At 45.0% G+C, this 72,089-nt stretch overlaps 2 long non-coding RNA genes across 2 annotated transcripts; one reads left to right on the top strand and one right to left on the bottom strand.

Moving 5' to 3' along the window:
- Nucleotides 1-48,309: 48,309 nt before the first annotated feature.
- LOC138672279 (uncharacterized) lies at nt 48,310-49,086 on the bottom strand. Its single transcript, XR_011319689.1, has 3 exons — nt 48,883-49,086; nt 48,534-48,644; nt 48,310-48,352 (listed from the first exon to the last, which is right to left on the bottom strand). It is a non-coding gene; the product is annotated as an uncharacterized lncRNA (long non-coding RNA).
- A 9,366-nt stretch (nt 49,087-58,452) lies between these two features.
- On the top strand, nt 58,453-61,581 carry LOC138672278 (uncharacterized). The gene is made up of 4 exons (XR_011319688.1): nt 58,453-58,620; nt 58,727-58,837; nt 61,071-61,247; nt 61,465-61,581. It is a non-coding gene; the product is annotated as an uncharacterized lncRNA (long non-coding RNA).
- The last annotated feature ends 10,508 nt before the right edge of the window (nt 61,582-72,089 follow it).

Here is a 72,089-nt window from a genome sequence, read left to right as displayed (position 1 = left end):
CAGCACGGAGATGCCGCAGCACCCGGCGACGCTAATGCAGCTGAAAGACAGAGTGTCGATAGAGAGTCCGGTAGCGCAGCGGTGCAAGGAGCGGCGCCCATCATGCCGGTGCTGATGCCATATACCCCGGGTGGCCCGTGGCTTCCAATGTATGAAGGTGAGCCTAATACCCTTGATGATTTCAGAGAAAAGATGCTGGCCCATTTTGACATGTTCCCCGTGGGTGAAGTTCAGCGTGTTAGTCTCCTGATGATGCAGTTAAGTGGCCATGCTAAGCGAGAAGTCACAGCATGGGCAGCTGATCTAAAAGGCACTGTTGAACGCATATTTGCTGGATTAAAAGCTACATTTGAAACCACGGCCAGCAGCAAAGCTAAAATACGATTCTTTAATTGCAAACAAAAAACTAATGAGGGCGTGAGAGACTTTGCCTTAAACCTGCAGGAAGCCCTTAAATCACTTACACTGGCTGAACCCATTTTTAACACCGGAGCGGATAAACTGCTAAGAGATCAATTTATTGAGGGACTCTACACCCCTTCTCACCGGGGGCATGTGAGCATGCTTGTTTTTAAGAACCCTGAATTGACATTTGCCCAATTAAAGGAGAGCGCTATACGTCTCCAGCTGGCAGAGGCACCTCGGGATCAGGATCCTGCGCAACCCATGGCAGAGGCACCTCAACAACAGGGAGTGCCAGTGACATCAGCTATGTCTGGGGCCATTGCTAAGCCCCTGGGGCCCAGTACTAATGAGGCTCTTCAACAAAAGCTTGACTCTTTAGCTGATGTTGTTGCTTCAATGGCTAAAACCATGCAGGAGATGAGAGGACACAAGATGGAGTTGGCAAACTGTAGAGAGGATGTTCCATGGATGAGACCCCGGAGATACCCGACATGGAGAGGACGACCCGGCGACCGCTACCAACCGGATGGACAGCCCATTTGCCGCCGTTGCCAGCAGCCAGGCCACTTTGCACGAGATTGTGATTTAAACGGGAATCCCCTGGGAATGCGGGCCGCTTCGCAGGAATGAACTTTCAAGGCCCAACACCCTGGCACGACAGGTACATCGGAGGACGACCCATTATCCCTATCGTGCTGGACGGAATTCCCCTCAACGCTTTGCTGGACACAGGTTCCCAGATTTCATCTATACCGTATATTCTTTATAAGAGGTACTGGGCTGATGCAGATATTGATAAAGGGCCCTCTGATGTTGAACTAGATATATGGGCCAGTAATGGTAAGTTGGTACCGAAACTAGGATTCAGGGAGATGACCATAAAGATTGGTAAAGTAGAATTGAAGAAACAGGGTATAATTGTTGTTGATATTGACCGGCGGAACTGTGAACCCACTGTATTGATAGGAATGAATGTGTTAGAGAACTGCTTTTCCGAAGTTATTTCTGTCTTACAGCAAATTGCTGAAACTGCCCAATCCTACCAGCAGAGAGTTCTCCGGAGGGAAATAAAAGTATTGATGTTAAGGCAACAGGTAGAAGTTGCAGGTGGAGAAATCGGCAGTGTGAGGGTAAGTGATCCAACGTCTATTGTAATCCCACCAAAAACAGAAATGCTGGTATGGTGTAGAGCAGCCATTGGTACTAAGGGACGAGATTATCAAGCCTTAATAGAACCAGTGTACACCGACAGCAGGCCCACTATACTCACAGCACGAGGGGTAGTCGAGGTACACCGGGGACGAGTGCCGGTACGACTTTTGAACTGTGGAGAGGAAGAGGTCACTTTGCCAAGGTATGCTACAGTGGCAAAGCTATTTACTGTTGACAACAATGCCATCACAACCATTGAGCCCTTAGAACCAACCTGTCAGGTGGAAGTCAACGGCTCAGATGGAGAATTGGAGGATTGGTGCCAACAGCTACACGTGGGCATAAATTCAACACCTACCCATCAAAAACAAGGGGTGTATAGGCTAGTGACGGAATATGAACAAGTCTTCAGTAAACACCCATTGGACTTCGGACGGATAGAAGGGGTAGAACACACAATCCCCACCGGTGACCATCCCCCAATAAAAGAAAGATATAGACCCATACCGCCCGCTCACTATCAATGTGCAAAAGATATGCTGAGGGAGATGAAACAGGCCGGGGTAATAAGAGACAGCTGTAGCCCCTGGGCGGCCCCTCTAGTGATTGTCAAAAAGAAGGACGGAACCATGAGAATGTGTGTAGACTACCGGCGGATTAATAACATCACCCATAAAGACGCCTACCCCTTGCCTAGGATAGAAGAGTCCTTGACTGCTTTGAAATCTGCTAATTATTTTTCCACCTTAGACTTAACAAGCGGGTATTGGCAAGTCCCTGTGGCTGAGAGAGATAAGGAAAAGACGGCATTCACCACACCTATGGGTCTATGTGAATTTAATCGCATGCCGTTCGGACTCTGCAACGCATCCGGTACCTTCCAGCGGCTGATGGAATGCTGCCTCGGACACAAGAACTTCGAGACCGTCCTCCTGTACCTAGATGATGTGATCGTCTACTCAAAGACTTACGAACAACACTTAATAGACCTGGCAGAAGTGTTCGAAGCCTTATCCAGGTATGGCATGAAAGTCAAGCCATCCAAATGTCACCTTCTCAAGCCAAAGGTACAGTACCTGGGACACATCGTGAGTTCGGATGGAGTAGCACCAGATCCCGAGAAAATAAGCGCCATAAGGGATTGGCCAAGACCTACCAGCGCAAAAGAAGTGAGACAATTCCTGGGATTGGTGGGTTACTATCGCAGATTTATAAAAGGATTTACCAAGTTGGCAGCACCCTTGCAAGACACCTTGGTAGGGCAGACGAAGAAACCTTCAAACCGAAACCCTCCTTTTCAGTGGAACGACGAAAGGGAAGACTCCTTTGAACAATTAAAGAAGGCACTAACCGGAGAAGAGGTTCTGGCATACCCAGATTACTATCAACCTTTCATTCTCTACACCGATGCCAGTAATGTGGGACTAGGAGCGGTGCTGTCACAAAAGCAAGAAGGTCGGGAGAAAGTAATCGCCTTTGCAAGTAGAAAGCTCCGGCCTACTGAAAGAAATTCAGAAAATTACAGCTGCTTCAAATTGGAACTACTGGCAGTAGTTTGGGCTGCGACTGAACGTTTCAAACACTATCTGGCCGCTGCAGAATTTATTGTCTATACTGACAACAATCCGTTGACCCACCTGGACACAGCCAAATTAGGTGCGTTAGAACAGCGATGGATAGCCCGGTTATCTAATTACAACTTCATAATCAAGTATCGAGCAGGTCGCAAGAATGGAAATGCCGATGCCCTATCCCGGATGCCACACTTGAGAGATGTAGAAGAGGAAACGGGGGAGCTTGAAGAAATTGAATTACCAGCCTTCTATCGTCCCAAGGCAAAACATCATCAGTCAAGTACCTATCAGAAACAACAAGAGGTGAATTTTAATCCGTTAGCACACCATAGATGGGCTGACACCCAAGACAGCAATCCGGCTGTGAAGTTGGTGAAGGAACTGCTGACTGAGCAAAGTGCATATCCCGATGGGGATGCCCCAGAAGAGACGCATCAACTCTGGAAAGAGAGAGGCAAAATGTTCCTGTATCAAGGGAAGCTCTGTAGAAGGTACACCAATCCGAAAACACATGAATTGGTTTGGCAAATTATCGTGCCTAAACAAGATGTCAAGATGGTCCTCGAAGCTTACCATAATGGTGCTGGTCACTTCGGTTGGAAAAAGTTAGAAGTACTTCTAAGAGAAAGATTTTATTGGGTCGGGATGAGAAAATCAATCGAACAGTGGTGCAGAAATTGTGGCCCGTGTAACCTCAGAAGAAACGATCAAAAGAACCAAAGAGCACCACTGCAGCCCATAATCACCAAACAACCACTTGAACTTGTAGCCATGGACCATGTGAAGTTGACACCAAGCCGGTCTGGCTATGTCTATGCCTTGACAATCGTGGACCATTATTCACGCTTCTTGGTAGTAGTACCCGTAAAAGATCTGACAGCAAAAACAGCAGCCAAAGCGTTCCAAACGTACTTTTGTAGACCCCATGGATATCCGGAACAGGTTCTCACCGACCAAGGTACAGCCTTTGAATCAGAGATCTTCAGAGAATTCTGTAATATGTATGGTTGCAAAAAGATCCGGACGACGGCCTATCATCCACAAACAAACGGCTTATGCGAGAAGATGAACCATATTGTAATAGACCTACTAAAGACTTTACCTGAGACAGAAAGGAATCAATGGCCAGAGAAATTGCCTGACTTGGTGGATCTGTATAATCATGTCCCGGTGAGTTCCACCAATTGCACCCCAGCTTACCTTATGCGTGCAAGACCCGGCCAATTACCAATCGATCTAGAAATGGGAATTCTGAAACCAGACGCAGAAGTCCAAGACTCCAATTGGGATATCATACGGCAAAAGCAGTATCGCCAAGTGCAAGAGAGTGTGGAAAGAAGCCTTCAGCAAACTAGAGAAAGACAAGAGCGAACTTTCAACCAGAATGCTCTAGCGACCCCATTAAGACCAGGTGACCAAGTGCTCAAGAGAAATCGTCGAACCAATAAACTGGACAATCAGTGGGAAGCCGTACCCTACACAGTTTTACCAACAAGAGTGGATAATCCTAAAATGTGTCTCATTAGCAAAAACGGAGGCTTAACATCTGTACTAGTGTCAAGAGACAATCTTAAATTATGTCCGGAAGCATTGAAAGAGCCAGACGTTGTCCAGCCAGAACCAGAAGTTATTCAACCCATACAGGTTCAACTAGTAAAGGAAAAAGAAGAGGAAGTGTATCACACCTGTATAGGAGACTTTCCCAAAACCCTACTAACATACCATGGTGCAGTAGTGGTTCCCATGGTGGCCTTTTACCCAACACCAAACCCAATACCAGAAGTCCCAAGACAGGAAGAGGCTGACCCCGTACTACAGGAGGTTCCAGGCCAGGAAGAACAGATTCCTGGTCAGAGTAATCCCATTCACGGTGGACTTGCCAACTCCATAGTCGTGGAATTATCTTTAGCAGAGCGGGCAGATACTACATCCGCAGTAGACAGTAGTACACCACATGAAGAGACACCGCTATTATGTAGATCACAGCGTAGTACCCAGGGTCAATTACCGGCCAGGTATGCAGATTACCAACTATAAAGCTCATAATGTGAATTGTATATATGTTATGCCGTATATAGTTAAACAGAAAATGTAGTATAGTCATTGTTATCAGTCTGCAACGTTTAAGCCCAGTGCCTACAGAGACTTGTCTGTATGAACTTCTTGCATATTCTTGAACTTTTTATCAGCCCGGAGGCACTAAATCAAAGCTCTGGAAAGACTGCTTTTTGAACTTTGCTCCTCGCTCTTTTTGAACTTTCTTTAGACTTTATATTGATAACTCCGTTGGAAAAATGGAACTAAATTCCTGGACACAAAGTGCAGTGCCTTTCCTAGTACCTTCAAGGATAGAACTGTATTAATGGACGCTATTTGAAGTGACTTTGTACAGAACTATATTTTTGTTTCCTCGAGTGGTTTTTGTAACTTTTCATTTTTAAGACTCTGTACATATTAATTGTTATTTCAAAATGTTATTGTCCCACAGTCCCGGAGTACTGTTCTTAACTAAGGGGGAATGTGGCACCCCTAGGGGTATTTGCCACAAAAATAGTTACTGACAGTAAATGCAAATACTAAAATAGCAAGACTGCACTACCACCTCCGGCCAGAAGGGGGAGCTCCAGAGACTCCCCTTGATCCATTCTGGTCTGAGAGAAGAACTGGCAGTTGGGCTAAGGAGCTGAAAGTGAGAGGTCATACAACTGAATTTCTAACAGTCCTATGACGGTTTCCAGGCCCAAATCACCGGCCTGAGGAGAAAAGGGACGGAGAAAAAGGACATTGTGAGAACCGGGTAGCATTAATCACTACCCAGAACAGGCGCAAAGACGGATACCGGATCCGTGGCTGTATTCATTATATATAATACAGCAACCGGAAAAACGTGAGGTGATATCAGCTTCACTAGGGCCGGACGCAGCAACAGACACAGAGTTCAGCGGTACTCCTGGAGGGGGTAAGCCGATAAAAGGACTCGGGTTGCCCGTCGAACCAGGACCCGGAGGGGACAGATTGGGCCAGCAGCCAGTTCACATACAGCAGCAGGGCCACACAGAAATTGCGTACAATAAGAGGCGAAGACCCCGGCAGGGTCAAAGTAACTCAGAGTTCCCATACAGACTCCGATGACAGGACTGGTTGTAAATCCTTTTATGTTAAAGTAAACTGGTTAAACGTTTCAGTGCCTCAGACTTTCATTTGGACAATAGCTATCTATCCAGGATCAGGATCATCACCGCTGGGAGAACCTGTTGCTGATCAAGTAAGTGCCTGTTCCCTCACGATACCCCTTACACTGTGCATTGCCTGAGGCCACAGCACCGGGTCAAGCCAACCGTGACATCTCCCTCAAGAGACAGACCCCATTGGTCCGGTGCTGGGTACCCCGGTCTCCTGGGCGTCACAGTAGGAATCTGGTGCAGTGTATCAGAAGAAGTTGTTCTCTTTTTTCTTTTGTGCTGGGACAAACTGGAAAGAAAACACAAGCAGAGAATGTAATCAATAGCTCAAGTGTCCAGAGGCATCAAATCCTTAAAATTACAGGAAAATTCCTTCAACCCAACATGAACGTGACCTGATAGATTTTGAATTATTCCAAGCAAAGAAAAGCATACAATCATTGAAAAGTATTTTCTGACTTTCTGCTCAAACTACATTGTGTTACAATTCTGTGCTGGATTAATAGATGTTCTAGATTATTAAATGCTGGATTAAAGGAATGGTACTTTATTTTCCGATTAACTGGGAAGTCTTTTTATTTAAAACATAATCTCACATGAGAAATGTCCAGGTCCGAAGACACATTCCTGGCGGAGGTATATGGCCTAAAGAAAACAGAATCCAATAAGTGTCCACTTGTCAATCATCAGGGATGGAGAATAGCACAAGGGGTCCGGGTATAATGAAGATACTGACCCCCAGAGATCTGCGTCTCGCTGCCATCCTGTATATATCCTCTTCTGTACAATCCATAAGGAAATCAGTGAATCCAAAAAAGATTTAGTCACAGATCTGATAAAGAAACAAACACCCCCTGTTATCGGACCCCCATTACACTCATACATGTAGGCAATATGACCACATGGAGCACAGCGTTTACTAGGTGTTTGTAGAGTCTCCTCATAGTAGAGGCACCAGTATAGGTAACTCCACATACAAAGCATATGGGGCACAAATGCCAGCCAAAGTGATTTATTAACAGTGCATAAAGCCTAACCCCATCATCAGTGTCAGAACACTAATCCCATAGAAAAAAGTTACAAAAAAGGTCCCTCAGCAGAATGTCGTGGGTAACCTAATGATGCAATTCTGCTTCCCTTTGTATCACACAACAGATGGTATATTCCTACAGTACATTTTTATTACACAGGACTCTTAGTGTCATTTCATAAATATCTTATTTTTCTCTGTCATTTAACCACTTGCCGATCGCCATTACGCCCTTTATCGCCAGTCATTAAGGGCCTTAATCTTCATTGCTGAGGATTAAGAGAATAGCGTCACCCGGCGTTGGCAATTCCTGCAGGTGTCAGCTGTACATGATAGTTGACACCCTGTGGTATTGGCCCCGACCGGTTTTGAAGCCGATTGGGGACAATTAACCCCTTAACCCCTTCATGACCTTGGGATTTTTCGTTTTTCCGTGTTCGTTTTTCACTCCCCTCCTTCCCAGAGCCATAACTTTTTTATTTTTCCGTGAATTTGGCCATGTGAGGGCTTATTTTTTGCGGGACGAGTTGTACTTTTGAACGACATCATTGGTTTTAGCATGTCGTGTACTAGAAAACGGGAAAAAAATTCCAAGTTTTTTTGTTTGGCTTTTTTGCTAGGTTCACTAAATGCTAAAACTAACCTGCCATTATGATTCTCCAGGTCAGTATGAGTTCATAGACACCTAACATGACTAGGCTATTTTTTATCTAAGTGGTGAAAAAAAATTCCAAACTTTGCTTAAAAAAAAAAAAAAATTGCGCCATTTTCCGATACTCGTAGCGTCTCCATTTTTTGTGATCTGGGGTCGGTTGAGGGCTTATTTTTTGCGTGCCGAGATGACGTTTTTAATGATAGCATTTTGGTGCAGATACGTTCTTTTGATCGCCCGTTATTGCATTTTAATGCAATGTCGCGGCGACCTAAAAAACGTAATTCTGGCATTTCGAATTTTTTTCTCGCTACGCGGTTTAGCGATCAGGTTAATGCTTTTTTTAATTGATAGATCGGGCGATTCTGAGCGCGGCGATACCAAATATGTGTAGATTTGATTTTTTTTTTATTGATTTATTTTGATTGGGGCGAAAGGGGGGTGATTTAAACTTTTATATTTTTTTTATTTTTTTCACATTTTTTTTAACTTTTTTTTTTTTACTTTTGCCATGCTTCAATAGCCTCCATAGGAGGCTAGAAGCAGGCACAACGCGATCGGCTCTGCTGCATAGCAGCGATCTGCTGATCGCTGCTTTGTAGCAGAAATGGAGGTGTGCTGTGAGCGCCGACCACAGGGTGGCGCTCACAGCCACTGGCGATCAGTAACCATAGAGGTCTCAAGGACCTCTATGGTTACAATGGAGACGCATCGCCGACCCCCGATCATGTGGCGGGGGTCGGCGATGACGTCATTTCCGGCTGCCCGGATACGGTAGTTAAATGCCGCTGTCTGCGTTTGACAGCGGCATTTAACTAGTTAATAGGTGCGGGCAGATCGCGATTCTGCCCGCGCCTATTACGGGCACATGTCAGCTGTTCAAAACAGCTGACATGTCCCGGCTTTGATGCGGGCTCACCGCGGAGCCCTGCATCAAAGCAGGGGATCTGACCTCGGACGTACTATCCCGTCTGAGGTCAGATAGGGGTTAAATACCGCTGCCAATTGCGATAGTGGTATTTAAGTTGTTGCAAGGTGTCACAAGACCTCCTTAATAACCATCGGAGCCCCTCAATGAGAATTGCTGGTCCTTATGGTTACCATGGTTCCCTGAGGTCATGTTCTGATCCCAGGGTACCTTGGCCTGTGAGATCCAGCTATAGGCCGGGGTCACATTTGCGAGTGCAATGTGAGAAACTCGCGCGAGTCTCTTACCTCAATACCTGGAACTGCCGCCAGCACTCGGGACCGGAGCATTCAGCTGCATAGAAATACAGGCAACCTACGCAGTGAATAGGTGATATCGTTCTTTCACCAGAGAACCCATTTAAATATAGAGCTAGTTGTTAGAAGCCTGGTTACGTTGGTGACACAAACAAAGGTTGCAGAAACCAGAGGACCACTGGCACAGAAGCAACTGGGAATATGAATGGTGAGTATATTGGGGGAAATGTAAGACTACTTTCACACTTCCGTTTTCTGGAGTCCGTCGTGGTGCAGTAAAATGACGTATCGACGGACGTCATGAAAATAGTTAAAAACGTGTGAGAGAGAGAGAGAGAGAGAGATGCGTCACTGACCGATTTTTCGACGTGCACAAAAAACGTTACAATGAATGTTTTCTCACAATCCGTCGCTAATACAAGTCTATGGGAAAATGCAAATTTCTTTGGCAGGATCCTGCATTCTCAAAAATCGACGGATTGTGATGGATCTGAAAAGACAGAAGTGTGAAAGTAGCCTTATATTAAAAATATTGCACCATATGCGAACTGCACCAGTCTGCTCTCCAGAACAGCAAGGGTTAGGCTACGTTCACATTAACATTTTGCGTGTTTGCGTCGGGCGACGCAGCGGCGACGCATGCGTCGTGCGCCCCTATATTTAACATGGGGGACGCATGGACATGCGTTGTGCTGCGCTGAGCGACGCATGCGGTTTTTTTGCCGCAAGCGTCGGGCGCAGAAAACGCAACAAGTTGCATTTTTCTTGCGTCGAAATTTCGGCAAAAAAGGACGCATGCGTCACAAAACGCGGCGTTTTTGCATGCGTTTTGGTGCGTTTTTATTTGCGTTGTGAACGTAGCCTAAGAGAGTCAACACTGAAACAGATGAAAATCATATCAGGTCCCACTCGTTTAACGATATTGCCCTAGTTAGAATATTTTTGGAATCTTCTGTAAACGGGTCACCCAATGTATCCTACATGTTCATATCTTAAAAAAGTGCTGAAGATATGTCATACACATTGTCTTCGGTCAATAATGTTTTTCTATGAGTCTTCCATAAAATGTGAATACATCCATTGAGAAATCTATCCCATTTATTTTCCTTAGGCCACATTCACACGTTCAGTAGTTGGTCAGTATTTTAACTCAGTATTTGTAAGCCAAAACCAGGAGTGGCTGATAAATGAAGAAGTGGTGACGTGTTTCTATTAGGCTATGTGCACACGTTGCGGATTTTGATGCGGATCCGTAGAGTTTTTGGATGCGTGGAATTGAATCAAATCTGCAGTGTAGAGCACTACCAATGTCATTCTATGCAAAATTAAGAATTGTTGTGCACATGCTGCGGAAAAATCCTCGCAGATTTGCAGCGTTTTATTTTCCGCAATATGTCAATTCTTTTTGTGGATCTGCAGTGTTTCTGCACCCATTGACTTCCATTGAGTCAGGCACAACTGCAGCAAAACTGCAGGTGTAAACAAAATTGCAGTTTTGCTGAAGATGTGCCTGCGAGAAAAGCTGCAGATCGGGAGGGGGAAGACTGTGTGTGCGGAAACTATGTGTGTAGGCAGAGACTGTGTGCGCAGAAGATATGCGCGGGTGTCTGTGGGGCTGTGTGTGTGTGTGTGAGGGTCTGTGTGTAGGCAGGCATCGTCCGATCGGACTACTAGTCCCATCCGGCTATACCTGTTACAGTGACAGCTGTTGTGAATTCGGCTTTTGGGCTCCCTCCGGTGGTTGTAGGTGATAATGCAGTTGTCTCAGGGATGCAGTCCTGGACAGGTGTGTTAGGGGTCGAGTTCCTGCCTCTGCACAGGGGGAATCTCGGGCCATCTCCGCTGCGGTCTCCCATTCTTGTCCTGCCGCAGTGGAGCTTGCTCAGCAGAGACATCGATCCCAGCGTCTCGCTCAGTCTGACTCTGTGCTTAGAGTTACTGCTGCGTTTCCTGCTTCTCCCATTGAAGTCAGTGCTGGGCAGCGGCGAGCGGACATTTCTGGGGCTAAGTCCTGCTTTTTACATTCTGAGCATGCCCAGAGTAAGATCTCTCAGTGGAGATCGAGGGTCACATGATCAGATACTGCAGCTAAGGTCCTTGTAGCTGCTAGGACTAAATCCTGCTTTGCACTCTGAGCATGCCCAGGGCGAGATCTCTCAGTGGAGATCCAGGGTCACATGCTCAGGTGCTGCAGCACTCCATTGGTCCTTCTTTGGAAGGTCCTAAACATGCTGCAGCTATTTAAGCCTCGCATGGCCGCACGGCCATGCGCTAGTATTGTCTTGTAAATATGTGTGTGTGTTGTGAGTGAAAGTCGCTCTTTAAATAACCCTCCCTATTGAATGTCTGTTCGCGGAAGGTGTATGTTTGCTATCTAGCGCCTGACTTATCCAACAGCACGAAACACACATTTCAGCTACCAGTTGCTGTGTCCGCCAGTACGGCGCCGTGCGCTTGCTCTGCGCTTTCCTGACCCAAGCCTGGGTGGTTAGTGGCATCCGTCAGTGCGGCACCGCACGCACTCTTGTGCCTTTATATTATTATTTATATTCCTCTGACACACCCAGTTGGGGTGTTGTGCCAGCAAGTGTCTAATCGGACTTCAATCCTGTGTAGGGGTTGAGTCCGCTGACTTCTTGCTCGCGCTTTATGTGCGGTACTGCGGTCCTGTGACGCAACAGGATCGCTTCCTTCACGCAGGGTGAAGTTAACCCATGTGTGTATACTTAGTACCGCCATATAGTCCGTCTTACTAGCAGCAGGGTCTTTCACCTGCACGGTGGACCTCGGACGGCGAACGCACCTAATACCATTACACCTTATACTTGGTGCGTTCCGCCAGTCCTAACAAGGTGTATCTGCTGATTGCAGTTCTGACTGGGGTATTTAGGTTTGCAGGACTCATTAGTCCTTGCCAGTTGTCAATGTTTCTTGGGAAGTGTTGGATCTCTGTCTGGCTTCTCCTGCTTTGCTGCCAATTCAGCAAAGATAAGTGTCTGTTTCTTTTTCTATGGCACACAAGCTGTGTGCTTGTTTTTTTATTGTATTCCTGCTCTGAGTTTAGTTGTCTCTGGAGTTGCAGATATACGTTCCACGTCTTTAGTTAGATGGAGGAATTTTTGTATAATCTGCTGTGGATATTTTTGGAAGGGTTTTAATACTGACCGCACAGAACTCTGTCCTATCCTTTCCTAATTTAGCTAGAGTGGCCTCTTGTGCTAAATCCTGTTCTCTGACTGTGTGTCTTTCCTCTCCTACTCACAGCCAATATTTGTGTGGGGGCTGCCTATCCTTTGGGGTTCTGCTCTGAGGCAAGGTAGAATTCCTATTTCCATCTTTAGGGGTATTTAGTCCTCCGGCTGTGACGAGGTGTCTAGGGCTTGTTAGGTACACCCCACGGCTACTTCTAGTTGCTGTGTTAAGATCAGGATTTGCGGTCAGTATAGTTACCACCTACTCCAGTGAAAGTTTTCATGCTGCTCCAAGGTCACCGGATCATAACAGACAGCTAGCCGATGATGGGACAGTAGTAGTCCCATCATCCGGCTAATGTGTAAAAAAAAAAAAACAACACATACACACATTTACAGTACATACATATAGACATACAGTACATAGAGTACATACAGCATACAGTACATACTCACCAATGACCTAGTCCCCGAAGCCCTTGATCACCTGTAAAAAAATAAAAAATGATAAACCAACATTATACTCCCTGATCCGATGTAATCCTTAATAACGAGTGTCCCACGATGATCTCCCGTGGAGAGCTGTCACATCTCTGTGAGTCAAGGGGGCCCGCTCTGTGCCAGTAGCAGCAGCAGCTGGAGGCAGGATCATGTCCCCGCTGCTAAAGCAAAATGAATATTCACGCTTGATGGGGGTGATGGGCAATGATGGAAGTGATAGGCAATGATGGTGGGGGAGGCGATGATGGAGGTGATAGGCAATGATGGTGGTGGGGGAGGCAATGATGAGGTTCTGGGCAATAATGGAGGCGATAGGTAATGGTGGGGAGGCAATGATGGTGGTGGGGGAGGCAAGGATGGAGGTGATAGACAATGGAGTTGATAGGCAATGATCGTGGGGAGGCAATGATGGAGGTGATGGGCAATGATGGTGGTGGGGGAGGCAATGATGGAGGTGATGGGCAATAATTGAGGTGATAGGCAATGATGGTGGGGAGGCAATGATGGTGGTGGGGGGAGGCAGTGATGCAGGTGGTGGAATGGGCAGTGATGGAGGTGGTGGGGGAGAATGATAGGGGTGGAGGGGGAGAAGGCAATGATGAAGGTGGTGATGAGGATAATGATGGGGGTGGAGAGTGGCTGCATTATACTTTATGAGGGGGCTACATTATATTCTGTGGGGGGACAGCATTATTCTCAAGGTACTATATTATGTTATGGGGGCTACATCATACTATATGAAGGGGCTACAGTATACTCTATGGGGGGCTGCATTATATTCTGTGGTGGGGCTGCATTCTCTCAGGGGACTACATTATATTCTGTGGTGGGCTGCATTATACTATATGAGGGGGGCTACATTATATTCTATGATGGGGACTGCGTTATACCTGAGGGGGTTGCATTATATTTTGTGGGGTGCTGCATTATATTCTATGAGAGGGAACTGCATTATATTTTATGAGGGGGCTACATTATATTCTGTGAGGGGGCAACTACCCTTGCTACATAATTAAGATGTGAACTACCTTATATTATACCCTGATATTAGCGCTTTTTACAGCACAATTGGTGGTCTTGTATCTATTTCTATGTAGCTACTGTACATAGTGGACCACAAGAATGATTTTCTCTGGTGGGCCTAAGGTGGTCCAGTCCGACGCTGGGTCTATATGATAGAAAATAACCAAGTGTGACACCATTCTAAAAACTGCACCCCGCAAGGTGCTCAAAACCACATTCAAGAAGTTTATTAACTATTCAGGTGTTTCACAGGAATTTTTGGAATGTTTAAAAAAAAATAACTATTAACTTTTTTCACATAAAATTTACTTCAGCTCCAATTTGTTTTATTTTACCAAGGGTAACAGGAGAAATTGGACTCCACAAGTTGTTGTACAATTTGTCCTGAGTACGCTGATACCCCATATGTGGGGGTAAACCACTGTTTGGGTGCATGGCAGAGCTCGGAAGGCAAGGAGCGCCATTTGACTTTTCAATGCAAAATTGACTGGAATTGATATGGGACGCCATGTTGCGTTTGGAGAGCTCCTGATGTGCCTAAACATTGAAACCCCCCTCAAGTCACAACATTTTAGAAAGTAGACCCCCTAAGGAACTTTATCTAGATGTGTGGTGAGCACTTTGACCAACCAAGTGCTTCACAGAAGTTTATAATGCAGAGCCGTAAAAATAAAAAATCATATTTTTTCACAAAAATGATCTTTTCACCCCCAATTTTTATTTTCCCAAGAGTGAGAGAAGAAATTGGACCCCAAAAGTTGTTGTGCAATTTTTTCCTGAGTACGCTGGTACCCTATATGTGGGGGTAAACCACTGTTTGGGAGCATGGCAGAGTTCGGAAGGGAAGGAGCGCCATTTGACTTTTCAATGCAAAATTGACTGGAATTGAGATGGGACTCCATGTTGCGTTTGGAGAGCCACTGATGTGCCTGTTGTGAATTCTGTGGCAGAGCTCCCTCTTGTGGTCACAAGTGGTACTTTGGCTGATTCTCTCTGTGAGCTTCCGTTGGTGGAGGAAAGTGGTACTGCGGCTTCTGAGTTTCCTTCCTCAGGTGATATGGTGAAGTCGTTAGGTGCTGCTCTATTTAACTCCACCTAGTGCTTTGATCCTGGCCTCCAGTCAATGTTCTAGTATTGGACCTGTCTCCTCCTGGATCGTTCCTGTGGCCTGCTGCTCTGCATAGCTAAGTTATTCTTTGCTATTTGTTTGCTGTTTTTTTCTGTCCAGCTTGTCTATTTGTGTTTTCCTGCTTGCTGGAAGCTCTGGGACGCAGAGGGTGTACCTCCGTGCCGTTAGTTCGGTACGGAGGGTCTTTTTGCCCCCTTTGCGTGGTTTTTGTAGGGTTTTGTGTTGACCGCAAAGTTACCTTTCCTATCCTCGCTCTGTTCAGAAAGTTGGGCCTCGCTTTGCTAAATCTATTTCATCTCTACGTTTGTCTTTTCATCTTAACTCACAGTCATTATATGTGGGGGCTGCCTTTTCCTTTGGGGACATTTCTCTGAGGCAAGGTAGGCTTATTTTCTATCTTCAGGCTAGCTAGTTTCTCAGGCCGTGCCGAGTTGCATAGGGAGCGTTAGGCACAATCCACGGCTGCCTTTAGTGTGGTTGGAGAGGATTAGGGATTGCGGTCAACAGAGTTCCCACGTCTCAGAGCTCGTTCTTGTTTTTTGGGTTATTGCCAGGTCACTGTATGTGCGCTGACCTCTATGTCCATTGTGGTACTGAATTACCTTTCATAACAGTACTGGAGGCCCAAAGTACTAATGATTCTCAATAGAGGGAAAAAAGAAGTTCTGAGACCATTTTTTTTTCTTTGCAGTGTGTTTTGCCTTTTTTTTCCCCTAGACATTTAGGTAGTTCAGGACACAGGTGTGGACATGGATATTCAGGGTCTGTGCTCTTCATTGGATAATCTCGTTATAAATGTACAAAAGATTCAAGATTTGGTGGTTCAGAAGCCTATGTTAGAACCAAGAATTCCTATTCCTGATTTGTTTTATGGTGATAGAGCCAAGTTTGTGAATTTCAAAAATAATTGCAAACTGTTTCTGGCCTTGAAACCTCGCTCTTCTGGTGATCCAGTTCAACAAGTGAGAATTGTTATTTCTTTTTTGCGTGGCGATCCTCAGGACTGGGCATTTTCCCTTGCGCCAGGGGATCCTGCATTAAGTAATATTGATGCGTTTTTCCTGGCGCTCGGATTGCTGTACGATGAGCCTAATTCAGTGGATCAGGCAGAGAAGAATTTCCTGGCTCTGTGTCAGGGTCAGGATGAGATAGAGGTATTTTGTCAGAAATTTAGAAAGTGGTCTGTACTCACTCAGTGGAATGAAGGTGCGCTCGCGGCTATTTTCAGAAGAGGTCTCTCTGAAGCCCTTAAGGATGTCATGGTGGGATTTCCTATGCCTGCTGGTCTGAATGAGTCTATGTCTTTGGCCATTCAGATCGGTCGACGCTTGCGCGAGCGTAAATCTGTGCACCATTTGGCAGTATTACCTGAGCTTAAACCTGAGCCTATGCAGTGCGATAGGACTTTGACCAGAGTTGAACGGCAAGAACACAGACGTCTGAATGGGCTGTGTTTCTACTGTGGTGATTCCACTCATGCTATCTCTGATTGTCCTAAGCGCACTAAGCGGTTCGCTAGGTCTGCCACCATTGGTACGGTACAGTCAAAATTTCTTCTGTCCGTTACCTTGATCTGCTCTTTGTCATCGTTTTCTGTCATGGCATTTGTGGACTCAGGCGCTGCTCTGAATTTGATGGACTTGGTGTATGCTAGGCGTTGTGGGTTTTTCTTGGAGCCCTTGCAGTGTCCTATTCCATTGAGAGGAATTGATGCTACGCCTTTGGCCAAGAATAAGCCTCAGTACTGGACCCAGCTGACCATGTGCATGGCTCCTGCACATCAGGAGGTTATTCGCTTTCTGGTGTTGCATAATCTGCATGATGTGATCGTGTTGGGGTTGCCATGGCTACAAATCCATAATCCAGTATTAGATTGGAAATCCATGTCTGTGTCCAGCTGGGGTTGTCAGGTGGTACATGGTGATGTCCCATTTCTGACTATTTCGTCATCCACCCCTTCTGAGGTTCCTGAGTTCTTGTCTGATTACCGGGATTTATTTGATGAGCCCAAGTCCGATACCCTACCTCCGCATAGGGATTGTGATTGTGCTATCGATTTGATTCCTGGTAGTAAATTCCCAAAAGGTCGACTGTTTAATTTATCTGTGCCTGAGCACACCGCTATGCGGAGTTATGTGAAGGAGTCTTTGAAGAAGGGGCATATTCGCCCGTCATCGTCGCCATTAGGAGCAGGGTTCTTCTTTGTAGCCAAGAAGGATGGTTCACTGAGACCTTGTATAGATTACCGCCTTCTAAATAAGATCACGGTTACATTTCAGTACCCTTTGCCATTATTATCTGATTTGTTTGCTCGCATTAAGGGGGCTAGTTGGTTCACCAAGATAGATCTTCGTGGTGCGTATAATCTTGTGCGTATTAAGCGAGGCGATGAGTGGAAAACTGCATTTAATACGCCCGAGGGCCATTTTGAGTATCTAGTAATGCCATTCGGACTTGCCAATGCTCCATCAGTGTTTCAGTCCTTTATGCATGACATCTTCCGAGAGTACCTGGATAAATTCCTGATTGTGTACTTAGATGACATTTTGATCTTCTCGGATGATTGGGAGTCTCATGTGAAGCAGGTCAGAACGGTGTTTCAGGTCCTGCGTGCTAATTCTTTGTTTGTGAAGGGATCAAAGTGTCTCTTTGGTGTCCAGAAGGTTTCATTTTTGGGGTTCATCTTTTCCCCTTCTACTATTGAGATGGACCCTGTTAAGGTCCAAGCCATCCATAATTGGACTCAGCCGACATCTCTGAAAAGTCTGCAAAAGTTCCTGGGCTTTGCTAATTTTTATCGTCGCTTCATCTGCAATTTTTCTAGTATTGCTAAGCCATTGACCGATTTGACCAAGAAAGGTGCTGATGTGGTCAATTGGTCTTCTGCTGCTGTGGAAGCTTTTCAAGAGTTGAAGCGTCGTTTTTCTTCTGCCCCTGTGTTGTGTCAACCAGATGTTTCGCTTCCGTTCCAGGTCGAGGTTGATGCTTCTGAGATTGGAGCAGGGGCTGTTTTGTCGCAGAGAAGTTCTGATTGCTCGGTGATGAAACCATGCGCCTTCTTTTCCAGGAAGTTTTCGCCTGCTGAGCGAAGTTATGATGTGGGCAATCGAGAGTTGCTGGCCATGAAGTGGGCATTCGAGGAGTGGCGTCATTGGCTTGAAGGAGCTAAGCATCGCGTGGTGGTCTTGATTGATCATAAGAACTTGACTTATCTCGAGTCCGCCAAGCGGTTGAATCCTAGACAAGCTCGTTGGTCGTTGTTTTTTGCCCGTTTTGACTTTGTGATTTCATATCTTCCGGGCTCTAAAAATGTGAAGGCGGATGCTCTGTCTAGGAGTTTTGTGCCCGACTCTCCGGGTGTATCTGAGCCGGCGGGTATCCTCAAAGAGGGAGTAATTGTGTCTGCCATCTCCCCTGATTTGCGGCCGGTGCTGCAAAAATTTCAGGCTGATAAACCTGATCGTTGCCCAGCGGAGAAACTGTTTGTCCCTGATAGGTGGACGAATAAAGTTATCTCTGAGGTTCATTGTTTGGTGTTGGCTGGTCATCCTGGAATCTTTGGTACCAGAGAGTTAGTGGCTAGATCCTTTTGATGGCCATCTCTGTCGCGGGATGTGCGTACTTTTGTGCAGTCCTGTGGGATTTGTGCTCGGGCTAAGCCCTGCTGTTCTCGTGCCAGTGGGTTGCTTTTGCCCTTGCCGGTCCCGAAGAGACCTTGGACACATATCTCTATGGATTTTATTTCAGATCTTCCCGTCTCTCAAAAGATGTCAGTCATTTGGGTGGTCTGTGATCGCTTCTCTAAGATGGTCCATTTGGTACCCTTGTCTAAATTGCCTTCCTCCTCTGATTTGGTGCCATTGTTTTTCCAGCATGTGGTTCGTTTACATGGCATTCCAGAGAATATCGTTTCTGACAGAGGTTCCCAGTTTGTTTCGAGGTTTTGGCGAGCCTTTTGTGGTAGGATGGGCATTGACTTGTCTTTTTCCTCGGCTTTCCATCCTCAGACTAATGGCCAGACCGAATGAACCAATCAGACCTTGGAAACATATCTGAGATGCTTTGTTTCTGCTGATCAGGATGACTGGGTGTCCTTTTTGCCTTTGGCTGAGTTCGCCCTTAATAATCGGGCCAGCTCGGCTACCTTGGTTTCACCGTTTTTCTGCAACTCTGGGTTCCATCATCGTTTCTCTTCAGGGCAGGTTGAGTCTTCGGACTGTCCTGGTGTGGATACTGTGGTGGACAGGTTGCAGCAGATTTGGACTCATGTAGTGGACAATTTGACCTTGTCCCAGGAGAAGGCTCAACATTTCGCTAATCGCAGACGCTGTGTGGGTCCCCGACTTCGGGTTGGGGACTTGGTTTGGTTATCTTCTCGTCATATTCCTATGAAGGTTTCCTCTCCTAAGTTTAAACCTCGTTTTATTGGTCCGTATCGGATTTCTGAGGTTCTTAATCCTGTGTCTTTTCGTCTGACCCTTCCAGCTTCTTTTTCCATACATAACGTATTCCATAGGTCATTGTTGCGGAGATACGTGGCACCCGTGGTTCCATCTGTTGATCCTCCTGCCCCTGTTTTGGTGGAGGGGAAGTTGGAGTATATTGTGGAGAAGATTTTGGATTCTCGTGTTTCTAGACGGAAACTCCAGTATCTGGTTAAGTGGAAGGGTTATGCTCAGGAAGATAATTCCTGGGTCTTTGCCTCTGATGTCCATGCTCCCGATCTTGTTCGTGCCTTTCATATGGCTCATCCTGGTCGTCCTGGGAGCTCTGGTGAGAGTTCGGTGACCCCTCCTCAAGGGGGGGGGTACTGTTGTGAATTCTGTGGCAGAGCTCCCTCTTGTGGTCACAAGTGGTACTTCGGCTGATTCTCTCTGTGAGCTTCCGTTGGTGGAGGAAAGTGGTACTGCGGCTTCTGAGTTTCCTTCCTCAGGTGATATGGTGAAGTCGTTAGGTGCTGCTCTATTTAACTCCACCTAGTGCTTTGATCCTGGCCTCCAGTCAATGTTCTAGTATTGGACCTGTCTCCTCCTGGATCGTTCCTGTGGCCTGCTGCTCTGCATAGCTAAGTTATTCTTTGCTATTTGTTTGCTGTTTTTTTCTGTCCAGCTTGTCTATTTGTTTTTTCCGTTAGTTCGGTACGGAGGGTCTTTTTGCCCCCTTTGCGTGGTTTTTGTAGGGTTTTGTGTTGACCGCAAAGTTACCTTTCCTATTCTCGCTCTGTTCAGAAAGTTGGGCCTCGCTTTGCTAAATCTATTTCATCTCTACGTTTGTCTTTTCATCTTAACTCACAGTCATTATATGTGGGGGCTGCCTTTTCCTTTGGGGACATTTCTCTGAGGCAAGGTAGGCTTATTTTCTATCTTCAGGCTAGCTAGTTTCTCAGGCCGTGCCGAGTTGCATAGGGAGCGTTAGGCGCAATCCACGGCTGCCTTTAGTGTGGTTGGAGAGGATTAGGGATTGCGGTCTCAGAGCTCGTTCTTGTTTTTTGGGTTATTGCCAGGTCACTGTATGTGCGCTGACCTCTATGTCCATTGTGGTACTGAATTACCTTTCATAACATGTGCCTAAACATTGAAACCCCCCACAAGTGACAACATTTTGGAAAGTAGACCTCCCCAAAGGAACTTATCTAGATGTGTTGTGAGAGCTTTCAACCCCAAAGTGTTTCACTACAGTTTATAATGCAGAGCCGTGAAAATAAAAAACTATTTTTTTCCACAAAAATTATTATTTAGCCCCTAGTTTTGTATTTTTCCAAGGGTAACGGGAAAAATTGGACCACAACAGTTGTTTTCCAATTTTTCCTGAGTACGCCGATATCCCATATGTGGGTGGGAACCACCGTTTGGGCGCATGGCAGAGCTCGAAAGGGAAGGAGCGCCATTTGGAATGCAGACTTAGATTGATTGGTCTGCAGGTGTCACGTTGCATTTGCAGAGCCCATGATGTACCTAAACAGTAAAAAACCCACAAAAGTGACCCCATATTGGAAACTAGACCCCTCAAGGAACTTATCTAGATGTGTTGTGAGAGCTTTGAAACCCCAAGTGCTTCACTACAGTTTATAACGCAGAACCGTGAAAATAAAAAATAATTTTTTTTCCCACAAAAATGTTTTTTTAGCCCCCAAATTTTTATTTTTCTAAGTGTAACAAGAGAAATTGGACCCCAAAAGTTGTTGTCCAATTTGTCCTGAGTACGCTGATACCCCATATTTGGGGGTAAACCCTTGTTTGGGCGCACGGAAGAGCTCGGAAGGGAAGGAGCACCATTTTACTTTTTCAACGTAGAATTGGTTGGAATTGAGATTGGACGCCATGTCGCGTTTGGAGAGCCCTGATGTGCCTAAACAGTGGAAACCCCCAATTGTAACTGAAACCATAACCTAAACACACCCCTAACCCTAATCCCAACCACACCCCTAACCCCAACCACACCCCTAACCCCAACACACCCCTAACCCTAATCCCAACCCTAACCACACCCCTAACTGTTGTGAATTCTGTGGTCGAGCTCCCTCCTGTGGTCACAAGTGGTACTTCGGCTGATTCTGTCTATGGGCTTTCATTGGTGGATGTGAGTGGTACTGCGGCTTCTGAGTTTCCTTCCTCAGGTGATGAGGTTAAGTCGTTAGGTGCTGCTCTATTTAACTCCACCTAGTGCTTTGATCCTGGCCTCCAGTCAATGTTCTAGTATTGGTCTTGCTTCCTCCTGGATCGTTCCTGTGGCCTGCCTGCCCAGCATAAGCTAAGTTCTGCTTGTGTTACTTTTGTTTGCTATATTTTCTGTCCAGCTTGCTATATTGGTTTTTCTTGCTTGCTGGAAGCTCTGAGACGCAGAGGGAGCACCTCCGTACCGTTAGTCGGTGTGGAGGGTCTTTTTGCCCCTCTGCGTGGTTGTTTGTAGGTTTTTGTGTTGACCGCAAAGCTATCTTTCCTATCCTCGGTCTATTCAGTAAGTCGGGCCTCACTTTGCTAAATCTATTTAATCTCTGTGTTTGTATTTTCATCTTAACTCACAGTCATTATATGTGGGGGGCTGCCTTTTCTTTTGGGGAATTTCTCTGAGGCAAGGTAGGCTTATCTTTCTATCTTCAGGGCTAGCTAGTTTCTCAGGCTGTGCCGAGTTGCATAGGGAGCGTTAGGCGCAATCCACGGCTACCTCTAGTGTTGTGTGATAGGATTAGGAATTGCAGTCAGCAGAGTTCCCACGTCTCAGAGCTCGTCCTATGTTTTTTGGTTATTGTCAGGTCACTTTGTGTGCTCTGAACTTCAAGGTCCATTGTGGTTCTGAATTACCTATTCATAACAGTACTGGAGGCCCAAAGTACTATGCTTCTTAATAGAGGGAAAAAAGAAGTTCTGAGACCATTTTTTTTTCTTTGCACTGTGTTTTGCCTTTTTTTTCCCCTAGACATTTGGGTGGTTCAGGACACAGGTGTAGTGATGGACATTAAAGGTCTGTCTTCATGTGTGGATCATCTCACTGCAAGAGTACAAAATATTCAAGACTTTGTGGCTCAGAATTCTTTGTTAGAACCAAGAATTCCTATTCCTGATTTGTTTTCTGGAGATAGAGCAGTAGTGTATAATCGGGTGGTTTCGTCAAACTCAATCTGACAGGTGCCCCGCTCCTATCAAAGTGTATCAAAATGTGTAACCCCTCCCCTCCTCCTGTCAGCCAGATGTCCCTGAGGCTGGCTGATTTCCCCTTTTGATATCGTTTGATATACTTTAATTTGTTGTAGTTTGATATTATTCACGTATTTGTTTTATATTTTTATACACGTAGTTCGAGTTTGATTCTGTAAGTTGTGTTTTATTCACTGATTTCCCCTTTTGATATAGTTTAATATAGTTTAATTTGTTGCAGTTTGATATTATTCCTCGTATTTTGTTTTTATATTTTTATACGTAGCTCGAGTTTGATTCTGTTAGCTGTGATTTATTCACAGTGTATTCAGATAGTGCAGAACTTATAACACACCAAGCTGTTTATTTGTGGCCCTACTGAACATTAACTAAATGTTTATTTTCACAAACAGAAGAGCCAGATTTTCTGTTTGTACTTGTATTGTACCTGTACGATTATGTAAGGGTTATCTGCGGGTCAGAGGTTTATAACACCTAGGTCAATTGTTGTTGTAATCGCTTTACCAATAAATGTTTATTTTCACAAACAGAAGAGCCAGCTTTTCTGTTTGTACATGTAGGGTTATCTGCGGATCATTTGCCCGGGCATTGTGTATTATTTATTGGCATCTGCGAAGTTATTTGTGTTTCTACTGAGCATCAACTATGGTTATGTAGTGTTATCTGTGGGTCATGGCAAGTGGTAATGCCAAATTCTGAAAATAGCCATTTTATATTGAATTACTAACATTTTTAACATTTTTCTATTTTAGCGCTGCCAAATCCACATATATTATTCCAGCTTTCTTTAATTCTGCATTATTTTATCACATGATGAAAATAGCCATTTTATATTGAATACTAACATTTTTAACATTTTTCTATTTTAGCGCTGCAACATCCACATATATTATTCCAGCTTTCTTTAATTCTGCATTATTTTATCATATGATGAAAATAGCCATTTTATATTGAATTACTGCAGATCGCTGAGCGTTACCACCGGCCTCGTTTCTCAATTAATTTCTCAGCTGACTGCGCTATCTATAATTATGCTTATACCTTAGGCGTGTATTTACATGGCACTGTAATTCGCACTTTTACAGACTATATGTGGATTACAGCCGGTATACAGTAACAGCCGGCATGACTGAGTGTAATATTGTTATAAAGGCACAGATGATTGGCCTCGGGGAGACCAAAACATCCAGCACCGCGGAGACACCATCACGTGTTTCTCAACGCAGTGATTCCAGAACACTGCCCCCATCCCTTATGGGAAATATGCAGATGCATGTAAAGAAGCTGCGGAGACACCATCACGTGTTTCTCGACGCAAGCAGTGAATAGCCAGGCCTTTCCCCGGGAAGGAACAACCACGGGAAGGGCAGCATCCTATGAAGGAAAGCCACCTATGCCAAGCATGGTATCCATCCACAGACAGCTGTTTCGGGGTTTTTGCCCCTCATCAGTGTGGAGTAGGAATCTGGCTATTAGGAGCAGTGCCTAGTAAAAAGGCTATAAAGGCACAGATGATTGGCCTCGGGGAGACCAAAACATCGAACACCGCGGAGACACCATCACGTGTTTCTCAACGCAGTGATTCCAGAACACTGCCCCCATCCCTTATGGGAAATATGCAGATGCATGTAAAGAAGCTGCGGAGACACCATCACGTGTTTCTCGACGCAAGCAGTGAATAGCCAGGCCTGAGTGTAATATTGTACTCAATACTGTGCAAAGGGTCTCAATACTTATGTCCGTGTGATATTTTAGTTTTTCTTTTTAATAAATTCGCAAAAAATCAACATTTTTGTGTATTGTTCAGGCATGATGGCGTGCAGGGTGTACATTAATATATATATATATCTCAGAATGCAGCTGAATAGTATTGCTAATTAGGCCATATAAATAGAAAATTATGTAGAAACCCAAAGTTTTGATAAGTGTATGAAAATACACCAATATTAACTATTTGTGCTATTTTAGGCGTAAATTTGGCCTATATGTATAGCAGACAGGAGTTGGGGCGATGAAATATGTGTTACAAGCGTAGTGAATTGCAGATATAGTCTACAGTGTATGGCATTTTGAGAAATGTGTGGCATAACCAATTACTTATCACGGCCACTAGATGGCATAATATCATATTAATTATACATTGGGGTATACTTTTGGAAACTTACAAATTCATTGGAAATTTTTAAACCATTATTGCTTAGGCAAATACAGAATATAAAAAGTAAAAACATTAAATAGTACAAAAATGTTTTATTGTCAGAACTAATTGGAAATAAAGAACACATTTTAAGCTAACCGCACTCACTTTACACAATCAGAAAAAAGGAAACACACTTTAAGTTAGCTAACAGCATGATGCCGACTAATGCATCTTTGCGGAATCTGAACACAACACATACAACACACACGACAAGCATACACACACACAACATACAGAGCACATACAACACATGCGACACACACAACAAACACACATAACATACAAAACACACACATCACATACAACACACACGACAGGCATACACTCACACAACATACAGAACACATACAACACATGCGACACACACACAACACACACAACAAATACACATGATTTTTGCACTTTATTAATATGCTGTCCACATATAGTATTTTTGATATCTCTTATTTCCCTGGTGTTACTTTTGTACATGTATTACTGTTTTTCTTGTTTTTGTGTAAAATCTCGGTCAGACAGGCACGAGCACACACACACACACACACACACACACAACACAGAACCCACACACAACAAACACACATAACATACAAAACACACACACACAACACATACAACACACACGCCAAGCATACACACACAACATACAGAACACATAGAACACATGCGACACACACAACACACACAACAAATACACATGATTTTTGCACTTTATTAATATGCTGTCCACATATAGTATTTTTGATATCTCAAAAGGGTGTGACACATTTCCATATATTATTCCAGTTTTCTTTAATTCTACATTATTTTAGCACATAATAATTTTACAGGTGCCTGTGTTGTCTATAATTTGACTCCTTTTTATTCAAAGACATCTAACATATACAGACTTTTAAAGCTTTTTTTACATTTCTATTGGCGTCAATGAACATACATCATTACACTTCTTACAAAATAATTAATATAGCGTTAATTTACATTTCTACTGGTGTTACATTTCTATTGGCGGTACTTTTGCACATGTATTACTGGCGTCTTTAAAAATATGAATATTATCTAGTTTACTTATGTTGCAGATTATGTTACAGTATTTTATTTCCCTGGTGTTACTTTTGTACATGTATTACTGTTTTTCTTGTTTTGTTTTTTTGTGTAAAATCTCGTTGATGGCTTACAAAGACATTTCAATACTATAAAAATTCTTACAGAATATAAAAATGGTTTACTGGCAGTACTATACTGCGACTGGCTTATTTTTGTACAAATTCAGGCTGTTTGCTGATCCCCTTTCTGTATTTGCAAACCGTGCAATATATCTTTATAGAAATAACACTTCTGCACCCACGGGCGCTTCTCAGCCAACCAGGCATCCGGTACTCATCAGGCACTGTGAAATAATGCAAAAATACATCTGTGTGCGGCTGGCTGCATCAACATTTTGCTATTATAAGTTTATGGTTTGTAAAGAACACGCATCACATACAGAACTCACACACACACACACACACACAACACACAACACGCACATATGAAAAATGACAATCATTGTATGTGATTTAAAAGACTTTAGTTAGATTTATCAGGTGTGATTTAGTTTGAAAGCCCGCAGTTCCGCGGTAATGTCAGGTGTTGGACATGCATTTAACAGTCTTTCATATGTATCGCAGAAAGATTTTAGTTCCATCTGTGCGAGTTTGCTTTGAGCGTACTGCGCAGACATGTCAGTAAACATTTTGACATGGGCAGCATCCCACGAAGGACGACCTGTGTAAGGTGTATGTACAGCAACTTTCTGCTTTCTACCTACACGGCGCCGGGATACGGCGCTTTTCTTTAGAGGTAATACAGGGGCAAAAACGCTAGAAGAGCGTGCAAGAGCAGTATCTGCAGATTGCACAGTCTGGCACACAGGTATATTCAGGGGCTGGCTGGCAAATCTTAGCCTGGGGGGCAAGCACAAGGAGTGGCCCATGAGTAGCGGCCCATCCTTAAAGGTGTTGTCGGATCTTAAGCTACATGTCTACAGTCGCTATATGTGAATCCTCATATCGTGTGCACTGTGCGCTATGTGGATTCTCTGGTGACGGCGCCGGGAGCAGGTGGTCTGGTGACCGCAAGCATGCGATAGATAGAGATATTATTTATATATATATATATATATATAATATATATATATTTTGACACACACAGTCTCACTGTATAATGACAGGCACAGCCCCACTGTATCATGACCACACACACACACACACACACACACTGTATAATTCATGACACACACAGCCCCACTGTATAGTGACACACACAGCCCCACTCTATAATGAGGAGTGGTACTGTGCAGTGTATAGATACAGAATAATTAGGCCACATTCACACGGTCAGTATTTGGTCAGTATTTGACCTCAGTATTTGTAAGCCAAAACCAGGAATGGGTGATAAATACATAAGTGTTTCTATTATACTTTTCCTCTGGATTGTTCCACTCCCGGTTTTGGCTTACAAATACTGATGAAAATACTGAACAAATACTGACCATGTGAACGTGGGCTTAATACAGGTGCTCATTAGGGTGGAATCACACTAGCATATGGCATCGGATGTGATATGCCAATGATACTCGGCTCTTGCTCTGCAGAGTGTCCGTGCTCCAATGCTCTCGTAGCACAGGTGTGGAGGAGACTGAGAAATTAATTTCTCCATCTCCTCAATGGTCTGACTCGCCGTGTATCAGACTGCAACATCTGCTGAGAAAAAAAAATCACGACTGCACACGGACAGCAAGTGAGAAGATGATTGTACCACTTTTGTGGAAGAAAATGGAACCAATTTTTTTTTATACTCTTTATTAGTCAATGTGGCAACATTTCACTTCCATATCAGAGAAATGTTCAGTTATGGATCCGAAATGTTGCCACATGGGCCAATAAAGAGTTCGCTACTTTTCTCACAATTAATCGGAGTGATAGATAGACAGATACACACATACATAAGAATAGATACTAAGAATTACACCATTTATGCAGGACATTAGAAGCATACACAGCTCCACAATATACCGTATATACTTGAGTATAAGTCGACCAAAGTATATGACAAGACACCTAATTTTGCCACAAAAAACTGTGAAAACGTATTGAGTCGAGTATAAGCCGGGTATGCATTGTCCCCACATCCCGTCCTTGTATGCATGGCTCCTTATCCCCATCCTTGTATGCATGGCTCCTTATCCCTGTTCATGTATGCATGGTTGCTAAAAAAAAACAAACAAAAAAACACATCCAACTTACCTTCCTTGCATGGCCTCGCAGCATCTCGTTCTGGTGCCAGCAGCTCCTGTGGCCGGGCGATCACATGTCACCCGCTCATTAAGGTAATGAATATTTACCCACACCTATGGGAGTGGAGAGGGGTGAATACTCATTACCTTAATGAGCGGAAGACACGTGATCGGTCGTCCTGAAGAGCTGCTAGCGCCGGAACGAGATGCAGCAAGGGTGCGCAGGGAAGGTAAGTAGGATGTGTGCTGGAAGCCGGCAGCTGTGGCTGTCAACGCTACAAGTAACATAGTAACATAGTTAGTAAGGCCGAAAAAAGACATTTGTCCATCCAGTTCAGCCTATATTCCATTATAATAAATACCCAGATCTACGTCCTTCTACAGAACCTAATAATTGTATGATACAATATTGTTCTGCTCCAGGAAGACATCCAGGCCTCTCTTGAACCCCTCAACTGAGTTCGCCATCACCACCTCCTCAGGCAAGCAATTCCAGATTCTCACTGCCCTAACAGTAAAGAATCCTCTTCTATGTTGGTGGAAAAACCTTCTCTCCTCCAGACGCAAAGAATGCCCTCTTGTGCCCGTCACCTTCCTTGGTATAAACAGATCCTCAGCGAGATATTTGTATTGTCCCCTTATATACTTATACATGGTTATTAGATCGCCCCTCAGTCGTCTTTTTTCTAGACTAAATAATCCTAATTTCGCTAATCTATCTGGGTATTGTAGTTCTCCCATCCCCTTTATTAATTTTGTTGCCCTCCTTTGTACTCTCTCTAGTTCCATTATATCCTTCCTGAGCACCGGTGCCCAAAACTGGACACAGTACTCCATGTGCGGTCTAACTAGGGATTTGTACAGAGGCAGTATAATGCTCTCATCATGTGTATCCAGACCTCTTTTAATGCACCCCATGATCCTGTTTGCCTTGGCAGCTGCTGCCTGGCACTGGCTGCTCCAGGTAAGTTTATCATTAACTAGGATCCCCAAGTCCTTCTCCCTGTCAGATTTACCCAGTGGTTTCCCGTTCAGTGTGTAATGGTGATATTGATTCCCTCTTCCCATGTGTATAACCTTACATTTATCATTGTTAAACCTCATCTGCCACCTTTCAGCCCAAGTTTCCAACTTATCCAGATCCATCTGTAGCAGAATACTATCTTCTCTTGTATTAACTGCTTTACATAGTTTTGTATCATCTGCAAATATCGATATTTTACTGTGTAAACCTTCTACCAGATCATTAATGAATATGTTGAAGAGAACAGGTCCCAATACTGACCCCTGCGGTACCCCACTGGTCACAGCGACCCAGTTAGAGACTATACCATTTATAACCACCCTCTGCTTTCTATCACTAAGCCAGTTACTAACCCATTTACACACATTTTCCCCCAGACCAAGCATTCTCATTTTGTGTACCAACCTCTTGTGCGGCACGGTATCAAACGCTTTGGAAAAATCGAGATATACCACGTCCAATGACTCACCGTGGTCCAGCCTATAGCTTACCTCTTCATAAAAACTGATTAGATTGGTTTGACAGGAGCGATTTCTCATAAACCCATGCTGATATGGAGTTAAACAGTTATTCTCATTGAGATAATCCAGAATAACATCCCTCAGAAACCCTTCAAATATTTTACCAACAATAGAGGTTAGACTTACTGGCCTATAATTTCCAGGTTCACTTTTAGAGCCCTTTTTGAATATTGGCACCACATTTGCTATGCGCCAGTCCTGCGGAACAGACCCTGACGCTATAGAGTCACTAAAAATAAGAAATAATGGTTTATCTATTACATTACTTAGTTCTCTTAGTACTCGTGGGTGTATGCCATCCGGACCCGGAGATTTATCTATTTTAATCTTATTTAGCCGGTTTCGCACCTCTTCTTGGGTTAGATTGGTGACCCTTAATATAGGGTTTTCATTGTTTCTTGGGATTTCACCTAGCATTTCATTTTCCACCGTGAATACCGTGGAGAAGAAGGTGTTTAATATGTTAGCTTTTTCCTCGTCATCTACAACCATTCTTTCCTCACTATTTTTTAAGGGGCCTACATTTTCAGTTTTTATTCTTTTACTATTGATATAGTTGAAGAACAGTTTGGGATTAGTTTTACTCTCCTTAGCAATGTGCTTCTCTGTTTCCTTTTTGGCAGCTTTAATTAGTTTTTTAGATAAAGTATTTTTCTCCCTATAGTTTTTTAGAGCTTCAATGGTGCCATCCTGCTTTAGTAGTGCAAATGCTTTCTTTTTACTGTTAATTGCCTGTCTTACTTCTTTGTTTAGCCACATTGGGTTTTTCCTATTTCTAGTCCTTTTATTCCCACAAGGTATAAACCGCTTACACTGCCTATTTAGGATGTTCTTAAACATTTCCCATTTATTATCTGTATTCTCATTTCTGAGGATATTGTCCCAGTCTACCAGATTAAGGGCATCTCTAAGCTGTTCAAACTTTGCCTTCCTAAAGTTCAATGTTTTTGTGACTCCCTGACAAGTCCCCCTAGTGAAAGACAGGTGAAACTGTACAATATTGTGGTCGCTATTTCCTAGATGCCCGACCACCTGCAGATTTGTTATTCTGTCAGGTCTATTAGATAGTATTAGGTCTAAAAGTGCTGCTCCTCTGGTTGGATTCTGCACCAATTGTGAAAGATAATTTTTCTTGGTTATTAGCAGAAATCTGTTGCCTTTATGGGTTTCACAGGTTTCTGTTTCCCAGTTAATATCCGGGTAGTTAAAGTCCCCCATAACCAGGACCTCATTATGGGTTGCAGCTTCATCTATCTGCTTTAGAAGTAGACTTTCCATGCTTTCTGTTATATTTGGGGGTTTGTAACAGACCCCAATGAGAATTTTGTTACCATTTTTCCCTCCATGAATTTCAACCCATATGGACTCGACATCCTCATTCCCTTCGCTAATATCCTCCCTTAAAGTGGACTTTAGACAAGACTTTACATAGAGACAAACCCCTCCTCCTCTCCGATTTTTACGATCCTTTCTAAACAGACTGTAACCCTGTAAGTTAACTGCCCAGTCATAGCTTTCATCTAACCATGTCTCGGTTATTCCCACTATGTCAAAGTTACCTGTAGATATTTCTGCTTCTAGTTCTTCCATCTTGTTTGTCAGGCTTCTGGCGTTTGCGAGCATGCAGTTCAGAGGATTTTGTTTTGTTCCAATCTCCTCGCTGTGGATTGTTTTAGAAATGTTCTTACCTCCCTTCTGAGTATGTTTTCCTGGGTCGTCTTTGTTCGAGTCTAATGTTTTTCTTCCCGTCCCCTCTTCTTCTAGTTTAACGCCCTCCTGATGAGTGTAGCGAGTCTTCTGGCGAATGTGTGTTTCCCAGGTTTGTTGAGGTGTAGTCCGTCTCTGGCGAGGAGTCCATCATACCAGTAATTCACACCGTGGTCCAGGAATCCAAATCCTTGTTGTCTGCACCATCGTCTTAGCCAGTTGTTTGCATCAAGGATCCTGTTCCATCTCCTGGTGCCATGCCCGTCTACTGGAAGGATAGAAGAAAAAACTACCTGTGCATCCAGTTCCTTTACTTTCTTCCCCAACTCTTCAAAGTCCTTGCAAATTGTCGGTAGGTCCTTCCTTGCCGTGTCATTGGTGCCAACATGTATCAGAAGAAATGGGTGGACGTCCTTGGAGCTGAAGAGCTTTGGTATCCTATCGGTCACATCCTTGATCATCGCACCTGGAGGGCAGCATACTTCTCTTGCAGTTATGTCCGGTCTGCAGATGGCTGCTTCTGTGCCTCTCAGTAGTGAGTCTCCCACCACCACCACTCTTCGTTGCTTCTTGGCTGTACTTTTTGCTGTCACTTGTTGCTGTGTGCCCTTTTCTTTTTTGCTTGCTGGTATTGCTTCATTCTTAGGTGTGCCATCTTCATCCTCTACAAAGATTTGATATCGGTTCTTCAGTTGTGTGGTTGGTGATTTCTCCATGGTCTTCTTGCTTCTTTTGGTCACATGCTTCCACTCATCTGCTTTTGGAGGTTCTCTGACACTTTTTGCACCTTCTGTGACCAGTAGAGATGCTTCTGTTCTTTCTAGAAAGTCTTCATTCTCTTTGATGAGTTTCAAAGTTGCTATTCTTTCTTCCAGACCCCGCACCTTTTCTTCTAAAAGGGCCACTAGTCTACACTTCTGACAGGTGAAATTGGATTCTTCTTCTGGTCGATCTGTGAACATGTAGCACATGCTGCAGCTCACCATGTAGGTTGTCACATCTGCCATGTTGCTCCTAGATCCTGCTGACTTGCTGTGTGTTTTCCTTCTTGTGTAATCTACTCAGCCAAGCTCTCTTGCAATAATGTCCTACAGGCAAAAATTCGGTTTGGTGATGCTTTCGAAGCAGCTGGTCCCGGCTGTACCCAACGATCTTCTAGCTTAGGGAGACTTCGCTTCTCCCAGAAGGCACCTGGAATATGCAAATTAGCCTCCTGAAGCTTGAATCCCTGGTTTGGTGATGCTTTCGAAGCAGCTGGTCCCGGCTGTACCCAACGATCTTCTAGCTTAGGGAGACTTCGCTTCTCCCAGAAGGCACCTGGAATATGCAAATTAGCCTCCTGAAGCTTGAATCCCTGGTTTGGTGATGCTTTCGAAGCAGCTGGTCCCGGCTGTACCCAACGATCTTCTAGCTTAGGGAGACTTCGCTTCTCCCAGAAGGCACCTGGAATATGCAAATTAGCCTCCTGAAGCTTGAATCCCTGGTTTGGTGATGCTTTCGAAGCAGCTGGTCCCGGCTGTACCCAACGATCTTCTAGCTTAGGGAGACTTCGCTTCTCCCAGAAGGCACCTGGAATATGCAAATTAGCCTCCTGAAGCTTGAATCCCTGGTTTGGTGATGCTTTCGAAGCAGCTGGTCCCGGCTGTACCCAACGATCTTCTAGCTTAGGGAGACTTCGCTTCTCCCAGAAGGCACCTGGAATATGCAAATTAGCCTCCTGAAGCTTGAATCCCTGGTTTGGTGATGCTTTCGAAGCAGCTGGTCCCGGCTGTACCCAACGATCTTCTAGCTTAGGGAGACTTCGCTTCTCCCAGAAGGCACCTGGAATATGCAAATTAGCCTCCTGAAGCTTGAATCCCTGGTTTGGTGATGCTTTCGAAGCAGCTGGTCCCGGCTGTACCCAACGATCTTCTAGCTTAGGGAGACTTCGCTTCTCCCAGAAGGCACCTGGAATATGCAAATTAGCCTCCTGAAGCTTGAATCCCTGGTTTGGTGATGCTTTCGAAGCAGCTGGTCCCGGCTGTACCCAACGATCTTCTAGCTTAGGGAGACTTCGCTTCTCCCAGAAGGCACCTGGAATATGCAAATTAGCCTCCTGAAGCTTGACTCCCTGGTTTGGTGATGCTTTCGAAGCAGCTGGTCCCGGCTGTACCCAACGATCTTCTAGCTTAGGGAGACTTCGCTTCTCCCAGAAGGCACCTGGAATATGCAAATTAGCCTCCTGAAGCTTGACTCCCTGGTTTGGTGATGCTTTCGAAGCAGCTGGTCCCGGCTGTACCCAACGATCTTCTAGCTTAGGGAGACTTCGCTTCTCCCAGAAGGCACCTGGCATATGCAAATTAGCCTCCTGAAGCTTGAATCCCTGGTTTGGTGATGCTTTCGAAGCAGCTGGTCCCGGCTGTACCCAACGATCTTCTAGCTTAGGGAGACTTCGCTTCTCCCAGAAGGCACCTGGAATATGCAAATTAGCCTCCTGAAGCTTGAATCCCTGGTTTGGTGATGCTTTCGAAGCAGCTGGTCCCGGCTGTACCCAACGATCTTCTAGCTTAGGGAGACTTCGCTTCTCCCAGAAGGCACCTGGAATATGCAAATTAGCCTCCTGAAGCTTGAATCCCTGGTTTGGTGATGCTTTCGAAGCAGCTGGTCCCGGCTGTACCCAACGATCTTCTAGCTTAGGGAGACTTCGCTTCTCCCAGAAGGCACCTGGAATATGCAAATTAGCCTCCTGAAGCTTGAATCCCTGGTTTGGTGATGCTTTCGAAGCAGCTGGTCCCGGCTGTACCCAACGATCTTCTAGCTTAGGGAGACTTCGCTTCTCCCAGAAGGCACCTGGAATATGCAAATTAGCCTCCTGAAGCTTGAATCCCTGGTTTGGTGATGCTTTCGAAGCAGCTGGTCCCGGCTGTACCCAACGATCTTCTAGCTTAGGGAGACTTCGCTTCTCCCAGAAGGCACCTGGAATATGCAAATTAGCCTCCTGAAGCTTGAATCCCTGGTTTGGTGATGCTTTCGAAGCAGCTGGTCCCGGCTGTACCCAACGATCTTCTAGCTTAGGGAGACTTCGCTTCTCCCAGAAGGCACCTGGAATATGCAAATTAGCCACCTGAAGCTTGAATCCCTGGTTTGGTGATGCTTTCGAAGCAGCTGGTCCCGGCTGTACCCAACGATCTTCTAGCTTAGGGAGACTTCGCTTCTCCCAGAAGGCACCTGGAATATGCAAATTAGCCTCCTGAAGCTTGAATCCCTGGTTTGGTGATGCTTTCGAAGCAGCTGGTCCCGGCTGTACCCAACGATCTTCTAGCTTAGGGAGACTTCGCTTCTCCCAGAAGGCACCTGGAATATGCAAATTAGCCTCCTGAAGCTTGAATCCCTGGTTTGGTGATGCTTTCGAAGCAGCTGGTCCCGGCTGTACCCAACGATCTTCTAGCTTAGGGAGACTTCGCTTCTCCCAGAAGGCACCTGGAATATGCAAATTAGCCTCCTGAAGCTTGAATCCCTGGTTTGGTGATGCTTTCGAAGCAGCTGGTCCCGGCTGTACCCAACGATCTTCTAGCTTAGGGAGACTTCGCTTCTCCCAGAAGGCACCTGGAATATGCAAATTAGCCTCCTGAAGCTTGAATCCCTGGTTTGGTGATGCTTTCGAAGCAGCTGGTCCCGGCTGTACCCAACGATCTTCTAGCTTAGGGAGACTTCGCTTCTCCCAGAAGGCACCTGGAATATGCAAATTAGCCTCCTGAAGCTTGAATCCCTGGTTTGGTGATGCTTTCGAAGCAGCTGGTCCCGGCTGTACCCAACAATCTTCTAGCTTAGGGAGACTTCGCTTCTCCCAGAAGGCACCTGGAATATGCAAATTAGCCTCCTGAAGCTTGAATCCCTGGTTTGGTGATGCTTTCGAAGCAGCTGGTCCCGGCTGTACCCAACAATCTTCTAGCTTAGGGAGACTTCGCTTCTCCCAGAAGGCACCTGGAATATGCAAATTAGCCTCCTGAAGCTTGAATCCCTGGTTTGGTGATGCTTTCGAAGCAGCTGGTCCCGGCTGTACCCAACGATCTTCTAGCTTAGGGAGACTTCGCTTCTCCCAGAAGGCACCTGGAATATGCAAATTAGCCTCCTGAAGCTTGAATCCCTGGTTTGGTGATGCTTTCGAAGCAGCTGGTCCCGGCTGTACCCAACGATCTTCTAGCTTAGGGAGACTTCGCTTCTCCCAGAAGGCACCTGGAATATGCAAATTAGCCTCCTGAAGCTTGAATCCCTGGTTTGGTGATGCTTTCGAAGCAGCTGGTCCCGGCTGTACCCAACGATCTTCTAGCTTAGGGAGACTTCGCTTCTCCCAGAAGGCACCTGGAATATGCAAATTAGCCTCCTGAAGCTTGAATCCCTGGTTTGGTGATGCTTTCGAAGCAGCTGGTCCCGGCTGTACCCAACGATCTTCTAGCTTAGGGAGACTTCGCTTCTCCCAGAAGGCACCTGGAATATGCAAATTAGCCTCCTGAAGCTTGAATCCCTGGTTTGGTGATGCTTTCGAAGCAGCTGGTCCCGGCTGTACCCAACGATCTTCTAGCTTAGGGAGACTTCGCTTCTCCCAGAAGGCACCTGGAATATGCAAATTAGCCTCCTGAAGCTTGAATCCCTGGTTTGGTGATGCTTTCGAAGCAGCTGGTCCCGGCTGTACCCAACGATCTTCTAGCTTAGGGAGACTTCGCTTCTCCCAGAAGGCACCTGGAATATGCAAATTAGCCTCCTGAAGCTTGAATCCCTGGTTTGGTGATGCTTTCGAAGCAGCTGGTCCCGGCTGTACCCAACGATCTTCTAGCTTAGGGAGACTTCGCTTCTCCCAGAAGGCACCTGGAATATGCAAATTAGCCTCCTGAAGCTTGAATCCCTGGTTTGGTGATGCTTTCGAAGCAGCTGGTCCCGGCTGTACCCAACGATCTTCTAGCTTAGGGAGACTTCGCTTCTCCCAGAAGGCACCTGGAATATGCAAATTAGCCTCCTGAAGCTTGAATCCCTGGTTTGGTGATGCTTTCGAAGCAGCTGGTCCCGGCTGTACCCAACGATCTTCTAGCTTAGGGAGACTTCGCTTCTCCCAGAAGGCACCTGGAATATGCAAATTAGCCTCCTGAAGCTTGAATCCCTGGTTTGGTGATGCTTTCGAAGCAGCTGGTCCCGGCTGTACCCAACGATCTTCTAGCTTAGGGAGACTTCGCTTCTCCCAGAAGGCACCTGGAATATGCAAATTAGCCTCCTGAAGCTTGAATCCCTGGTTTGGTGATGCTTTCGAAGCAGCTGGTCCCGGCTGTACCCAACGATCTTCTAGCTTAGGGAGACTTCGCTTCTCCCAGAAGGCACCTGGAATATGCAAATTAGCCTCCTGAAGCTTGAATCCCTGGTTTGGTGATGCTTTCGAAGCAGCTGGTCCCGGCTGTACCCAACGATCTTCTAGCTTAGGGAGACTTCGCTTCTCCCAGAAGGCACCTGGAATATGCAAATTAGCCTCCTGAAGCTTGAATCCCTGGTTTGGTGATGCTTTCGAAGCAGCTGGTCCCGGCTGTACCCAACGATCTTCTAGCTTAGGGAGACTTCGCTTCTCCCAGAAGGCACCTGGAATATGCAAATTAGCCTCCTGAAGCTTGAATCCCTGGTTTGGTGATGCTTTCGAAGCAGCTGGTCCCGGCTGTACCCAACGATCTTCTAGCTTAGGGAGACTTCGCTTCTCCCAGAAGGCACCTGGAATATGCAAATTAGCCTCCTGAAGCTTGAATCCCTGGTTTGGTGATGCTTTCGAAGCAGCTGGTCCCGGCTGTACCCAACGATCTTCTAGCTTAGGGAGACTTCGCTTCTCCCAGAAGGCACCTGGAATATGCAAATTAGCCTCCTGAAGCTTGAATCCCTGGTTTGGTGATGCTTTCGAAGCAGCTGGTCCCGGCTGTACCCAACGATCTTCTAGCTTAGGGAGACTTCGCTTCTCCCAGAAGGCACCTGGAATATGCAAATTAGCCTCCTGAAGCTTGAATCCCTGGTTTGGTGATGCTTTCGAAGCAGCTGGTCCCGGCTGTACCCAACGATCTTCTAGCTTAGGGAGACTTCGCTTCTCCCAGAAGGCACCTGGAATATGCAAATTAGCCTCCTGAAGCTTGAATCCCTGGTTTGGTGATGCTTTCGAAGCAGCTGGTCCCGGCTGTACCCAACGATCTTCTAGCTTAGGGAGACTTCGCTTCTCCCAGAAGGCACCTGGAATATGCAAATTAGCCTCCTGAAGCTTGAATCCCTGGTTTGGTGATGCTTTCGAAGCAGCTGGTCCCGGCTGTACCCAACGATCTTCTAGCTTAGGGAGACTTCGCTTCTCCCAGAAGGCACCTGGAATATGCAAATTAGCCTCCTGAAGCTTGAATCCCTGGTTTGGTGATGCTTTCGAAGCAGCTGGTCCCGGCTGTACCCAACGATCTTCTAGCTTAGGGAGACTTCGCTTCTCCCAGAAGGCACCTGGAATATGCAAATTAGCCTCCTGAAGCTTGAATCCCTGGTTTGGTGATGCTTTCGAAGCAGCTGGTCCCGGCTGTACCCAACGATCTTCTAGCTTAGGGAGACTTCGCTTCTCCCAGAAGGCACCTGGAATATGCAAATTAGCCTCCTGAAGCTTGAATCCCTGGTTTGGTGATGCTTTCGAAGCAGCTGGTCCCGGCTGTACCCAACGATCTTCTAGCTTAGGGAGACTTCGCTTCTCCCAGAAGGCACCTGGAATATGCAAATTAGCCTCCTGAAGCTTGAATCCCTGGTTTGGTGATGCTTTCGAAGCAGCTGGTCCCGGCTGTACCCAACGATCTTCTAGCTTAGGGAGACTTCGCTTCTCCCAGAAGGCACCTGGAATATGCAAATTAGCCTCCTGAAGCTTGAATCCCTGGTTTGGTGATGCTTTCGAAGCAGCTGGTCCCGGCTGTACCCAACGATCTTCTAGCTTAGGGAGACTTCGCTTCTCCCAGAAGGCACCTGGAATATGCAAATTAGCCTCCTGAAGCTTGAATCCCTGGTTTGGTGATGCTTTCGAAGCAGCTGGTCCCGGCTGTACCCAACGATCTTCTAGCTTAGGGAGACTTCGCTTCTCCCAGAAGGCACCTGGAATATGCAAATTAGCCTCCTGAAGCTTGAATCCCTGGTTTGGTGATGCTTTCGAAGCAGCTGGTCCCGGCTGTACCCAACGATCTTCTAGCTTAGGGAGACTTCGCTTCTCCCAGAAGGCACCTGGAATATGCAAATTAGCCTCCTGAAGCTTGAATCCCTGGTTTGGTGATGCTTTCGAAGCAGCTGGTCCCGGCTGTACCCAACGATCTTCTAGCTTAGGGAGACTTCGCTTCTCCCAGAAGGCACCTGGAATATGCAAATTAGCCTCCTGAAGCTTGAATCCCTGGTTTGGTGATGCTTTCGAAGCAGCTGGTCCCGGCTGTACCCAACGATCTTCTAGCTTAGGGAGACTTCGCTTCTCCCAGAAGGCACCTGGAATATGCAAATTAGCCTCCTGAAGCTTGAATCCCTGGTTTGGTGATGCTTTCGAAGCAGCTGGTCCCGGCTGTACCCAACGATCTTCTAGCTTAGGGAGACTTCGCTTCTCCCAGAAGGCACCTGGAATATGCAAATTAGCCTCCTGAAGCTTGAATCCCTGGTTTGGTGATGCTTTCGAAGCAGCTGGTCCCGGCTGTACCCAACGATCTTCTAGCTTAGGGAGACTTCGCTTCTCCCAGAAGGCACCTGGAATATGCAAATTAGCCTCCTGAAGCTTGAATCCCTGGTTTGGTGATGCTTTCGAAGCAGCTGGTCCCGGCTGTACCCAACGATCTTCTAGCTTAGGGAGACTTCGCTTCTCCCAGAAGGCACCTGGAATATGCAAATTAGCCTCCTGAAGCTTGAATCCCTGGTTTGGTGATGCTTTCGAAGCAGCTGGTCCCGGCTGTACCCAACGATCTTCTAGCTTAGGGAGACTTCGCTTCTCCCAGAAGGCACCTGGAATATGCAAATTAGCCTCCTGAAGCTTGAATCCCTGGTTTGGTGATGCTTTCGAAGCAGCTGGTCCCGGCTGTACCCAACGATCTTCTAGCTTAGGGAGACTTCGCTTCTCCCAGAAGGCACCTGGAATATGCAAATTAGCCTCCTGAAGCTTGAATCCCTGGTTTGGTGATGCTTTCGAAGCAGCTGGTCCCGGCTGTACCCAACGATCTTCTAGCTTAGGGAGACTTCGCTTCTCCCAGAAGGCACCTGGAATATGCAAATTAGCCTCCTGAAGCTTGAATCCCTGGTTTGGTGATGCTTTCGAAGCAGCTGGTCCCGGCTGTACCCAACGATCTTCTAGCTTAGGGAGACTTCGCTTCTCCCAGAAGGCACCTGGAATATGCAAATTAGCCTCCTGAAGCTTGAATCCCTGGTTTGGTGATGCTTTCGAAGCAGCTGGTCCCGGCTGTACCCAACGATCTTCTAGCTTAGGGAGACTTCGCTTCTCCCAGAAGGCACCTGGAATATGCAAATTAGCCTCCTGAAGCTTGAATCCCTGGTTTGGTGATGCTTTCGAAGCAGCTGGTCCCGGCTGTACCCAACGATCTTCTAGCTTAGGGAGACTTCGCTTCTCCCAGAAGGCACCTGGAATATGCAAATTAGCCTCCTGAAGCTTGAATCCCTGGTTTGGTGATGCTTTCGAAGCAGCTGGTCCCGGCTGTACCCAACGATCTTCTAGCTTAGGGAGACTTCGCTTCTCCCAGAAGGCACCTGGAATATGCAAATTAGCCTCCTGAAGCTTGAATCCCTGGTTTGGTGATGCTTTCGAAGCAGCTGGTCCCGGCTGTACCCAACGATCTTCTAGCTTAGGGAGACTTCGCTTCTCCCAGAAGGCACCTGGAATATGCAAATTAGCCTCCTGAAGCTTGAATCCCTGGTTTGGTGATGCTTTCGAAGCAGCTGGTCCCGGCTGTACCCAACGATCTTCTAGCTTAGGGAGACTTCGCTTCTCCCAGAAGGCACCTGGAATATGCAAATTAGCCTCCTGAAGCTTGAATCCCTGGTTTGGTGATGCTTTCGAAGCAGCTGGTCCCGGCTGTACCCAACGATCTTCTAGCTTAGGGAGACTTCGCTTCTCCCAGAAGGCACCTGGAATATGCAAATTAGCCTCCTGAAGCTTGAATCCCTGGTTTGGTGATGCTTTCGAAGCAGCTGGTCCCGGCTGTACCCAACGATCTTCTAGCTTAGGGAGACTTCGCTTCTCTCAGAAGGCACCTGGAATATGCAAATTAGCCTCCTGAAGCTTGAATCCCTGGTTTGGTGATGCTTTCGAAGCAGCTGGTCCCGGCTGTACCCAACGATCTTCTAGCTTAGGGAGACTTCGCTTCTCCCAGAAGGCACCTGGAATATGCAAATTAGCCTCCTGAAGCTTGAATCCCTGGTTTGGTGATGCTTTCGAAGCAGCTGGTCCCGGCTGTACCCAACGATCTTCTAGCTTAGGGAGACTTCGCTTCTCCCAGAAGGCACCTGGAATATGCAAATTAGCCTCCTGAAGCTTGAATCCCTGGTTTGGTGATGCTTTCGAAGCAGCTGGTCCCGGCTGTACCCAACGATCTTCTAGCTTAGGGAGACTTCGCTTCTCCCAGAAGGCACCTGGAATATGCAAATTAGCCTCCTGAAGCTTGAATCCCTGGTTTGGTGATGCTTTCGAAGCAGCTGGTCCCGGCTGTACCCAACGATCTTCTAGCTTAGGGAGACTTCGCTTCTCCCAGAAGGCACCTGGAATATGCAAATTAGCCTCCTGAAGCTTGAATCCCTGGTTTGGTGATGCTTTCGAAGCAGCTGGTCCCGGCTGTACCCAACGATCTTCTAGCTTAGGGAGACTTCGCTTCTCCCAGAAGGCACCTGGAATATGCAAATTAGCCTCCTGAAGCTTGAATCCCTGGTTTGGTGATGCTTTCGAAGCAGCTGGTCCCGGCTGTACCCAACGATCTTCTAGCTTAGGGAGACTTCGCTTCTCCCAGAAGGCACCTGGAATATGCAAATTAGCCTCCTGAAGCTTGAATCCCTGGTTTGGTGATGCTTTCGAAGCAGCTGGTCCCGGCTGTACCCAACGATCTTCTAGCTTAGGGAGACTTCGCTTCTCCCAGAAGGCACCTGGAATATGCAAATTAGCCTCCTGAAGCTTGAATCCCTGGTTTGGTGATGCTTTCGAAGCAGCTGGTCCCGGCTGTACCCAACGATCTTCTAGCTTAGGGAGACTTCGCTTCTCCCAGAAGGCACCTGGAATATGCAAATTAGCCTCCTGAAGCTTGAATCCCTGGTTTGGTGATGCTTTCGAAGCAGCTGGTCCCGGCTGTACCCAACGATCTTCTAGCTTAGGGAGACTTCGCTTCTCCCAGAAGGCACCTGGAATATGCAAATTAGCCTCCTGAAGCTTGAATCCCTGGTTTGGTGATGCTTTCGAAGCAGCTGGTCCCGGCTGTACCCAACGATCTTCTAGCTTAGGGAGACTTCGCTTCTCCCAGAAGGCACCTGGAATATGCAAATTAGCCTCCTGAAGCTTGAATCCCTGGTTTGGTGATGCTTTCGAAGCAGCTGGTCCCGGCTGTACCCAACGATCTTCTAGCTTAGGGAGACTTCGCTTCTCCCAGAAGGCACCTGGAATATGCAAATTAGCCTCCTGAAGCTTGAATCCCTGGTTTGGTGATGCTTTCGAAGCAGCTGGTCCCGGCTGTACCCAACGATCTTCTAGCTTAGGGAGACTTCGCTTCTCCCAGAAGGCACCTGGAATATGCAAATTAGCCTCCTGAAGCTTGAATCCCTGGTGCCAGTGCAGTGAATATTCATTTCTCTTTAGCAGCGGCACAGGCTTTAGCCACAGCCGCCGGCTCCTGCCTCTGTCACCTGCTGCTCCTTCTACGTCTTTCTGGGACAATGATTTGTATATAAGCTATAAGCCGAGGGGGGTGTTTTCAGCACAAAAAAAATATGCTGAAAAACTCGGCTTATACACAAGTATATATGGTATACTACAATATATCATATACACAGCGGCATATTATATACCGTGTTAAGGAATATAGAGCGGTGCATATATTATATAGTGTAGAGATGTGGCAGCAGTGTATATATAGTGTGAATTCCACACTATATGCATAGCGCCATACTATATAAACATCTCTACAATATATAAACATCTCTACAATATACGGTAATTAAGACAGAATTATACTATATTATGATGCATACATCACATAGGAGACACTGCGACTGCTGAACATATATCACATTGAAACTACTGTATATACAATACATAGTCGATACTGCGACTGATGTGTATAGTTGTAGTATCACCTATATAGTGTATGTGATACTGTGACTGCTGTACACACATTACGGTATATAGATGAAACTGACTGCTGTACACACATTATATAGATGAAACTGAGATATAGTAATATATTGCCCAGCGACGTAGTTTATTGCCCAGCGACGTAGAATATTGCCCAGTCACGTAGTATATTGCCCAGTCACGTAGTATATTGCCCAGTCACGTAGTATATTGCCCAGCAACGTAGTATATTGCCCAGCAACGTAGTATATTGCCCAGTCACGTAGTATATTGCCCAGTCACGTAGTATATTGCCCAGTCACGTAGTATATTGCTCAGCAACGTAGTATATTGCCCAGTCACGTAGTATATTGCCCAGTCACGTAGTATATTGCCAAGTCACGTAGTATATTGCCCAGTCACGTAGTATATTGCCCAGTCACGTAGTATATTGCCCAGTCACGTAGTATATTGCCCAGCAATGTAGTATATTGCCCAGTCACGTTGTATATTGCCCAGCCACGTAGTATATTGCCAGTCAGATAGTATATTGCCAAGTCACGTAGTATATTGCCCAGTCACGTAGTATATTGCCCAGTTACGTAGTATATTGCCCAGCCACATAGTATATTGCCCAGCCACGTAATATTCAGCACAGAGCCATGTAGTATATTGCCCAGTCACGTAGTATATTGCCCAGCCACGTAGTATATTGGCCAGTCACGTAGTATATTGGCCAGTCACGTAGTATATTGGCCAGTCACGTAGTATATTGCCCAGTTACGTAGTATATTGCCCAGCCACGTAGTATATTGCCCAGCCACGTAGTATATTGCCCAGCCACGTAGTATATTGCCCAGTCAGATAGTATATTGCCCAGTCACGTAGTATATTGCCCAGTCACGTAGTATATTGCCCAGTTACGTAGTATATTGCCCAGCCATGTAGTATATTGCCCAGCCACGTAATATTCAGCACAGAGCCACGTAGTATATTGCCCAGTCACGTAGTATATTGCCCAGCCACGTAGTACATTGCCCAGCCACGTAGTATATTGCCCAGTCAGATAGTATATTGCCCAGTCACGTAGTATATTGCCCAGTTACGTAGTATATTGCCCAGCCACGTAGTATATTGCCCAGCCACGTAATATTCAGCACAGAGCCACGTAGTATATTGCCCAGTCACGTAGTATATTGCCCAGCCTCGTAGTATATTGGCCAGTCACGTAGTATATTGCCCAGTCACGTAGTATATTGCCAAGTCACGTAGTATATTGCCCAGTCACGTAGTATATTGCCCAGTCACGTAGTATATTGCCCAGTCACGTAGTATATTGCCCAGCAATGTAGTATATTGCCCAGTCACGTTGTATATTGCCCAGCCACGTAGTATATTGCCAGTCAGATAGTATATTGCCAAGTCACGTAGTATATTGCCCAGTCACGTAGTATATTGCCCAGTTACGTAGTATATTGCCCAGCCACGTAGTATATTGCCCAGCCACGTAATATTCAGCACAGAGCCATGTAGTATATTGCCCAGTCACGTAGTATATTGCCCAGCCACGTAGTATATTGGCCAGTCACGTAGTATATTGGCCAGTCACGTAGTATATTGGCCAGTCACGTAGTATATTGCCCAGTCACGTAGTATATTGCCCAGTTACGTAGTATATTGCCCAGCCACGTAGTATATTGCCCAGCCACGTAGTATATTGCCCAGTCAGATAGTATATTGCCCAGTCACGTAGTATATTGCCCAGTCACGTAGTATATTGCCCAGTTACGTAGTATATTGCCCAGCCATGTAGTATATTGCCCAGCCACGTAATATTCAGCACAGAGCCACGTAGTATATTGCCCAGTCACGTAGTATATTGCCCAGCCACGTAGTACATTGCCCAGCCACGTAGTATATTGCCCAGTCAGATAGTATATTGCCCAGTCACGTAGTATATTGCCCAGTCACGTAGTATATTGCCCAGTTACGTAGTATATTGCCCAGCCACGTAGTATATTGCCCAGCCACGTAATATTCAGCACAGAGCCACGTAGTATATTGCCCAGTCACGTAGTATATTGCCCAGCCACGTAGTATATTGGCCAGTCACGTAGTATATTGGCCAGTCACGTAGTATATTGGCCAGTCACGTAGGTATATAACACTGCCCACGCAGTATTTAGCAGTGTGTGCACCATATCCCTGTTAAAAAAATAATTAAAATAAAAAATAGTTATATACTCACCCCTGGGATCCAGCGAAGTTGTGTGATGCGGCCGCCATCTTCCGTTCCCAGGATGCATTGTGAAATTACCCAGATGACTCGTGAGACCGCCAAATCTTCTGGGTAAGTTCGCAATGCATCTCTGGGAACGGAAGATGGCAGCCGGCTGGAGCGCATTGTCCAATGACGGAAGGTGAGTATAGCAGGGTTTTTTTAAATTATTTTTAACATTACATCTTTTTACTATTGATGCTGCATAGGCAGAATCAATAGTAAAAACTTGGTCACACAGGGTTAATAGCGGCGGTAACGGAGTGCGTTACCTGCGCCATAACGCGGTCCGTTACCGCTGGCATTAACCCTGTGTGAGCGGTGACTGGAGGGGATTATGGAGCAGGCACTGACTGTGGGGAGTATGGAGCGGGGAGTATGGAGCGGGCGCCGGGGACACTGACTGCGGGGAGTATGGAGCTGGCGCCAGGGACACTGACTGCAGGGAGTATGGAGCGGGCGCCAGGGACACTGACTGCAGGGAGTATAGAGCGGGCGCCGGGGACACTGACTGCGGGGAGTATAGAGCGGGCGCCAGGGACACTGACTGCAGGGAGTATGGAGCGGGCGCCGGGGACACTGACTGCGGGGAGTATAGAGTGGGCGCCAGGGACACTGACTGCAGGGAGTATGGAGCGGGCACCGGGGACACTGACTGCGGGGAGTATAGAGCGGGCGCCAGGGACACTGACTGCAGGGAGTATGGAGCGGGCGCCGGGTCTCTGACTGCGGGAAGTATGGAGCGGACGCCGGGGACACTGACTGCGGGGAGTATGGAGCGGACGCCGGGGACACTGACTGCGGGGAGTATGGAGCGGACGCCGGGGACACTGACTGCGAGGAGTATGGAGCGGGCGCCGGGCACACTGACTGCGGGGAGTATGGAGCGGACGCCGGGGACACTGACTGCGGGGAGTATGGAGCGGGCTCCGGGCACACTGACTGCGGGGAGTATGGAGCGGACGCCGGGGACACTGACTGCGGGGAGTATGGAGCGGGCTCCGGGCACACTGACTGCGGGGAGTATGGAGAGGGCGCCGGGCACTGTGACTGCAGGGGAGTAGGGGAGGGACTAATCGGACTGTGCCCGTCGCTGATTGGTCGCGGCAGCCATGACAGGCAGCTGGCGAGACCAATCAGCGACGCGGGATTTCCGTTACGGAAGTTGAGGACAGAAAGACGGAAGTACCCCTTAGGCAATTATATATATAGATTAGACACAGATAGATAGTGCGACTATACACAGCAGTGTCACCTATATAACGTATATACATTAGTCTGTACATTATACAGGTGATACTGCAAATGTTGGATACACGTTATATAGGCGATACTGCTACTGCTGTATATAATGATAGTATCACCTATATATCATATATACAGCAGTCTATATTCATTATATAGGCAATACTGCTACTGATGTGTATATACGTTATATATAGGTGTTACTGCTGTGTATATATGTACGTGTGTGTGTGTATATACGTACACACACACACACATACCAGTATCACCTACATAACAACATATATACACAGAAGTATCACCTATATACACATCAGTAGCAGTATTGCCTATATAATGTGTATAGACTGCTATATACATTATATAGGTGATACTGCTGTATATAATCACTTTACCACCTATATAATGTATATATAGCAGTCTATATCTTATATAGGTGACACTGCTACTGATGCGTATATACCTTATATAGGTGACACTGCAGTGTGTGTGTTTGTATATGTATGTATATATATATATATATATACACACATATATGTACATGTATACACAGCAGTATCACCTGTATAAGGTATATACGCATCAGTAGCAGTTTAACCTATATAGGATATAGACTGCTATACATACATTATATAGGTGGTATAGTGATTATATACAGCAGTATCACCTATATAATGTATATAGCAGTCTATATATACAGAAGTATCACCTATATACACATCAGTAGCAGTATTGCCTATATAATGTGTATAGACTGCTATATACATTATATAGGTGATACTGCTGTATATAATCACTATACCACCTATATAATGTATGTATAGCAGTCTATATCCTATATAGGTTAAACTGCTACTGATGCGTATATACCTTATATAGGTGATACTGCTGTGTATACATGTACATATATGTGTGTATATATATATACATACATATACAAACACACACACTGCAGTGTCACCTATATAAGGTATATACGCATCAGTAGCAGTGTCACCTATATAAGATATAGACTGCTATACATACATTATATAGGTGGTAAAGTGATTATATACAGCAGTATCACCTATATAATGTATATATAGCAGTCTATACACATTATGTAGACAATACTGCTGTATATACATTAAAAAAAAATCATCTTGGGACTCACCCAGGTGACTGAGATGGGGGGGAGGTCGGGAGGATAAAGAGCTGAGGTGGGTCGGGTGTCGCGTCCTGGCCAGCGTTGGCAGTGAAGAGGAGAGGATCATCCCAGGCATTGGTGAGCAGTCTTCTCTGACACTGGTGCAGGCCGGCCAGCATCAGACACAGTGAGGCTATGCGCGCCGGCTTTTTCAAATATCACCATGTGCGCGCGCGCGCATGGTCTCCTGCTTGCCCGCTCTGACATGGGCAGCAGACGAGCACGCGCAGGAACGAGGACCGCGGCCGTGCTCGCACACTAGTGCGGGCCGCCGCACGCGCATGGTCTCCTGCTTGCACGATCTGACAAGGGAAGCAGACGAGCACGCGCAGGAACGAGGACCGCGGCTGTGCTCGCACAGTGCGGGCCGCTGCAGCACTTGTCAGAGCAGGCAACGCGTGCACACAGGGCCGGCTGGAGGGATGCGGCGCGCTATGTATTAAAATCACTGCTGCTCCTCCAGCGGCCCTGTGTACCTGCTCAGGCACTGGCCCGGGGGCAGATGCATTCCTGCCACCCGGCCCAGTCCGCCCCTGGGTATATTGAGGGGCTCTATGGGTGACCACATACCCTCGGAGAGCTGTTCAATTTCTCTGTTTTCAGGAGTAACTTGTGGTATGGCGTCTGGGCTATTGGAGGGCCGTGTTATGCGGGGCCTAGCGTTCTGCGCTGCCCGTTTCTCTCTTGAAACGCTCGTATGTTTCTGATGTGAAATCTTGGGGCTTGGATTCCCGGGTTGTTTTGGTGCCGCGTAGCATTCATCACGATCCACAACACAGATGGGCGAAAGAGATGTTGCGCGCAACGCCGTATTAGCTCTTTGTGGTTGATTCTCTGCAGCGCTGTAATTACGCCGTTGCAAAACTCGTTGCTGAAGAGGCGACGTATCTAAAAGAAAAGATACAAGTGGCGGTTAGCCGCGAAACGGAGCAAAATTGGAAAAGCTAAACGGCGACGCATAGCTATGATCCTGCGTAATATTTGAAAAGTTAACGGGGGCAGCTACCCATGAAATCATTGTAACAATATTTACATAAACCTGTATAGAGCAGTCCAGATATATACTTACAAGTATGAAGCGGGAATTGTTCCACAACAGCTCCTGATTTAACGGGCGGCGCAATGCTCAAACTCGCAGAGGCGGGAATATTCTCTTTTTCAAGCTGTATTTTCCGGGCAACTAGATTAGCGGGTGTAAGTAAAAATATAACGATTAGCGAACACAGAATTGATTTTCTACACAAAACTGCAGCATTGAGACGGTTATATATATATATATATATATATTTATATATATATATATATATATATTTTTTTTTTTTTCAAAAATGAATTTTCTGACAGTTAGCTAGCAGCTGTAAGTAAATAAGAGCATTACACAAAAGTGAGAATCGCCTGTATTCCAGGTGAACAGATACCTTTTCTATTCTTGAAACACCTGCGTAACGAGCTGCCGCGTCTTTTAGGCGCATCGGGTGGCGATGAAATTGCAGGGTTCTTGACATCTATGATCTCCACGTCGGAACCCAGCGTATCGCATGGTTCGGGAACACACCAGTTTTCAGGCATATCGTGCGATGTCTCCGTGTCAGTATCTGTATGAGAAATTGCGCGTAGTTCGTGTTTACATACAAAGGATTAAAGCAACTGACATAGTATAATATAGTTTTACGGCATAAACATATTTGCGGTGTAAATTAATATAGCAAGACTTATGCCGCTATATATTAATAATTCAGTATTATATTGGTGGCTACCGCTATTATTTGTTTTATTAATTTAAGCATATATTTATTATGACATAATTTGTGTAATACAATAGATAATAGCGGCTATAGTTTTACGTCATAAACAGTATATATTAACATAGATAATATATATATATATATATATATATATATATATATATTAGAATGTAGAATGTAAGCCCGCAAGGCCTGGGTCCTCTGTATCAGTCCGTCATTGTTAGTTTGTTTACTGTATGTGCTATTTGTAACGTGTATGTAACCCCTTCTCATGTACAGCACCATGGAATCAGTGGTGCTATATAAATAAATAATAATAATAATATATACAGTGGGGCAAAAAAGTATTTAGTCAGTCAGCAATAGTGCAAGTTCCACCACTTAAAAAGATGAGAGGCGTCTGTAATTTACATCATAGGTAGACCTCAACTATGGGAGACAAACTGAGACAAAAAAATCCAGAAAATCACATTGTCTGTTTTTTTATCATTTTTATTGCATTTTATGGTGGAAAATAAGTATTTGGTCAGAAACAAACAATCAAGATTTCTGGCTCTCACAGACCTGTAACTTCTTCTTTAAGAGTCTCCTCTTTCCTCCACTCATTACCTGTAGTAATGGCACCTGTTTAAACTTGTTATCAGTATAAAAAGACACCTGTGCACACCCTCAAACAGTCTGACTCCATACTCCACTATAGTGAAGACCAAAGAGCTGTCAAAGGACACCAGAAACAAAATTGTAGCCCTGCACCAGGCTGGGAAGACTGAATCTGCAATAGCCAACCAGCTTGGAGTGAAGAAATCAACAGTGGGAGCAATAATTAGAAAATGGAAGACATACAAGACCACTGATAATCTCCCTCGATCTGGGGCTCCACGCAAAATCCCACCCCGTGGGGTCAGAATGATCACAAGAACGGTGAGCAAAAATCCCAGAACCACGCGGGGGGATCTAGTGAATGAACTGCAGAGAGCTGGGACCAATGTAACAAGGCCTACCATAAGTAACACACTACGCCACCATGGACTCAGATCCTGCAGTGCCAGACGTGTCCCACTGCTTAAGCCAGTACATGTCCGGGCCCGTCTGAAGTTTGCTAGAGAGCATTTGGATGATCCAGAGGAGTTTTGGGAGAATGTCCTATGGTCTGATGAAACCAAACTGGAACTGTTTGGTAGAAACACAACTTGTCGTGTTTGGAGGAAAAAGAATACTGAGTTGCATCCATCAAACACCATACCTACTGTAAAGCATGGTGGTGGAAACATCATGCTTTGGGGCTGTTTCTCTGCAAAGGGGCCAGGACGACTGATCCGGGTACATGAAAGAATGAATGGGGCCATGTATCGTGAGATTTTGAGTGCAAACCTCCTTCCATCAGCAAGGGCATTGAAGATGAAACGTGGCTGGGTCTTTCAACATGACAATGATCCAAAGCACACTGCCAGGGCAACGAAGGAGTGGCTTCGTAAGAAGCATTTCAAGGTCCTGGAGTGGCCTAGCCAGTCTCCAGATCTCAACCCTATAGAAAACCTTTGGAGGAAGTTGAAAGTCCGTGTTGCCAAGCGAAAAGCCAAAAACATCACTGCTCTAGAGGAGATCTGCATGGAGGAATGGGCCAACATACCAACAACAGTGTGTGGCAACCTTGTGAAGACTTACAGAAAACATTTGACCTCTGTCATTGCCAACAAAGGATATATTACAAAGTATTGAGATGAAATTTTGTTTCTGACCAAATACTTATTTTCCACCATAATATGCAAATAAAATGTTAAAAAAACAGACAATGTGATTTTCTGGATTTTTTTTTCTCAGTTTGTCTCCCATAGTTGAGGTCTACCTATGATGTAAATTACAGACGCCTCTCATCTTTTTAAATGGTGGAACTTGCACTATTGCTGACTGACTAAATACTTTTTTGCCCCACTGTATATATATACAGTGGGGCAAAAAAGTATTTAGTCAGTCAGCAATAGTGCAAGTTCCACCACTTAAAAAGATGAGAGGCGTCTGTAATTTACATCATAGGTAGACCTCAACTATGGGAGACAAACTGAGAAAAAAAATCCAAAAAATAACATTGTCTGTTTTTTTAACAATTTATTTGCATATTATGGTGGAAAATAAGTATTTGGTCAGAAACAAAATTTCATCTCAATACTTTGTAATATATCCTTTGTTGGCAATGACAGAGGTCAAACGTTTTCTGTAAGTCTTCACAAGGTTGCCACACACTGTTGTTGGTATGTTGGCCCATTCCTCCATGCAGATCTCCTCTAGAGCAGTGATGTTTTTGGCTTTTCGCTTGGCAACACGGACTTTCAACTCCCTCCAAAGGTTTTCTATAGGGTTGAGATCTGGAAACTGGCTAGGCCACTCCAGGACCTTGAAATGCTTCTTACGAAGCCACTCCTTCGTTGACCTGGCGGTGTGCTTTGGATCATTGTCATGTTGAAAGACCCAGCCACGTTTCATCTTCAATGCCCTTGCTGATGGAAGGAGGTTTGCACTCAAAATCTCACGATACATGGCCCCATTCATTCTTTCATGTACCCGGATCAGTCGTCCTGGCCCCTTTGCAGAGAAACAGCCCCAAAGCATGATGTTTCCACCACCATGCTTTACAGTAGGTATGGTGTTTGATGGATGCAACTCAGTATTCTTTTTCCTCCAAACACGACAAGTTGTGTTTCTACCAAACAGTTCCAGTTTGGTTTCATCAGACCATAGGACATTCTCCCAAAACTCCTCTGGATCATCCAAATGCTCTCTAGCAAACTTCAGACGGGCCCGGACATGTACTGGCTTAATTAGTGGGACACGTCTGGCACTGCAGGATCTGAGTCCATGGTGGCGTAGTGTGTTACTTATGGTAGGCCTTGTTACATTGGTCCCAGCTCTCTGCAGTTCATTCACTAGGTCCCCCGCGAGGTTCTGGGATTTTTGCTCACCGTTCTTGTGATCATTCTGACCCCACGGGGTGGGATTTTGCGTGGAGATCCAGATCGAGGGAGATTATCAGTGGTCTTGTATGTCTTCCATTTTCTAATTATTGCTCCCACTGTTGATTTCTTCACTCCAAGCTGGTTGGCTATTGCAGATTCAGTCTTCCCAGCCTGGTGCAGGGCTACAATTTTGTTTCTGGTGTCCTTTGACAGCTCTTTGGTCTTCACCATAGTGGAGTTTGGAGTCAGACTGTTTGAGGGTGTGCACAGGTGTCTTTTTATACTGATAACAAGTTTAAACAGGTGCCATTACTACAGGTAATGAGTGGAGGAAAGAGGAGACTCTTAAAGAAGAAGTTACAGGTCTGTGAGAGCCAGAAATCTTGATTGTTTGTTTCTGACCAAATACTTATTTTCCACCATAATATGCAAATAAATTGTTAAAAAAACAGACAATGGATTTTCTGGATTTTTTTTTCTCAGTTTGTCTCCCATAGTTGAGGTCTACCTATGATGTAAATTACAGACGCCTCTCATCTTTTTAAGTGGTGGAACTTGCACTATTGCTGACTGACTAAATACTTTTTTGCCCCAATGTATATATATATTTAGCTTTCTTACATGTGATACATGAAAGATAAATATCTTTGTACCGTGTTACAATGAAATTTTTCCCTATCTAAAAGCAAAAAGGCGCGCCTAGTTACCCATGATGAGGTGAAGAGCAGGGCCATTATCGGTTAGCGGCTCCACGGCTTCAATGCGCTCATAATTCTGCGTTATGAAATTATTGCGCCAATCGGGCGACATACACGGCTCTTAAATAAGAAAGAATGCATGAATATATAATTAATATAAATTACTTATAATATAATGACTCAATCAGAATGAGTCAATACTCTGTACATTATACGCGTATAATACTGAGTTAATACATGCATTAATTGCATGTATGACTGTGTTCTGGGTGTTAACAGAAGGCGTGTGATGTGGCGTAACTGGGTGTGTTTCTGGGTGTTAACAGCTGAGTTGCTTTCTGACACTCAGGATAAATACAACTGACTGTACCACTACAGTACAACAGACATCCACCAGAAAACAGACTAGGCTAAAAGAAGGACTATTCTAAATGTAAGTACATAAGACACTTGTCTTATTATTCGCAAATGCTTAATTATATTTAACTATGCATCTCTAAACCATAATTAAGGATGTTATTTGTTTAATAAGTTAGTGTTATACTGGAAGCTAACTGCATATTTAGTAGCGCTGTATAATATAGTTTTTACTGTATAAACCATATTTGTGGGACATAATTAACCCCTTTACCCCCAAGGGTGGTTTGCAGGTTAATGACCGGGCCAATTTTTACAATTCTGACCACTGTCCCTTTATGAGGTTATAACTCTGGAACGCTTCAATGGATCCTGGTGATTCTGACATTGTTTTCTCGTGACATATTGTACTTCATGACAATGGTAAAAATTCTTTGATAGTACCTGCGTTTATTTGTGAAAAAAACGGAAATTTGGCGAAAATTATGAAAATTTCGCAATTTTCCAACTTTTAATTTTTATGCAATTAAATCACAGAGATATGTCACACAAAATACTTAATAAGTAACATTTCCCACATGTCTACTTTACATCAGCACAATTTTGGAACCAAAATTTTTTTTTGTTAGGGAGTTATAAGGGTTAAAAGTTGACCAGCAATTTCTCATTTCTACAACACCATTTTATTTTAGGGACCACATCTCATTTGAAGTCATTTTGAGGGGTCTATATGATAGAAAATACCCAAGTGTGACACCATTCTAAAAACTACACCCCTCAAGGTGCTCAAAACCATATTCAAGAAGTTTATTAACCCTTCTGGTGCTTCACAGGAATTTTTTGAATGTTTAAATAAAAATGAACATTTAACTTTTTTTCACAAAAAATTTAATTCAGCTCCAATTTGTTTTATTTTACCAAGGGTAACAGGAGAAAATGGACCCCAAACATTGTTGTACAATTTGTCCTGAGTATGCCAATACCCCACATGTGGGGGTAAACCACTGTTTGGGCGCATGGCAGAGCTCGGAAGCGAAGGAGTGCCATTTGACTTTTCAATGCAAAATTGACTGGAATTGAGATGGGACGCCATGTTTCGTTTGGAGAGCCCCTGATGTGGCTAAACATTGAAACCCCCCACAAGTGACACCATTTTGGAAAGTAGACCCCCTAAGGAACTTATCTAGAGGTGTGGTGAGCACTTTGACCCACCAAGTGCTTCACAGAAGTTTATAATGTAGAACCGTAAAAAGAAAAAATCATATTTTTTCACAAAAATTATCTTTTCGCCCCCAATTTTTTATTTTCCCAAGGGTAAGAGAAGAAATTGGACCCCAAAAGTTGTTGTACAATTTGTCCTGAGTACGCTGATAGCCCATATGTGAGGGTAAACCACTGTTTGGGCGGATGGGAGAGCTCGGAAGGGAAGGAGCGCCGTTTGACTTTTCAATGCAAAATTGACAGGAATTGAGATGGGACGCCATGTTGCGTTTGAAGAGCCACTGATGTGCCTAAACATTGAAACCCCCCACAAGTGACACCATTTTGGAAAGTAGACCCCCTAAGGAACTTATCTAGAGGTGTGGTGAGCACTTTGACCCACCAAGTGCTTCACAGAAGTTTATAATGTAGAACCGTAAAAAGAAAAAATCATATTTTTTCACAAAAATTATCTTTTCGCCCCCAATTTTTTATTTTCCCAAGGGTAAGAGAAGAAATTGGACCCCAAAAGTTGTTGTACAATTTGTCCTGAGTACGCTGATACCCCATATGTGGGGGTAAACCACTGTTTGGGCGGATGGGAGAGCTCGGAAGGGAAGGAGCGCCGTTTGACTTTTCAAAGCAAAATTGATAGGAATTGAGATAGAACGCCATGTTGCGTTTGAAGAGCCACTGATGTGCCTAAACATTGAAACCCCCCACAAATGACACCATTTTGGAAAGTAGACCCCCTAAGGAACTTATCTAGAGGTGTGGTGAGCACTTTGACCCACCAAGTGCTTCACAGAAGTTTATAATGTAGAGCCGTAAAAATAAAACAAAATTTTTTTCCCACAAAAATTATTTTTTTATCCCCCAGTTTTGTATTTTCCTGAGGGTAACAGGAGAAATTGGACCCCAAAATTTGTTGCCCAATTTGTCCTGAGTGCGATGATACACCATATGTGGGGGGAACCACTGTTTGGGCACATGGGAGGGCTCAGAAGGGAAGGAGTGCCATTTGAATGCAGACTTAGATGGAATGGTCTGCAGGTGTCACATTGCGTTTGCAGAGCCCCTAATGTACCTAAACAGTAGAAACCCCCCACAAGTGACACCATTTTGGAAACTAGACCCCCTAAGGAACTCATCTAGATGTGTTGTGATAGCTTTGAACCCCCAAGTGTTTCACTACAGTTTGTAACGCAGAGCCGTGAAAATTAAAAAAAAAAATCTTTCCCCCCAAAATTATTTTTTAGCCCCCAGTTTTGTATTTTCCCGAGGGTAAGAGGAGAAATTCGACCCCAAAAGTTGTTGTCCAATTTGTCCTGAGTACGCTGATACCCCGTATGTTGGGGGAAACCACCGTTTGAGCGCATGGCAGAGCTCGGAAGGGAAGGAGCGCCATTTGGAATGCAGACTTAGATGGAATGGTCTGCAGACATCACATTGCGTTTGCAGAACCCCTAATGTACCTAAACAGTAGAAACCCCCCACAAGTGACCCCATATTGGAAACTAGACCCCCCAGGGAACTAATCTAGATGTGTTGTGAGAACTTTGAACCCCCAAGTGTTTCATTACAGTTTATAACGCAGAGCCGTGAAAATAAAAAATCTTTTTTTTTCCCACAAAAAATATGTTTTAGCCCCGAGTTTTGTATTTTCCCAAGGGTAACAGGAGAAATTGGACCCCAAAAGTTGTTGTCCTATTTGTCCTGAGTACGCTGATACCCCATATGTTGGGGTAAACCCCTGTTTGGGCACACGGGAGAGCTCGGAAGGGAAGAAGCACTGTTTTACTTTTTCAACGCAGAATTGGCTGGAATTGAGATCGGACGCCATGTCGCGTTTGGAGAGCCCCTGATGTGGGGTTTCCACTGTTTAGGCACAATTATAACTGAAACCCTAATCCAAACACATCCCTAACCCTAATCCCAACAGTAGCCCTAACCACACCTCTAACCCAGACACACCCCTAACCCTAATCCCAACCCTATTCCCAACCGTAAATGTAATCTAAACCCTAACTGTAACTTTAGCCCCAACCCAAACTGTAGCCCTAGCCCTAACCCTAGCCCTAACCCTAATCCTAACCCTAGCCCTAACCCTAGCCCTAACCCTAGCCCTAACCCTAGCCCTAACCCTAACTCTAGCCCTAACCCTAGCCCTAACCCTAACCCTAGCCCTAACCCTAGCCCTAACCCTAGCCCTAACCCTAGCCCTAACCCTAACCCTAGCCCTAACCCTAGCCCTAGCCCTAACCCTAACCCTAGCCCTAACCCTAACCCTAGCCCTAACCCTAGCCCTAATGGGAAAATGGAAATAAATAAATTTTTTTAATTTTTCCCTAACTAAGGGGGTGATGAAGGGGGGTTTGATTTACTTTTATAGCGGGTTTTTTAGCGGATTTTTATGATTGGCAGCCGTCACACACTGAAAGACGCTTTTTATTGCAAAAAATATTTTTTGCGTTACCACATTTTGAGAGCTATAATTTTTCTATATTTTGGTCCACAGAGTTATGTGAGGTCTTGTTTTTTGCGGGACGAGTTGACGTTTTTATTGGTAACATTTTCGGGCACGTGACATTTTTTGATCGCTTTTTATTCTGATTTTTGTGAGGCAGAATGACCAAAAACCAGCTATTCAGGAATTTCTTTTGGGGGAGGCGTTTATACCGTTCCGCATTTGGTAAAATTGATAAAGCAGTTTTATTCTTCGGGTCAGTACGATTACAGCGACACCTCATTTATATTATTTTTTTATGTTTTGGCGCTTTTATACGATAAAAACTATTTTATAGAAAAAATTATTATTTTGGCATCGCTTTATTCTCAGGACTATAACTTTTTTATTTTTTTGCTGATGATGCTGTATGGCAGCTCGTTTTTTGCGGGACAAGATGACGTTTTCAGCGGTACCATGGTTATTTATATCTGTCTTTTTGATCGCGTGTTATTCCAGTTTTTGTTCGGCGGTATGATAATAAAGCGTTGTTTTTTGCGTTTTTTTTTTTTTTTTTCTTACGGTGTTTACTGAAGGGGTTAACTAGTGGGCCAGTTTTATAGGTCGGGCCGTTACGGACACGGCGATACTAAATATGTGTACTTTTATTGTATTTTTTTTTATTTAGATAAAGAAATGTATTTATGGGAATAATATTTTATTTTTATTTTTTTCATTATTTTGGAATATTTTTTTTTATTTTTTTTTACACATTTGAAATTTTTTTTTTTTACTTTTTTACTTTGTCCCAGGGGGGGACATCACAGATCACTGATCTGACATGCAGCGCTGCAGCCTTCACAGTGCCTGCTCTAAGCAGGCTCTGTGAAGCCACCTCCCTCCCTGCAGGACCCGGATCCGCGGCCATCTTGGATCCGGGGCTCGAGCAGGGAGGGAGGGAGGTAAGACCCTCGCAGCAATGCGATCACATCGCGTTGCTGCGGGGGGCTCAGGGAAGCCCGCAGGGAGCCCCCTCCCTGCGCGGTGCTTCCCTGCACCGCCGGCACATCGCGATCATCTTTGATCGCGGTGTGCCAGGGGTTAATGTGCCGGGGGCGGTCCGTGACCGATCCTGGCACATAGTGCCGGATGTCAGCTGCGATAGGCAGCTGACACCCGGCCGCGATCGGCGGCGCTCCCCCCGTGAGCGCCGCCGATCGCGCTGGACGTACTATCCCGTCCATGGTCATAGGGGCCCACCCCACATGGACGGGATAGTATGTCCGATGTCAGAAAGGGGTTAATATAGAAAGGCTTATGGCTTGGGGCATAACCACCATTGTTATCTGACATGTGCTAGCAATTAGTCACGGGTGCCGTATAATGCGGTTTTCCTGTAGGTGTGGTCACGGTGGGTAGTAATTTCTCTTTAAATACATGGATAGTTCCTCCAAGCTTGAGAAGCAGAATCTTAAACACCATTTTCTGGGCCTCTGAACAGCGGCGCTACTCTCTGAAAAAGTAAGTGTTTAATGTAGGGCCTCTGAACAGCTGCGCTACTCTCTGAAAAATTAAGTGTTTACTGTTTTATTTGCGGCCTAATATTATCATTGCCTGTAACGCATATTTTTGTAACGTAGTTTTAAACTGTATTTATTGGCGGAACAGTTATAGATAAAACTTTTCCCCTATTTATTTAAGATGGAATCCCAATACCCTCGCGATCAATGCAGTCCCCTTCTTGCAAGCACACAATTAGGTATTATACGCGTATAATGTACAGAGTATTGAGTCATTCTGATTGAGTCATTATATTATAAGTAATTTATATTAATTATATATTCATGCATTCTTTCTTATTTAAGAGCCGTGTATGTCGCCCGATTGGCGCAATAATTTCATAACGCAGAATTATGAGCGCATTGAAGCCGTGGAGCCGCTAACCGATAATGGCCCTGCTCTTCACCTCATCATGGGTAACTAGGCGCGCCTTTTTGCTTTTAGATAGGGAAAAATTTCATTGTAACACGGTACAAAGATATTTATCTTTCATGTATCACATGTAAGAAAGCTAAATATATATATATATATATATATATATTATTATTATTTATTTATATAGCACCACTGATTCCATGGTGCTGTACATGAGAAGGGGTTACATACACGTTACAAATAGCACATACAGTAAACAAACTAACAATGACGGACTGATACAGAGGACCCAGGCCTTGCGGGCTTACATTCTACATTCTAATATATATATATATATATATATATATATATATATATATATATACAGTGCCTACAAGTAGTATTCAACCCCCTGCAGATTTAGCAGGTTTAATAAGATGCAAATAAGTTAGAGCCTTCAAACTTCAAACAAGAGCAGGATTTATTAACAGATGCATAAATCTTGCAAACCAAAAAGTTTTGTTGCTCAGTTAAATTTTTATAAATTTTAAACATAAAAGTGTGGGTCAATTATTATTCAACCCCTAGGTTTAATATTTTGTGGAATAACCTTTGTTTGCAATTACAGCTAATAATCGTCTTTTATAAGACCTGATCAGGCCGGCACAGGTCTCTGGAGTTATCTTGGCCCACTCCTCCATGCAGATCTTCTCCAAGTTATCTAGGTTCTTTGGGTGTCTCATGTGGACTTTAATCTTGAGCTCCTTCCACAAGTTTTCAATTGGGTAAAAGGTCAGGAGACTGACTAGGCCACTGCAACACCTTGATTTTTTGCCTCTTGAACCAGGCCTTGGTTTTCTTGGCTGTGTGCTTTGGGTCGTTGTCTTGTTGGAAGGTGAAATGACGACCCATCTTAAGATCCTTGATGGAGGAGCGGAGGTTCTTGGCCAAAATCTGCAGGTAGGCCGTGCTATCCATCTTCCCATGGATGCGGACCAGATGGCCAGGCCCCTTGGCTGAGAAACAGCCCCACAGCATGATGCTGCCACCACCATGCTTGACTGTAGGGATGGTATTCTTGGGGTCGTATGCAGTGCCATCCAGTCTCCAAACATCACGTGTGTGGTTGGCACCAAAGATCTCGATCTTGGTCTCATCAGACCAGAGAACCTTGAACCAGTCAGTCTCAGAGTCCTCCAAGTGATCATGAGCGAACTGTAGACGAGCCTTGACATGATGCTTTGAAAGTAAAGGTACCTTACGGGCTCGTCTGGAACGGAGACCATTGCGGTGGAGTACGTTACTTATGGTATTGACTGAAACCAATGTCCCCACTGCCATGAGATCTTCCCGGAGCTCCTTCCTTGTTGTCCTTGGGTTAGCCTTGACTCTTCGGACAAGCCTGGCCTCGGCACGGGAGGAAACTTTCAAAGGCTGTCCAGGCCGTGGAAGGCTAACAGTAGTTCCATAAGCCTTCCACTTCCGGATGATGCTCCCAACAGTGGAGACAGGTAGGCCCAACTCCTTGGAAAGGGTTTTGTACCCCTTGCCAGCCTTGTGACCCTCCACGATCTTGTCTCTGATGGCCTTGGAATGCTCCTTTGTCTTTCCCATGTTGACCATGTATGAGTGCTGTTCACAAGTTTGGGGAGGGTCTTAAATAGTCAGAAAAGGCTGGAAAAAGAGATAATTAATCCAAACATGTGAAGCTCATTGTTCTTTGTGCCTGAACTACTTCTTAATACTTTAGGGGAACCAAACAGAATTCTGGTGGGTTGAGGGGTTGAATAATAAATAACTCTCTGAAAAGACTTTTCACAATTTAAAAAAAAAATAAACAAAGAAATAACATTCTTTTTTGCTGCAGTGCATTTCACACTACCAGGCTGATCTACAGTCCAAATGTCACAATGCCAAGTTAATTCCAAATGTGTAAACCTGCTAAATCTGCAGGGGGTTGAATACTACTTGTAGGCACTGTATATATATATATATATATATATATATATATATATATTATCTATGTTAATATATACTGTTTATGACGTAAAACTATAGCCGCTATTATCTATTGTATTACACAAATTATGTCATAATAAATATATGCTTAAATTAATAAAACAAATAATAGCGGTAGCCACCAATATAATACTGAATTATTAATATATAGCGGCATAAGTCTTGCTATATTAATTTACACCGCAAATATGTTTATGCCGTAAAACTATATTATACTATGTCAGTTGCTTTAATCCTTTGTATGTAAACACGAACTACGCGCAATTTCTCATACAGATACTGACACGGAGACATCGCACGATATGCCTGAAAACTGGTGTGTTCCCGAACCATGCGATACGCTGGGTTCCGACGTGGAGATCATAGATGTCAAGAACCCTGCAATTTCATCGCCACCCGATGCGCCTAAAAGACGCGGCAGCTCGTTACGCAGGTGTTTCAAGAATAGAAAAGGTATCGGTTCACCTGGAATACAGGCGATTCTCACTTTTGTGTAATGCTCTTATTTACTTACAGCTGCTAGCTAACTGTCAGAAAATTCATTTTTGAAAATATATATATATATATATATATTTATATATATATAACCGTCTCAATGCTGCAGTTTTGTGTAGAAAATCAATTCTGTGTTCGCTAATCGTTATATTTTTACTTACACCCGCTAATCTAGTTGCCCGGAAAATACAGCTTGAAAAAGAGAATATTCCCGCCTCTGCGAGTTTGAGCATTGCGCCGCCCGTTAAATCAGGAGCTGTTGTGGAACAATTCCCGCTTCATACTTGTAAGTATATATCTGGACTGCTCTATACAGGTTTATGTAAATATTGTTACAATGATTTCATGGGTAGCTGCCCCCGTTAACTTTTCAAATATTACGCAGGATCATAGCTATGCGTCGCCGTTTAGCTTTTCCAATTTTGCTCCGTTTCGCGGCTAACCGCCGAGTTTTCTTTAATTCTACATTATTTTAGCACATAATAATTTTACAGGTGCCTGTGTTGTCTATAATTTGACTCCTTTTTATTCAAAGACATCTAACATATACAGACTTTTAAAGCTTTTTTTACATTTCTATTGGCGTCAATGAACATACATCATTACACTTCTTACAAAATAATTAATATAGCGTTAATTTACATTTCTATTGGTGTTACATTTCTATTGGCGGTACTTTTGCACATGTATTACTGGCGTCTTTAAAAATATGAATATTATCTAGTTTACTTATGTTGCAGATTGTTACAGTATTTTATTTCCCTGGTGTTACTTTTGTACATGTATTACTGTTTTTCTTGTTTTGTTTTTTTGTGTAAAATCTCGTTGATGGCTTACAAAGACATTTCAATACTATAAAAATTCTTACAGAATATAAAAATGGTTTACTGGCAGTACTATACTGCGACTGGCTTATTTTTGTACAAATTCAGGCTGTTTGCTGATCCCCTTTCTGTATTTGCAAACCGTGCAATATATCTTTATAGAAATAACACTTCTGCACCCACGGGCGCTTCTCAGCCAACCAGGCATCCGGTACTCATCAGGCACTGTGAAATAATGCAAAAATACATCTGTGTGCGGCTGGCTGCATCAACATTTTGCTATTATAAGTTTATGGTTTGTAAAGAACACGCATCACATACAGAACTCACACACACACACACACACACACAACACACAACACGCACATATGAAAAATGACAATCATTGTATGTGATTTAAAAGACTTTAGTTAGATTTATCAGGTGTGATTTAGTTTGAAAGCCCGCAGTTCCGCGGTAATGTCAGGTGTTGGACATGCATTTAACAGTCTTTCATATGTATCGCAGAAAGATTTTAGTTCCATCTGTGCGAGTTTGCTTTGAGCGTACTGCGCAGACATGTCAGTAAACATTTTGACATGGGCAGCATCCCACTTAATGTTCAGTAGGGCCACAAATAATCAGCTTGGTGTGTTATAAGTTCTGCACTATATGAATACACTGTGAATAAATCACAGCTAACAGAATCAAACTCGAGCTACGTATAAAAATATAAAAACAAAATACGAGGAATAATATCAAACTGCAACAAATTAAACTATATTAAACTATATCAAAAGGGGAAATCAGTGAATAAAACACAACTTACAGAATCAAACTCGAACTACGTGTATAAAAATATAAAACAAATACGTGAATAATATCAAACTACAACAAATTAAAGTATATCAAACGATATCAAAAGGGGAAATCAGCCAGCCTCAGGGACATCTGGCTGACAGGAGGAGGGGAGGGGTTACACATTTTGATACACTTTGATAGGGGCGGGGCACCTGTCAGATTGAGTTTGACGAAACCACCCGATTATACACTACTTAGAGCTAAATTTCTGAGTTTCAAAAATAATTGCAAACTGTTTCTGGCGTTGAAACCTCGCTCCTCTGGTGACCCAGTTCAACAAGTTAAGATCATTATTTCTTTATTACGTGGCGACCCTCAAGACTGGGTATTTTCCCTTGCGCCAGGAGATCCTGCATTATGTAAAATTGATGCGTTTTTTCTGGCGCTCGGATTACTGTACGATGAACCTAATTCAGTGGATCAGGCAGAGAAAAATTTGCTGGCTCTGTGTCAGGGTCAGGATGAGATAGAGATTTATTGTCAGAAGTTTAGAAAGTGGTCCGTGCTCACTCAATGGAATGAATGTGCGCTGGCAGCTATTTTCAGAAAGGGTCTCTCTGAAGCCCTTAAGGATGTCATGGTGGGATTTCCTATGCCTGCTGGTCTGAATGAGTCTATGTCTTTGGCCATTCAGATCGGTCGACGCTTGCGTGAGCGTAAATCTGTGCACCATTTGGCGGTATTATATGAGCATAAACTTGAGCCTATGCAGTGCGATAGGACTTTGACCAGAGCTGAAAGGCAAGAACACAGACGTCAGAATGGGCTGTGTTTCTACTGTGGTGATTCCACTCATGCTATCTCCGATTGTCCTAAGCGCACTAAGCGGTTCGCTAAGTCTGCCACCATTGGTACGGTACAGTCGAAATTTCTTTTGTCCGTTACTTTGATCTGCTCTTTCTCTTCCTATTCTGTCATGGCATTTGTGGATTCAGGCGCTGCCCTGAATTTGATGGACTTGGAGTTTGCTAGGCGCTGTGGGTTTGTCTTGGAGCCCTTGCAGTGTCTTATTCCATTGAGAGGAATTGATGCTACGCCTTTGGCCAAGAATAAGCCTCAGTATTGGACCCAGCTGACCATGTGCATGGCTCCTGCGCACCAGGAGGATATTCGCTTTCTGGTGTTGCATAATCTGCATGATGTGGTCGTGTTGGGGTTGCCATGGCTACAAGTCCATAACCCAGTATTAGATTGGAAATCAATGTCTGTGTCCAGCTGGGGTTGTTAGGGGGTACATGGTGATGTTCCATTTCTGTTTATCTCATCATCCACCCCTTCTGAGGTCCCAGAGTTCTTGTCTGATTACCGGGATGTATTCGATGAGCCCAAGTCCAATGCCCTACCTCCGCATAGGGATTGTGATTGTGCTATCGAGTTGATTCCTGGTAGTAAGTTTCCTAAGGGTCGACTGTTTAATTTATCTGTACCTGAGCACGCCGCTATGCGGAGTTACGTAAAAGAATCCTTGGACAAGGGTCATATTCGCCCGTCGTCATCGCCATTGGGAGCAGGGTTCTTTTTTGTGGCCAAGAAGGATGGTTCGCTGAGACCTTGTATTGATTACCGCCTTCTAAATAAAATCACGGTCAAATTTCAGTACCCCTTGCCGCTGCTGTCTGGTTTGTTTGCTCGGATTAAGGGGGCTAGTTGGTTCACCAAGATAGATCTTCGTGGTGCATATAATCTTGTGTGTATTAAACGGGGCGATGAATGGAAAACTGCATTTAATACGCCCGAGGGCCATTTTGAGTACCTAGTTATGCCATTCGGACTTGCCAATGCTCCATCAGTATTTCAGTCCTTTATGCATGACATCTACCGAGAGTACCTGGATAAATTCCTGATTGTATACTTGGATGATATTTTGGTCTTCTCGGATGATTGAGAGTCTCATGTGAAGCAGGTCAGAATGTTTTTCCAGGTCCTGCGTGCTAATTCTTTGTTTGTGAAGGGATCAAAGTGTCTCTTTGGTGTTCAGAAGGTTTAATTTTTGGGGTTCATTTTTTCCCCTTCTACTATCGAGATGGACCCTGTTAAGGTCCAGGCCATTTATGATTGGACTCAGCCGACATCTCTGAAGAGTCTGCAAAAGTTCCTTGGCTTTGCTAATTTTTATCGTCGCTTCATCTGTAATTTTTCTAGTATTGCTAAACCATTGACCGATTTGACCAAGAAGGGTGCTGATGTGGTCAATTGGTCTTCTGCTGCTGTGGAAGCTTTTCAAGAGTTAAAGCGTCGTTTTTCTTCTGCCCCTGTGTTGTGTCAACCAGATGTTTCGCTTCCGTTCCAGGTCGAGGTTGATGCTTCTGAAATTGGAGCGGGGGCTGTTTTATCGCAAAGAGGTTCTGATTGCTCGGTGATGAAACCATGCGCCTTCTTTTCCAGGAAGTTTTCGCCTGCTGAGCGAAATTATGATGTTGGCAATCGAGAGTTGCTGGCCATGAAGTGGGCATTCGAGGAGTGGCGTCATTGGCTTGAAGGAGCTAAGCATCGCGTGGTGGTCTTGACTGATCACAAGAACTTGACTTATCTCGAGTCTGCCAAACGGTTGAATCCTAGACAGGCTCGTTGGTCGCTGTTTTTCTCCCGTTTTGACTTTGTGGTTTCATACCTTCCGGGCTCTAAAAATGTGAAGGCGGATGCCCTGTCTAGGAGTTTTGTGCCCGACTCTCCGGGTTTGCCTGAGCCGGCGGGTATCCTCAAAGGGGGAGTAATTGTGTCTGCCATCTCCCCTGATTTGCGGCGGGTGCTGCAAAAATTTCAGGCTAATAAACCTGATCGTTGCCCAGCGGAGAAACTGTTTGTCCCTGATAGGTGGACGAATAAAGTTATCTCTGAGGTTCATTGTTCGGAGATGGCTGGTCATCCTGGAATCTTTGGTACCAGAGATTTAGTGGCTAGATCCATTTGGTGGCCGTCTCTGTTGCGGGATGTGCGTTCTTTTGTGCAGTCCTGTGGGATTTGTGCTCGGGCTAAGCCCTGCTGTTCTCGTGCCAGTGGGTTGCTTTTGCCCTTGCCGGTCCCGAAGAGGCCTTGGACACATACCTCTATGGATTTTATTTCGGATCTCCCCGTCTCTCAAAAAATGTCGGTCATTTGGGTAGTTTGTGATCGCTTCTCTAAGATGATCCATTTGGTACCCTTGTCTAAATTACCTTCCTCCTCTGATTTGGTGCCATTGTTCTTCCAGCATGTGGTTCGTTTACATGGCATTCCAGAGAACATCGTTTCTGACAGAGGTTCCCAGTTTGTTTCGAGGTTTTGGCGAGCCTTTTGTGCTAGGATGGGCATTGATTTGTCTTTTTCCTCGGCTTTCCATCCTCAGACAAATGGCCAGACTGAACGAACCAATCAGACCTTGGAAACATATCTGAGATATTTTGTTTCTGCTGATCAGGATGATTGGGTGTCCTTTTTGCCGTTGGCTGAGTTCGCCCTTAATAATCGGGCCAGCTCGGCTACCTTGGTTTCGCCGTTTTTCTGCAATTCTGGGTTCCATCATCGTTTCTCTTCAGGGCAGCTTGAGTCTTCGGACTGTCCTGGTGTGGATACTGTGGTGGACAGGTTGCAGCGGATTTGGACTCATGTGGTGGACAATTTGACCTTGTCCCAGGAGAAGGCTCAACGTTTCGCTAATCGCAGACGCTGTGTGGGTCCCCGACTTCGTGTTGGGGATTTGGTTTGGTTGTCATCTCGTTATATTCCTATGAAGGTTTCCTCTCCTAAGTTTAAGCCTCGTTTCATTGGTCCGTATAGGATTTCTGAGGTTCTTAATCCTGTGTCTTTTCGTTTGACCCTTCCAGATTCTTTTTCCATCCATAACATATTCCATAGGTCATTGTTGCGGAGATACGTGGCACCTATGGTTCCATCTGTTGATCCTCCTGCCCCGGTTTTGGTGGAGGGGGAGTTGGAGTATATAGTGGAGAAGATTTTGGATTATCGTGTTTCGAGACGGAAACTCCAGTATCTGGTTAAGTGGAAGGGTTATGGTCAGGAAGATAATTCCTGGGTCTTTGCCTCTGATGTCCATGCTGCCGATCTTGTTCGTGCCTTTCATATGGCTCATCCTGGTCGGCCTGGGGGCTCTGGTGAGGGTTCGGTGACCCCTCCTCAAGGGGGGGAGGTACTGTTGTGAATTCTGTGGTCGAGCTCCCTCCTGTGGTCACAAGTGGTACTTCGGCTGATTCTGTCTATGGGCTTCCGATGGTGGATGTGAGTGGTACTGCGGCTTCTGAGTTTCCTTCCTCAGGTGATGAGGTTAAGTCGTTAGGTGCTGCTCTATTTAACTCCACCTAGTGATTTGATCCTGGCCTCCAGTCAATGTTCTAGTATTGGTCTTGCTTCCTCCTGGATCGTTCCTGTGGCCTGCCTGCCCAGCATAAGCTAAGTTCTGCTTGTGTTACTTTTGTTTGCTATATTTTCTGTCCAGCTTGCTATATTGGTTTTTCTTGCTTGCTGGAAGCTCTGAGACGCAGAGGGAGCACCTCCGTACCGTTAGTCGGTGCGGAGGGTCTTTTTGCCCCTCTGCGTGGTTGTTTGTAGGTTTTTGTGTTGACCGCAAAGCTATCTTTCCTATCCTCGGTCTATTCAGTAAGTCGGGCCTCACTTTGCTAAATCTATTTCATCTCTGTGTTAGTATTTTCATCTTAACTCACAGTCATTATATGTGGGGGGCTGCCTTTTCTTTTGGGGAATTTCTCTGAGGCAAGGTAGGCTTATTTTTCTATCTTCAGGGCTAGCTAGTTTCTCAGGCTGTGCCGAGTTGCATAGGGAGCGTTAGGCGCAATCCACGGCTACCTCTAGTGTTGTGTGATAGGATTAGGGATTGCGGTCAGCAGAGTTCCTGTTGTGAAAGGTAATTCAGTACCACAATGGACATAGAGGTCAGAACACATATAGTGACCTGGCAATAACCCAAAAACATAGAACGAGCTCTGAGACGTGGGAACTCTGCTGACCGCAATCCCTAATCCTCTCCAACCACACTAGAGGCAGCCGTGGATTGCGCCTAACGCTACCTATGCAACTCGGCACAGCCTGAGAAACTAGCTAACCTGAAGATAGAAAATAAGCCTACCTTGCCTCAGAGAAATACCCCAAAGGAAAAGGCAGCCCCCACATATAATGACTGTGAGTTAAGATGAAAAGACAAACGTAGAGATGAAATAGATTTAGCAAAGTGAGGCCCGACTTTCTGAACAGAGCGAGGATAGGAAAGGTAACTTTGCGGTCAACACAAAACCCTACAAAAACCACGCAAAGGGGGCAAAAAGACCCTCTGTACCGAACTAACGGCACGGAGGTACACCCTCTGCGTCCCAGAGCTTCCAGCAAGCAGGAAAAAACAAATAGACAAGCTGGACAAAAAAAAAGCAAACAAAATAGCAAAGCGGAACTTAGCTATGCAGAGCAGCAGGCCACAGGAACGATCCAGGAGGAAACAGGTCCAATACTAGAACATTGACTGGAGGCCAGGATCAAAGCACTAGGTGGAGTTAAATAGAGCAGCACCTAACGACTTCACCACATCACCTGAGGAAGGAAACTCAGAAGCCGCAGTATCACTTTCCTCCACCAACGGAAGCTCACAGAGAGAATCAGCCGAAGTACCACTTGTGACCACAGGAGGGAGCTCTGCCACAGAATTCACAACAGTACCCCCCCCTTGAGGAGGGGTCACCGAACCCTCACCAGAGCCCCCAGGACGACCAGGATGAGCCATATGAAAGGCACGAACAAGATCGGGAGCATGAACATCAGAGGCAAAGACCCAGGAATTATCTTCCTGAGCATAACCCTTCCACTTAACCAAATACTGGAGTTTCCGTCTTGAAACACGAGAATCCAAAATCTTCTCCACAATATACTCCAACTCCCCCTCCACCAAAACCGGGGCAGGAGGATCAACAGATGGAACCATAGGTGCCACGTATCTCCGCAACAATGACCTATGGAATACGTTATGTATGGAAAAAGAATCTGGAAGGGTCAGACGAAAAGACACAGGATTAAGAACCTCAGAAATCCTATACGGACCAATGAAAGGAGGTTTAAACTTAGGAGAGGAAACCTTCATAGGAATATGACGAGAAGATAACCAAACCAAATCCCCAACACGAAGTCGGGGACCCACACAGCGTCTGCGATTAGCGAAACGTTGAGCCTTCTCCTGGGACAAGGTCAAATTGTCCACTACATGAGTCCAAATCTGCTGCAACCTGTCCACCACAGTATCCACACCAGGACAGTCCGAAGACTCAACCTGCCCTGAAGAGAAACGATGATGGAACCCAGAGTTGCAGAAAAACGGCGAAACCAAGGTAGCCGAGCTGGCCCGATTATTAAGGGCGAACTCAGCCAAAGGCAAAAAGGACACCCAGTCATCCTGATCAGCAGAAACAAAGCATCTCAGATATGTTTCCAAGGTCTGATTGGTTCGTTCGGTCTGGCCATTAGTCTGAGGATGGAAAGCCGAGGAAAAAGACAAGTCAATGCCCATCCTACCACAAAAGGCTCGCCAAAACCTCGAAACAAACTGGGAACCTCTGTCAGAAACGATATTGTCTGGAATGCCATGTAAACGAACCACATGCTGGAAGAACAATGGCACCAAATCAGAGGAGGAAAGTAATTTAGACAAGGGTACCAAATGGACCATCTTAGAGAAGCGATCACAGACCACCCAAATGACTGACATATTTTCAGAGATGGGAAGATCTGAAATAAAATCCATAGAGATATGTGTCCAAGGCCTCTTCGGGACCGGCAAGGGCAAAAGCAACCCACTGGCACGAGAACAGCAGGGCTTAGCCCGAGCACAAATCCCACAGGACTGCACAAAAGTACGCATATCCCGCGACAGAGATGGCCACCAAAAGGATCTAGCCACTAACTCTCTGGTACCAAAGATTCCAGGATGACCAGCCAACACCGAACAATGAACCTCAGAGATAACTTTATTCGTCCACCTATCAGGGACAAACAGTTTCTCCGCTGGGCAACGATCAGGTTTATTAGCCTGAAATTTTTGCAGCACCCGCCGCAAATCAGGGGAGATGGCAGACACAATTACTCCCCCTTTGAGGATACCCGCCGGCTCAGATAAACCCGGAGAGTCGGCCACAAAACTCCTAGACAGAGCATCCGCCTTCACATTTTTAGAGCCCGGAAGGTACAAAATCACAAAGTCAAAACGGGCAAAAAACAGCGACCAACGAGCCTGTCTAGGATTCAACCGCTTGGCAGACTCGAGATAAGTCAAGTTCTTGTGATCAGTCAAGACCACCACGCGATGCTTAGCTCCTTCAAGCCAATGACGTCACTCCTCGAATGCCCACTTCATGGCCAGCAACTCTCGATTGCCCACATCATAATTTCGCTCAGCAGGCGAAAACTTCCTGGAAAAGAAGGCGCATGGTTTCATCACCGAGCAATCAGAACTTCTCTGCGACAAAACAGCCCCTGCTCCAATCTCAGAAGCATCAACCTCGACCTGGAACGGAAGCGAAACATCTGGTTGATACAACACAGGGGCAGAAGAAAAACGACGCTTCAACTCTTTAAAAGCTTCCACAGCAGCAGAAGACCAATTGACCACATCAGCACCCTTCTTGGTCAAATCGGTCAATGGTTTAGCAATGCTAGAAAAATTGCAGATGAAGCGACGATAAAAATTAGCAAAGCCAAGGAACTTTTGCAGACTTTTCAGAGATGTCGGCTGAGTCCAATTATGGATGGCTTGGACCTTAACAGGGTCCATCTCGATAGTAGAAGGGGAAAAGATGAACCCCAAAAATGAAACCTTCTGAACACCAAAGAGACACTTTGATCCCTTCACAAACAAAGAATTAGCACGCAGGACCTGAAACACCGTTCTGACCTGCTTCACATGAGACTCCCAATCATCCGAGAAGATCAAAATGTCATCCAAGTACACAATCAGGAATTTATCCAGGTACTCTCGGAAGATGTCATGCATAAAGGACTGAAACACTGATGGAGCATTGGCAAGTCCGAATGGCATTACTAGATACTCAAAATGGCCCTCGGGCGTATTAAATGCAGTTTTCCATTCATCGCCTCGCTTAATACGCACAAGATTATACGCACCACGAAGATCTATCTTGGTGAACCAACTAGCCCCCTTAATCCGAGCAAACAAATCAGATAACATCGGCAAGGGGTACTGAAATTTAACCGTGATCTTATTTAGAAGGCGGTAATCTATACAAGGTCTCAGTGAACCATCCTTCTTGGCTACAAAAAAGAACGCTGCTCCTAATGGCGACGATGACGGGCGAATATGCCCCTTCTCCAAGGACTCCTTCACATAACTCCGCATAGTGGCGTGCTCAGGCACAGATAAATTAAACAGTCGACCTTTTGGGAATTTACTACCAGGAATCAAATCGATAGCACAATCACAATCCCTATGCGGAGGTAGGGTATCGGACTTGGGCTCATCAAATACATCCCGGTAATCAGACAAGAACTCTGGAACCTCAGAAGGGGTGGATGACGAAATAGTCAGAAATGGGACATCACCATGTACCCCCTGACAACCCCAGCTGGACACAGACATGGATTTCCAATCTAATACTGGATTATGAACTTGTAGCCATGGCAACCCCAACACGACCACATCATGCAGATTATGCAACACCAGAAAGCGAATAACCTCCTGATGTGCAGGAGCCATGCACATGGTCAGCTGGGTCCAGTACTGAGGCTTATTCTTGGCCAAAGGCGTAGCATCAATTCCTCTCAATGGAATAGGACACTGCAAGGGCTCCAAGAAAAACCCACAACGCCTAGCATACTCCAAGTCCATCAAATTCAGGGCAGCGCCTGAATCCACAAATGCCATGACAGAATACGATGACAAAGAGCAGATCAAGGAAACGGACAGAAGAAATTTTGACTGTACCGTACCAATGGTGGCAGACCTAGCGAACCGCTTAGTGCGCTTAGGACAATCAGAGATAGCATGAGTGGAATCACCACAGTAGAAACACAGCCCATTCAGACGTCTGTGTTCTTGCCGTTCAACTCTGGTTAAAGTCCTATCGCACTGCATAGGCTCAGGTTTAAGCTCAGGTAATACTGCCAAATGGTGCACAGATTTACGCTCACG

This window comes from Ranitomeya imitator, chromosome 3, assembly GCF_032444005.1.
Source record: "Ranitomeya imitator isolate aRanImi1 chromosome 3, aRanImi1.pri, whole genome shotgun sequence".
Classification (NCBI taxonomy): Eukaryota; Metazoa; Chordata; class Amphibia; order Anura; family Dendrobatidae; genus Ranitomeya; species Ranitomeya imitator.
This window is presented reverse-complemented; position numbering and strand designations above follow the sequence as displayed.